General features: G+C 56.5%; 2 protein-coding genes and 2 long non-coding RNA genes across 19 annotated transcripts; 1 reads left to right on the top strand and 3 right to left on the bottom strand.

Moving 5' to 3' along the window:
• Nucleotides 1-1463: 1463 nt before the first annotated feature.
• On the bottom strand, nucleotides 1464-14547 carry LOC132218924 (uncharacterized). Of its 3 annotated transcripts, XR_009449326.1 has the most exons (5): nucleotides 13625-14547; nucleotides 5070-5298; nucleotides 4260-4475; nucleotides 3678-3806; nucleotides 1464-2322 (listed from the first exon to the last, which is right to left on the bottom strand). It is a non-coding gene; the product is annotated as an uncharacterized LOC132218924 (long non-coding RNA). The 3 variants fall into 3 exon arrangements; XR_009449325.1 differs by lacking the exon at nucleotides 5070-5298 and having other exon boundaries at nucleotides 1464-2215; XR_009449324.1 differs by lacking the exon at nucleotides 5070-5298.
• A 1043-nt stretch (nucleotides 14548-15590) lies between these two features.
• LOC132218920 (protein AF-17) lies at nucleotides 15591-42108 on the top strand. Of its 13 annotated transcripts, XM_059670816.1 has the most exons (23): nucleotides 15591-15937; nucleotides 17135-17214; nucleotides 17670-17724; nucleotides 17964-18073; nucleotides 18863-18966; nucleotides 19222-19315; nucleotides 22179-22349; nucleotides 23026-23124; nucleotides 25645-25849; nucleotides 26496-27110; nucleotides 27529-27710; nucleotides 27982-28090; nucleotides 29280-29346; nucleotides 29513-29658; nucleotides 30152-30349; nucleotides 30453-30541; nucleotides 31600-31949; nucleotides 32357-32447; nucleotides 33615-33974; nucleotides 39517-39552; nucleotides 40084-40203; nucleotides 41550-41586; nucleotides 41699-41842. In XM_059670816.1, exons 1-23 carry the CDS (start codon nucleotides 15829-15831, stop codon nucleotides 41707-41709), a joined length of 3438 nt encoding a protein of 1145 aa, XP_059526799.1. In that variant the 5' UTR covers nucleotides 15591-15828; the 3' UTR covers nucleotides 41710-41842. The 13 variants fall into 13 exon arrangements, with proteins under 13 accessions (XP_059526799.1, XP_059526803.1, XP_059526801.1 ...); XM_059670812.1 differs by lacking the exon at nucleotides 41550-41586 and having other exon boundaries at nucleotides 15599-15937; nucleotides 29525-29658; nucleotides 41699-42108; XM_059670813.1 differs by lacking the exon at nucleotides 41550-41586 and having other exon boundaries at nucleotides 15599-15937; nucleotides 29528-29658; nucleotides 41699-42108.
• LOC132218922 (uncharacterized) lies at nucleotides 19260-29933 on the bottom strand. Of its 2 annotated transcripts, none has more exons than XR_009449322.1 (4): nucleotides 29787-29931; nucleotides 21707-21856; nucleotides 20239-20297; nucleotides 19260-19396 (listed from the first exon to the last, which is right to left on the bottom strand). It is a non-coding gene; the product is annotated as an uncharacterized LOC132218922 (long non-coding RNA). The 2 variants fall into 2 exon arrangements; XR_009449323.1 differs by having other exon boundaries at nucleotides 19286-19399; nucleotides 29787-29933.
• Nucleotides 42109-42333: 225 nt separating the features above from the next.
• On the bottom strand, nucleotides 42334-47898 carry PCGF2 (polycomb group ring finger 2). Its single transcript, XM_059670824.1, has 9 exons — nucleotides 47379-47898; nucleotides 46661-46757; nucleotides 46350-46405; nucleotides 46212-46262; nucleotides 45875-45983; nucleotides 45658-45712; nucleotides 45472-45567; nucleotides 44493-44573; nucleotides 42334-44016 (listed from the first exon to the last, which is right to left on the bottom strand). The coding sequence occupies exons 1-9, from the start codon at nucleotides 47569-47571 to the stop codon at nucleotides 43639-43641; spliced, it is 1116 nt and encodes a 371-aa protein (XP_059526807.1). The 5' UTR covers nucleotides 47572-47898; the 3' UTR covers nucleotides 42334-43638.
• Between the last annotated feature and the right edge of the window lie 3085 nt (nucleotides 47899-50983).

Consider the following 50983-nt stretch of genomic DNA (forward strand, 5'->3'; position numbering starts at 1 on the left):
TAGAATTTCCAGGTCACATGGTAAATCCGCGTTTGACTTTTGAAGAAACTGCAGAACTGTGTTCTAAGCTGACCAACCTGTGCCATTTTACATTTCCATTAACGTCCATGTTATACATGAGGAAAGTGAGAGGCAGAGACTTTAAGTGAGATCTGCCCAAGGTCACATTGCTAGCAAGTGTCAGAGCCGGGACTCAACCCAGGTCCCAAGTCCATGCTCATAACCAAGAGTCTGTCTACCCCATGACAATGAATCGCAGAGGGGAGCCATCTCTTGAATAAACATTACTTAATTACAGGACACCCGGGGGATACGATCAGTCAGTTCCAGACTGTGGGAAACCTAGATGATAGTCTGGTACAGGGGTGGGCAAACCTTTTGACTCAAGGGCCACAGTGGGTTCTTAAACTGGACCGGAGGGCCGGAACAAAAGCATGGATGGAGTGTTTGTGTGAACTAATATAAATTCAAAGTAAACATCATTACATAAAAGGGTACGGTCTTTTTTTTTTTTTTTTAGTTTTATTCTTTTCAAACGGGCCGGATCCGGCCCGCGGGCCGTAGTTTGCCCACGGCTGTTCTAGAATCTCCTAAGGCAGGATCTGGGTTCCAAACCAGCAGGGATGCATCACCCCTTACCCATGCCCACACTGTGCTCTACTCCCAGAAATGTGCACCTGGAGTTAATAGCTGAAGTTCTGGACTCAGGTGGGTCTATGCGTATGCCAGCCTCATCATTTTACCAGCTGTGTGATTTGGGCGCCAGTTACCTAACCTCTGCTTTCGTTTCTTCATCTGTAAAACAGAAATAGCATCTTCCTTCATACAATTAAAAATGTTTGATTATGTAGAGTCAATAATATTGCAATGGCTACTCATGGTGCCAGGTGGCTACTGGAAATATCAGGGGAAACACTTTGTGGTTTTGTTTTGTTGGGTTTTTTTTTACATATAGTTTTATTGATTTCAGAGAGGAAGGAAGAGAAAGAAATATCAATGATGAGAGAGAATCATCAATCAGCTGCCCCCTGTACACACCCCACTGGGGATCGAATGGGATCCAGCCCAAAACCTGGGCATGTGCCCTGACCAGGAATCCAATGGTGACCCCTTGGTGCATGGAAGGATGCTCAACCAACTGAGCTGCACCGGCAGGCTTAACTCCCTTTTGATGTGTACATTCCTCCTTTATCTCTTCTTGTTTTCTCCTCGCAACCTATTCGCTGAAGATACCAGACCAGCCGTGGGCAAACGACGGCCCGCGGCCCGATCCGGCCTGTTTGAAATGAATAAAACTAAAAAAAAAAAGAAAAAAGACCGTACCCTTTTATGTAATGATGTTTACTTTGAATTTATATTAGTTCACACGAACACTCCATCCATGCTTTTGTTCCGGCCCTCCGGTCCAGTTTAAGAACCCATTGTGGCCCTCGAGTCAAAAAGTTTGCCCACCCCTGTACCAGACTATCATCTAGGTTTCCCACAGTCTGGAACTGACTGATCGTATCCCCCGGGTGTCCTGTAATTAAGTAATGTTTATTCAATAACATTTATTAAACATCTACTATGCACGGGCTTGCCAAATTTAGCACAAGAAATACAGAACATATTTATGCTAAAAAGGATTTATTGTTTCTCTGTAATTCAAATGTAACTGGGCATCCTGCATGTCACCTGGCAGCCCTATCTACATGCCTAGCTAGTGTTGGAGGCACAGTGGTGAGCAAGACAAACAACCCCCCACCCAGAAGCTTACATTCCGGTAAACTAGGGGGAGCCAGGTTATATTCAAGCAGACAGTGTTCCTCCCGGGGATACAGTGAGGAGTAAATGAGACCCCGTGCTTAGCGCCTGACCCATGACGCCCTTGATAAATGCAAGTGCTCTTGGGAGAGGCTTAGCCTTTTCCCCTTCTCCTGTTTCTTCCCTTTGCCCATCCCTACTCCACATCCCCAGCAATTACTCCAGGCTTGCCCTCCTGTTATACCTTCTTCACATGCTTAGAATGAGCCCATTCATCTATGTATCCACAATCACCGAGCATCCACCTTGTAGCCAGGCCCTGGAGACTCGGAAATGACGGAGACACAGTCTGGTGGGAGAGATGGGTGTTCCGGCTCATTTGAGAAGTAGCAACAGAGGAATGACCATCGTCCAGACAGGGTGACCTTGAGGAGGGAAGTCTTCTCAGAGAAGATAACCTTCCACGTAGGTTCTAAAGATGAGCAGGGCCGCACAAAGGAGGCATGGGAGACGAGTTCCAGAGCCAAGCAAGCGCCTGTCCTGTTGCTGCCACCTGCAGCCATCAGCAGCCACCTACTCCTGTTAAGTGGAGAGGATGCCCTGGCAGCGGTCCTGTCCCTCTGCCCTCTCAGAGTCATCCTGTATCTCTCTTGTATGTCTCTCCCCTTAAAAAGCCAAATCTTCCCTGGACCCTGCAGGCTCTAGCCCCCATCTCTCCTCCCCTTCATAGCCACACTTCCCACAACAGCTGTCTAGACACTGTCTTCCTTTTCTCACTTCCCACTAACTCCTCAACCCACTTCCATCTGCTTCTACCTCCACTGCCACCGAAATAGCTCTTGCTGAGGCCCCAGTGGCCTCCATCTCTTTAAAACTGGCCGGCTCTTGTCAGCCCTTCAGTCCTGACCTCTCAGCAGGGTCCCACGTGATTGGCCACTTCCTCCTTCCAGGAACTTTCTAGTCCCCTGCCTTCCAGGCACCTGGCTCTCCTGGTGTCTCCCTGCCTCGCTCTGCTTCCCCTGGGTCTTCAGCACAGGCTCATTCTCCCTCCCTCAGCCCGAAGGTTCAGTGCAGAGCTTCTCCCTTCTCTCTCTGGACAGTCTCCCGTGCCCACTCCACAATTACCATCCAGCCACCGGGGAGCTCGGCCCTCGCCGCTCCTCTCAGCTCCCACCATGACACCTGGCTGCCCACTCGGCTCCTATCTCGGGCATCTCAAAAGCCCAGCAAGCCATTAGGGAGCCCCTCCCCTGCCACACTGTCCATTTCCAAGGAAAACCTTCCCAGTGTCTGGCTCCTGCATCCACCCACTTCCACAGCCAGGGGTCATCCTGGCACCTCCCAGACAACGCCTCGGCCAGTCCTGTGCTCATGACACCCCACGTCTGTCTCCCCAGCTCCATTCCGGCCCACTCCAGCAGCCCCCCCACATCCTGCCATGCCCTCTGCATAGCCACCTGTTATCTTTCTAAGCCACGAACTGGGTTGGGTTACACCCACCCACCCACCCACTCCCGTTTAAAACTGTTTCATGTCTTCCCCTTGCTTCAGAATGAAGAGTGCAATCACTCACTTGACTCACAGGTGAATCTGGGAACGGGTCCCCTCCCCTCCACCTCCTCTCTCCCTTCAGCCACCCAGACCACCTTGAGTGCCTAAAGCAACAAGATCCCTCCTCGCCTACCTTAGCACATACTGTTCCTTCTGACTGTGCACTTCCGCCCACTGCCCTTCTCCTGTGCCTGGCCCACACCTGCTCCTATTCTGAGCTCCCCTGAATCATTCCTGCCTCAGAGAAAACCTCTCCCACCCCTGCGGGCTGTGACCAGGTCAGCTTCCACCATGATCCCCCCTGGAGACCTGTGTTCCTTCCTTCATGCGATTTCATTCACTTGTCACTGTTCATAGATCAGTGTGATGAATTGATTACTCACCTCTCCCCTGACACACTCCATGTTTCAGGGAGATAAGGACCACATTAGATTTTTGCCTTAGCTTAGTGATGAGTACATAGTTGGCACTCAAATCCATATTTTAAATTTTTTCATTATACACATTTCAAACTGAAGGGGGAAAAAAGTAGAGAATCGTGAAATGAACTCCATATGCCCATTACCTAAATAGGTAGTCATGGTAACCATTATTAACATTTTAGCATATTTATCATTTTTACTGTAATCTTTTCAAGTGATTTAGAGTTTTCACGACTGTTCACTCTTAAATACTTCAGGAAGTTTTCTTACTACAATATTATAACCACACCTTACAAAATTAACAAGAACCCCTTAAAATCATCTAAGAAACAGCCCATATTCAAATTTCCCTAATGGTGCCCCCCAAAATGCTTCTTTCACACTTGGTTTGTTTCCACCAGGATCTAGATAAGACCTGCGTGTTGCATGTGGTTATATCTCTTAAGCCTCATTTAAATCTAGAGTAGCGCTTCTCCCCTATGCACTGAGTTGTTGAATTCCTAAATAAAGTATTTTAAGTAAATTACACACGCCATGTCCCACCTTCTAGATTTGTCTGGTTGCTTTCTGGTTGTGTTGTGTACCCTCTGCTTCCTGTCAACTGGAAATTAGATCTACAGGCTTGATTACATTCAGGCTTCCTCCCGCGCCTGAGCCACTGCCAGCTCCACTCGGAGGCTGACTGGCTGATTGGCGGGCTCCGCTGATGACCGCTGATTCCTTGGCTGAGAAGTTTCTTCTTTAGGATCAGCACGTAATCTGTGAGACAATACTCTGAAATGACTATGTTTTTATTTGTTTTTACTGTTTTGTTAAAGAGTGTTTTGTTGATATGTAGAGAGGATGGGAGAGTAAGAGAGAGAAACATCAATCCGCTGTTCCCCCCACAGCCCCCACTGGGGGATCAGGCCTGCAACCCTGGCATGTGCCCCGACCTGAATCTAACCAGCAACCCTTCCGTGTGCACAGGACAACGCCACACCTGCCAGGGCAAACTATGCTTTTAGTCAGTGAATGGAGGAGGTCAGTGTGGCTGAGCAGTGATGAGGGCAGTGGGTGAGAACCAGAGCGAAAGGGTCATAGGCCTTGATAAGAAATTTGGACTTTATCCTGTAGGACGGGCAATTACAAACCACTCTTAAGCAAAGGAAGTCATGTGATCACACTTGGCCAGGGGAAAGGGTGAGGAAGCATGAAGCGAACAAGGAAGGAGCATTTCCTGAACGCTCAGCCGGAGCCCAGCTCTCTGCGAGGTGTTTGGCACACTTGGTCTCAGTGAAATGTTCACTGTGTTTAAAAGAAAAACCCTATTCTACCGATGAGGAAAATGGAGGCTTAGACTCAGCCACTCACCCAGTGTCGCAGCAAAGGATGGTGACGACCTCAGGAAAGCAGTGACCTCAAGTGTGGACAGGTATTCGAGGCGGAATCAGCAGCATTTGTAAGCAACTGGCCACAGGGAGGCGGGGAACGGAGGCCCAACTGATGCTGACTCACGGGTGGGATGCAGGAAGAGACAAGCAGGTTGGAGGGGAAGATAATGAGCTCAGGCTCCCAGCTGCCCAGATGCCTCCAAGCCGCTCTGCTAAGAAATGATGTTTGTAACATGACAATGTCTATAAATTGGCTTCCGGCATGACTCGATAATTAGCTTAAGTTATCCCTCACTGGCATTTCCTTCAAAGCAAGGACACCCTTCCATTCATCCTGATGAGGCCTGTTTTCTGTGTTTCAGGGTGAGTGTGAACCTGGAGCTGTGTGATCTGTCACTTGGCTCGAGGGGGCCAGAGACTGAAGCCATAGGGTGGGTGGGCTGTCTGTTCTCTCAGCTTAGAGTCTGTCTGTCTCTGGGGTGTGGGCTCCCCTTCAGACAGAGAGCTGCCTGAGGGTGGAGTCCTGGAACCCGCCCAGTCAATGCCCAGCACAGAGTGTGGTCCAGAGATTGGTTCAGGAGCCACACGGAGGATAGAGTGACAAGGAAGATGGTCAGTTGGGTGGCAGCTGTCAAGGTCAGCTGCAAGGATGCTTAGGGCTGAAAGGACTGTGTTTAGAGAAATCAGAGAAACTTAAGAATGTTGACGTGGTAGGTTTTTTTTTTTAAATATGTTTTTATTGATTTCAGAGAGGAAGGGAAAGGGAGAGAGGGAAAAAAAAAACATCAACGATGAGAGAATCATTGATCAGCCACCTCCTGCATGCCTCCTACTGGGGATCGAGCCCACAACCTGGGCATGCGCCCTGACCTGGAATCAAACCATGACCTCCTGGTTCATAGTTTAACGCTCAACCACTGAGCCACACCTGCCAGGCGACAGGTAGATTTTAGAAAACTTGGCAGCTGGTCCAGAAGAATGAGGAGATAAAGAGCTGAGAAGGACCCTCAAGTTTGATCTCAGAAGAGAGTGAAGTGAGATGGGACCTACAAGAGGAAAGTGAGTCCAGGGATAGGGAGATGCTGAGTACAGTGTGGGTCTCCATGACCAAATCTAAGTAGGCGTGGTCTGAGAAGACCTGGGAAAGGAGGTCTAGGACTGGAGAGCAGTCCGGACTAAGTCATGGGCACACAAGTCAAGGTAGAAACTGCAGGTGCACATAAGCTTTTCCTGGGAAAGTCATGTGGGTCCAGGTGGGATGGGCAGGGGAACAGGACCCCAGCAAAGGCAGCTGAGGAATGTGAGGTGAGATGTGCAGGCAGGTCATGGGGATCAAATGCCATGGAGAGATTAAGTAGGACAATGACCAAAAAGCTACTGGCCTTAGTGATTCTGAATGAACCAGTCAGGGGCCTAGGAAACGGGCTCTGACTTATTAGCAAAAGAAAGAAAAGAGAGAGGGAGAGAGAGAAATGGGGTGGGGGGGGGACCACATGGAGGTGGAGCCAAGAAGCAAAAAGCAGGGCTGTCTCTCAGCAGGACGTGGCACAGGGCACCACACCACTGGCACGACTAACAAAGCCAGAGGGATCCCACCTGCCTCTGTTCTGGTTACTTGCCCCGCAGAGCAGAGCATGAAGGCATCAGATTGGCAGGCCTGAGGTCACATGCCCACATCTCCGAGGCTCAGAATTCCTTCTTTCAGTAAATATTGATTGAGCACCTCCTCTGTACCAGGCACAGGTCTAGGCCCTTGAAAACAGCAACAAAACCCACAAAGATCCTTGTCTTCGTGGCCCTGACATTCGAGGGGAGAGACTGACAATAAACAACAGACATAAACCGGTGAGTGCTGTCGAAGGCTAAGAACAAAGAGAAAGCATAAAGAAGGTTGGAAAAGTGCAGGTAAGGAGTGAGCAGGAAGGGCACACGGTGCAGGGCTACATGGCGTGGTCCAGGAGAGCCTGATGGAGCAGGCAGGAGTGTGCCCGGGTGCCCAGGAAACAGCACGGGGGCGAGGGGGAGAGCTAAGGCAGCGGACTGGATTGGACCTCGTAGGCCCCTGTAAGGTCTTGGGCTTCCCACTGAGGACAGTGGGAACTCCGGGAGGACCTGGACGCCAGGGGTGACTGACCGTCCTACAGTTTAATAGGACCCCATGCACACAGAGGTCACTGGTTTGATCCCCTGACTCCATGCCTGGGTTGTGGGCTCCATCCCCAGCAGGGGGCAGCCGATGGATGATTCTCTCTCATCATTGATGTTTCTAGCTCTCTCTCCCTGCCTCTTTGAAATCAATACTTTTTTTATTTTAAATAAATAATACATGCTTTCAAGTAGAGAACGTCTTACACACACATCCATCCGTCCCCATTGTTCCCTTCTTCCATTCTCTCTGGGGGAAGCAAAACGGCCCCCGCTGGTCCACCCAAGCCCTGTGCTGGAGACTGTCCCAAAAAACCGGGGCCAGGCCTCACGGACTCCGTATCCTCCACTGCCGCCCCGTCTCCCTCTAGCTTACAACCCAGCCCCGAGGAAGGCTGTCAAAACCCACATCGTCTTCCTCTCCTCCAGCTGCCATCCACATCACCTCCCTCCACCATGCAGGGCCAGTCACCCCTCTCTGAGACACCTGCCCTGTGGCTGCCTCCTCCCTCCTTCCTCTCTCCTCCCTGGTTTCCATGGCACCACTTTTTCTGGGGCTCCATCTCTGGACACTCCTTCTCATGCCCCTTCCTGGCTTCCCTCCCCTGCCCCCTCATAAATGCAGGTGTTGCCTGGGCCTTGGCCTTCTGCTCTGCGCACCTGCAAGCCGCTCAGCGTGATCTCATTAGTGCCTGGGCTTCGGTTACCACCTATTGCTGACCGTGCTCAAAGATATTTGTCCAGCGCATCAAGAATATGGCAGAAGAGGCAGACAGAATATTACATGTGCTTCGAAAGCATTATCCAGCCCTCATCTGGGACAGTCCACTGCGCCTCAAAGTCAGCAAGCCCTGACCCATCGACTCTCTCCTCCTCCTGCTCCTCCTCCCTTCTCCAGGAGTCAGAAACGTGGGAGTCACCCTCCCACCCCATGACAGCCAACTGCCAATCACCCCTTGTTTAGATTTCAGCCCCTGCACCGCCCCTCTCTCCACCCCCATTGACACTCCAGTCTAGGTCCCCTACCTCACTCCCAGAGACACTCAAACATTCACCCATTCACTTGTTCATTCATTCACTGAGTATTAACTGAGCATCTACTATGTGCCAGAAGCTGATGTGAATGCTTGAGATACATCAGTGAACACAACACATACAAATCCCTGCCCTGTGAAACTTACATTCTGGCACTTGCCATCGTTTCAGAAGTTGTTCCGTATTCCATCTTAACCCCTCTGACTGCCAACTCTACCCACGCCACAGGGAACTTTGCAACATGTGTATCTACTCAGCATCTTCCACAGGAACTCCCGATCCTGGGGTCAAGTCTGGGCCACATGAGAGGTGCCCTGATCCCTTTCCTTCTGTCTGCTCTCATCTTCTCCAGGGCTCCCTCTGTATGTGGTCCATCCTCCATCATAACACATATCACACTAGATGGTGCAGTTTGCCTGCCCACCAGCCAGCCTTTCCTCTCCACCCCGAGTGCCTGCAGGGCTGTAGCCGCTTTGATCCATTCTGCATCACCAGTGTCTGGCCCGTTATCTGGCTCACAGTAGAGGTCAACAAATAGTGGTGGCCTAAATAAGTGACAGTGGATTTGCAGTACTGTCACACAGGGAGAGGACTGGGGAGAAGGAGAGAGTGAGTTCTGAAGTAGCCTCAGACCAGCCCCCTTCATTCAGACTGACCCTGTGGTTAAAGTCAAGGTTTAGATCCCGCTTCTGCACCTACTGGCTGTGTTCTCTGAGCTTGTTTTCTTTCCTGTATAAATGGGAACAAGCCCTCACTGGTTTGGCTCAGTAGATAGAGTGTCGGCCTGTGGACTGAAGGGTCCCAGGTTCAATTCTGGTCAAGGGCACATGCCCGGGGTTGTGAGCTGGATCCCCAGTAGAGGGTGGGCAGGAGGCAGCCAATCCATGATTCTCTCTCCTCATTGATGTTTCTATCTCTCTCTCTCCCTCTCCCTTCCTCTCTATTAAAAATATATATAATGGGAACAAGAACAGAACCCATCTCAGTGCTGCAAGGAGCATGCTGGGTGCGTAGCAGTGCCTGGCATACTGGTTCTCCTAAAAAGCGAGCTGTTGTCATCCCTATTGTCATCATCATCATCATCCCCACCACTGGTGGCCATCCTTGCCTGCTGACCCTCCCACCTCCCTAGCACTGTGCTCTACTGTTTCCTCCCTTCTCGTCGCCTTGTCCCAGTGCAGCCCCCGCCACCCCCACCAGTGCCTGGAACTTTCCAGCTGAGGTCACCAGGGACCTCCTCCTTCCAGAGCCCTTTCCTCCCTCGACCTCTCAATAGCATGTGACTCTGGCATTGCTTCCTCCTCTTTAAAAAGATATGTTTTTATTGACTTCCGAGAGAGGAAGGGAGTGGAAGATGGACACAAACTCCTTGGCAAAATAGCCAAGTTCCCCTTAATCTGGCTCTTGCCTCACAGTCATCCTCTAGCCACCCTCCTCTTGCTCTCCTACCACACATACTTCCACGTCGCTGACACGATGCACAGACCTCTCTGAAGGCTGCTTCTGGTCTCGTTTCCCTTCATCACAGATACAGGTGAAAGGCGCCACAATGTTACAGCAGTAAAAGTCCTAGTGTCCCTGCCGCCGGGTATAAGGAGTTTGACCATATGGCTCACCTATGCACTCATGAAGTGAAGCTTAGGATATGCCTTTCTTCTTATTTAACTTCAATGCACACTGCTGTTTCCTACCTCTGTGCCTATTTATTTTTTAATTGATTGATTTGAGAGGGAGGGAGAGAGAGAAACATCCATTTGTTGTCCCACTCGTTTTTGCATTTATTGGTTGACTCTTGTATGTGCCCTGACTGGGGATCGAACTCGCAACCTTGGCATCCGGGGACGATGCTCTAACCAACTGAGCTACCTGGCCAGAGCCCTACCTCTGTACCTTTGAGCGTGCTGTCTCCTCACCCCCACCCCTCCAGAATGCTCTCCTGCTCCTTATCTGCCTGCAGACCCTCCTCCACCTACTTGGTCCCAGCTCAGGCCTTCCCTGACTCCATAAACAGTTACTTCCTTCTTGCCCATGTCAGCATCGTTCTTAGAACTATCGCCCTGAATTGAAGTTATTTCTCTATACAGCATGTCTATTGCTCCCACCATCCCAGGTGCTTCTATGGAGCTCCTATGGCCCGTTGATGATGACTCAATGAAGTGTTTGCTGAAAGACTAAATAAAACAACTTTTTTTTTTAACAGATGTTTTTATTGATTTTAGAGCGAGGGGAAGGGAGAGGAAGAGAGATAGAAACATCAATGATGACAGAGAATCATTGATCGGCTGCCTCCTGCACGCCCCCTTTTGGGAACTGAGCCTGGAACCCAAGCATGTGCCCTGACCAGGAATTGAATCAGTGACCTCTTGGTTCATGGGTCAACATTCAACCACGGAGCCACACCGGCCAGGCAAATAATACAACTTTTTCCATTTAAAAGATTAGACTTCAAGAGGAACTGGTGGGAAAGAGGAACGCAGCAGGCAAATTTGCTGTTCTTCTGTCATCCACCAGCTGGGAAACTTCCCCACCAGCAGAGTCATCGACCACAGAGTGTGAGCCCCAAGGGAATTTCACGATCCAGTCCCCCGGCCAAATGCCAGAGAGGGCAACTGCTTTGCCTAAGGTCACACGGCTGGCTGGGCGCAGGCCTGGAACCAGATTCCAGATAACTGTGAGAAAAGTTTGGGTAGATGGCTACCTCACACCACGAACCTCTTCCCTTTCTATCCATCTTAACTCCCTACAGGGCTGACTCACCACTCTTAAAGCACGTGCGGGGACCTTGGCTGGCTAGAGCTGCCAACGCCCCGTAGATTGGAGGACGGGATCCAATTATCCCCATTTTACAGATTGACAAACCAAGGCAGCAAAGACTGTGTGTCACACGGCTAGCTAACGGCAGAGGCATTGTACTCTTCTTTTTAAAAATATATATTTTATTGATTTTTTACAGAGAGGAAGGGAGAGGGATAGAGAGCTAGAAACATCGATGAAAGAGAAACACTGATCAGCTGCCTCCTGCACACCCCCCACGGGGGATGTGCCCGCAACCAAGGTACATGCCCTTGACTGGGATCGAACCTAGGACTCCTCAGTCCGCAGGCCGACACTCTATCCACTGAGCCAAACCGGTCAGGGCCCTGTGTTCTTCTTGAGAAAAACACACACACACACACAAAAACCCACCCTGCAGAGTCACTATTTACAATAATCTTGAGGACTGGCCCCCTGTGGCCTGGGGAATCCCCTCACTCCCACCAGTTCCTCTTTGAGTATCCATCCCGCTGGCACAGGAAAGAACCAGTACACCCACCCTCACACCCAACTAGGCCTAGGAGAGACCTCCTCAGAGTCATAACCTTTGACGGGGAAAGCACCCTCACCCTTCCCCTGCCCGGCACTTAACAGTGTCATTGCTCACTTGCTATCACCTCCCGCATTCTGAGATGGGGAAACCGAGGGTCAGAGATGAGACATCAGTGCTCTAGCCCGTTTGGCTCAGTGGATAGAGCGTCTGCCTGCGGACTGAAGGGCACAAGCCCGGGTTGCAGGCTCGATCCCCAGTAGAGGGTGGGCAGGAGGCAGCCAATCAATGATTCTCTCTCATCACTGATGTTTCTCTTTCTCTCCCCCTTCCTTTCTGAAATCAATAAAAAAAAATATTTTTAAAAAGAAGACATGAGTAACCCATGGTCAAAGCCAGTAAGTAGCGAGGATGGGTCTCGAACTCAGGTCTCTGGCTCTAGCGCCACCTCTTTCTTTCTTTCTATTAGGCCACGCCAGGCTCTCCTGCACGGCCAGGTAAACCACCTGGAGCCTCTTCCTGGCTGGGTTACTTCGGGAAAGTAACTTCACCTCTCTGGACACCCCCAAGGTCAGAAGCTGTGCTTTCGGGGAAGAAATCAGTATGCAAAAGAGACGCAAACGAAACGCCAGTCCGCGGGCGCCAGCGCAGCCCTTCCCGGAGCTCGGGGCTTTCTAATGAGAGGGTGTGTCGCCGGCCGCCGGGACCTGCGCAGCAAGCCCCCGGCCGCTAGCAGAAGCGAAACCTCCAACCCTCCAGCCTCCTCCGCTTGCTTCTGGGAACCGGCGGGCCAGGCTTCGTGGAAACGCGCGCCGCGGCAGCCGGCTCGAGTCCAAGGACCTCCCGGACCACAGCCCGCAGTCCCGGGCCGGGGAGCTGCGGGGGCCGGCGCGGTCGGGCCCGAGAAGCAGCGTGACGCGCGCTTCCGCCCCGCTCAGCTCCGGCGGCGGCCGCGGCGGCCCCACAATCCCCTTCTGGCTCCGGGGACGGGCGGGGCGGGGCGGGGCGGGGCGGGCCGAGCGGGCGGAAATAATTTTCTGTTTGGTCCTCTCGACCCTAGTCCCTGGGCCGCGGGTCGGGCGGGGATGCGGGAGGCGGGAAGAGGGAGCGGGAACGCGCTGCCCTGGCAAGCTCAGAGGTGAGGACGGGGGGCGAGCAGGACTGAGCGCCTACTGTGTGCTTTAGCGCTTTACAGAAGGATTTTCGTTCAGTCTCCCCCGCTGCTCTTGCCAGAAGCAGCTAACGCCTGCCTTTAAGAGGGACAAGCTGAGCCTCTGAAAAGTGAAGTCACTCACTGGCCAAAAACTGCACACCCAGGACCAGCGTGACACCTCCCATCAGCGCTCAGTTACACCACAGAGAGCACGAGGAATCTGAACCATTTGTTGGCTGTGTCCTGCTCTTGCTTCTCTAAAATTAATTAATTTTTAAAAATGTGTATAGGCGCATAGCAAGTGCGCAGAAAAATACTGGAAACTGAGGAGTGAGTCTGACAGCTCGGCCTTGGGAGTACTCGCCGCGAATCCAGCTCAGCCCGAGGGCCCCCGGGCCCCCCGGACCTCCGAAGGGAACCTTTGCGATGGACGGGCGGACGTCCGATTTCGACACAGGCTTTTGGCGAACAAGTGGTGGCGGAGCCGCAGCCCTGGCGGAGGACGGGCTGGGTTCAAACCCCCGCACTGCCTCTTTCAGGCTGTGTGACTCCGGGCAGGTCATTTCATCCGCTGGGACCTGTTACTCCACCCATGAAATGGGGGTATTAATTCCCACGCACAAGGGTCGTGGGAAGGAGTAAACGAAACAATGTTCCCAATACACTTACTAAACGCGCAAGTGTTGTCGCGCGTTGATCCCACAAGTTCCCGGCGGCGCCTACGCACCGGGTGCGGACCCGAGACAAAGGCTCGTCGGTCCCCGTCTCCAGGTCGCCCACTCCTGGTCGCAGGGACCGAGGGGCCTTCGAGCGACCCTCATCCCGCGAAACCCCGACGCTGCGGCCACCTCCACCGGCCGCGGTCGGTCCCGAAAGCAAATATTCAAATATTCCGAACCTGGCGAATGGCTAGGGCTGACATGTTTGCGCTTAATGTTCTGACGTTTTGTTCTTGTCGGTAAAGGTAATTTCCTGAGACTTCCCCTCTGGGTCTGGTTTAACTTTTCGTCTGAGCGAAGTGCACAGGGCAGACCAAGATGCCCGCGCGTGGCCGTCCTCGCAGCGACCCCAAACTGCAGACCCCCCTCCCTCCCTCTCGACAGTCCCCGGGCTGGAGGCCCCCTCCCCGGGCTCGGAAGCCGCAGAGCCCGGCCTCCCCCCGCCCCGACCGTCCAGACAGAACCTCTTCTTCCCGGCAGCCCTCCGGAAATCCCGCGTCCCTGCAGGAGAAAGGGAAGGTGGTGGCCGCAGCCCAGAACTCGGCCTCCCCAACCTCCTCAAACTCTAGCTTTGCCGGGATTAAGGGAGTAAATCCCTGACGCCACAGACCAGGTCAAGGACAAGTTCTCCCCCGCCCTCCATCCCCCTCCAGGGCGGGGATTCACCCCCTCCCTTCCCGGATGAAAGGTACTAAATAGACGCGAAGGGAGGGGAGACGGCGGGCCCCGGCCCCTTGATGTTCCGGTTGAACAGGTGCTGGTGAAAAGGAGGCGGTCCCGGCGGAAGAGTCGGCCGGGGGGGGGGGGGCAGTGCGCGGAGGGGGGGGCAGTCTCCTCCAACCTCAATCCCCTGCGGGTCTCCCCTCCACTGCCCGGCCGCCCATCCCCCGCAGGAAGCCTTCCCGGCCGAGAGGTCTTTGAAGTGTCGCTGATGCCCCCCAGAGCTGCCTCCTCTCCACCGCCACCCCACCGCCCAGAGAGGGCGTGTGACCTTTGGTCTCTGCGGGCGTCAACACCCCTTTAGGAAGTTGGGGGGGGGGGGCGGTCAGATTTCGTCCCCTTTGCCCACACGGGTCTTGGGGATGAAGCCTTCAAGCTGACACCCCCTACTTCTTTCCAGATCCAATTTCAGGGGCTTTAATTCCTTGGTCGGGGCGGTGGGGCTGTGTGTGTTTGTGTGCGTGCCTAGAGGTCAAGGGTAGCTGGTCTGTGACCGCTTCCGTAGGCGTGAGTCTCTAACTTGCGTGGGTCTCTAAGCGCTCCTGTGGGACTGGAGCTGGGGTTTGTCTCTCCCTGGGAGGGGCGGGTGGTGTGGCTGGAGGCGGCTGGGAGTGAGGGTGTGTGTCTGGGTGCCTCGGGGTATCTGCAAGGGTGACGAGTCCCGGTGCGTGTGTGTCTGAGCTGGACCGGAAGCTCCCCGAGGGCAGGAATACCTGTTTTATTCGCGGCGCTACCCAGCGGCTGCACATAGTAAGCGCTCAATAAATACTTGTTAAATGAACAAATGTCTGCGTGTTGGAGCGTTTACCCTACAGAATGGCCTCCGAGGAAAGGGCGCACGAGCGGCCATCCGAAGAGCCCCAGACCCGGAGGGGCGAGCGACTCCCGGCGCCCCTGCTCCTCCCAGCGCCCCTTCCCCTGCTCTCCGCCCCAATGTCCTTGGGGTTGAGGAACGGCCGCAGAAACGAAGAGCTGGGCGGGGGAGTCCGGAGACTCGGACCCGGAGCCGAGACCGAAAGACAGGCAGAGGGAGGGCTCGGGAGCGCCAAGTGGGAACTACAGGAAGGAAAAGAAAGAGGGAAGAGGAGCGAGGAGCCAGCGAGCGAAAAGCTCCCTACCAAGCCAGGCTTTGTTCCCTGAACCTAAGACTTTACCCGGCGGCGGGCGGCGGGCGGCGGGCGGGCCGGGAGCGAGCAGGCGGAGGCGCGCGGCCATGGCTGCCGCGGCCGGGCAGGGGGGCCGGGAGGGCGGCGCGTGAGCGGGCGGCGCGGGGCGGGCGCCCGCGATGTGCCACTCGGCGCCTCCCCCGCCGGGCCCGGGCTGCTAGGCGGCTGGGCGGCCCTCGTAGCTGGGCGCGCGGCGCGGAGGGGGCGAACCCGGCGCGCGACTCTCATTGTTGGGGGGCGGGGGGGCCCGTCGGGGCATGAGGGCGAGAGCACGGCGGGGGGGGCGGCCAGACCGAGCGAGCGAGGAGGAGGAGGAGGAGGAGGAGGACGCCGAGGAGGAGGAAGGAGGAGGCAAAGAAAAGGAGCGGCGGCGGCGGCGGCGGAGGAGGAGGAGGGAGCGAGGAGGCGCGCGGCCCCCCGCTCCCTCCCTCCCCCCCTGACCCCCGACCCCCGCCGGCCGGCCCCCCGCCCCAGCCCCGGAGGGAGCTCATGGGAGTATGAAGGAGATGGTAGGAGGCTGCTGCGTATGTTCGGACGAGAGGGGCTGGGCCGAGAACCCGCTGGTCTACTGTGATGGGCACGCGTGCAGCGTGGCTGTCCACCAAGGTACAGGGGTGGCCCGCGGGGGGCGGCGGGACCCCGGGGGCGGCGCGCGCAGGGCGCCCTCGGCCGCGCCCTCCGGAGACCTCCCGGGGCTCGGGCGCCCCTCCCCCACCCCACCTGAAGGGAAGGGAGGCGTCGGGGGGCTCCCCCCGCCCTGTCCTGGAGGACCGGGTCAGGCATTGTTTTCTCGCCTATTGTTCCAGTCCCGCGCCCCCCACCCCAAGTTGAGGGAGTTTGGAGACAGTCGGGGGCAGTGAGCACACTCCCCGCGCCCGGAACCGCCGCTGTCCGGGCTGTTGCGGGAATGTTTACCTACGAGGTGTCCCCTCCTGCCGGGTTATTTTGGTCCCGGCTCCCGGAGGGAGAGGTCAAGGGGGAGTCACCCCCCCTCCCGCTTCCGGATGCTGGGAGGAGCGTATGGGGAAGGGAGGAGAAGGGTCCCAGGGGAGTGGGGACTCCTAAAATCCTCCCGGGAAGCGCTTCGGAAGGGAGAGAGGTTGTGCAAGGGGCCGGGATCGACAGGAGGGAGGTTTGGAGTTTCCCCCGGCAGCACATGGTTCGGGAGTTAACTCCTTGAGGAATCTTGCCGAGGGCGCAGGCTGGCATCTCCCGCCCGCCTGGCACAGCGGCGGCCCCCCTCCTTCCCGGGGCAGCCCTTAAGGCAGGCGCTGTCGGCTCTTGCCGCCGCTCTCCTATAGGTTACCTGTACTGCACCTACCCCCAGCCTTGACTTTTGACCTGCCCTATTATAGTGAGAGGCAGAAGATGAGGTCCTTGGACCCCCAACTTTTCGCCTCTTCTTTTACTGGCCCTTTAAGACACCCCCCCCCCCCTAACAACACAAACGTGTTCGCCTATGGTAATGTTGTCCCTCTAGTTTTCTCTATTCCGGGTGATCTCCAGCAGAAACTGGGAAACAGGTCCAGAAAGGAGGGTCTTCTAGACTAGAGTTTAAGGTCAAGGGCTCAGACTTCCTGCCCCTACTTGGAGTGCTCGGTTCTGTGGCTGAAGGCTGTCCTGTGCGCTGTTGGGCATTCTTTGTGGTCCTGCTGGCCAGTTAGTGACCCCCAGAGAGAGGAGCAGCCCCCCCTACTGGAACTGGCTGTAGTCCTTTAGAGTCACCCCCTCCCCCCGCCCCCTTTCTCTGGTAAAAGCCACTGATGACAAATTTGCTCTGTGACTCTCCTCCCCCACCCCCAGCTTGCTATGGCATCGTCCAGGTGCCCACAGGACCCTGGTTCTGCCGGAAATGCGAATCTCAGGAGCGAGCAGCCAGGGTGGTGAGTTGGAGACTCCCCTCCCCCTCCCACCCATACACCTGAGCATCTCCCCTGATTACGCTGAGACTGGGGTGGGACTGTCACACCGGACTTCCTGTTTCCTGCACACCTATCGCCTACCCCATCTCGCCCTCAGCTCATTACTCACTCTGCCCTGCCTCAGGCAGGGGGCCTTTTATTTTTGTTTGCTTGCTTGTCTGAACTTTTTATTATGGAAAGTTTCCAACCTGTACCAAAGCAGCAGGAATAGTCTAAGGAACCCTATGTTCCCAACACCCACCGTCAACAGCTACCGGCTCATGGCCAATCCTGTTTGCTCTAGACCCCAGCTCATTCCCCCCTAGACAGCTGATCATTTCCTCCCGGGGCCCTCTGCGCTTGGAGGCAGGTCAGCAGGTCCCCACCCCTTTTGAAAAGGCCCTCTCCTCAATCCTTGTGCCTCCTTGCATTGGCAGAGGTGTGAGCTGTGCCCACACAAAGACGGGGCATTGAAGAGGACTGACAATGGAGGTGAGGGGGGGGGGCCTGAGCTCCAGGGCTCATCTGCTGAGGTCAGCAAGGCCCCCTGAGCAGGGTCTGGGAAGGCAGGGGGACAGACATGTGTGTCTGTATGGGGGGTGCTGGATTTCCCTTTCCTGGCTGGCACTGGAATCTGATGGGAAGGCCATGGAGGAGGGGACTGCCTGCAGTGTGGGGCTGTGAGGGGTCCGGTCTCGGGCTTGCCTGAGGCCTGCCCCCCACTGCCCCAGGTTGGGCCCACGTGGTGTGTGCCCTCTACATCCCTGAGGTGCAGTTTGCCAACGTGCTCACCATGGAGCCCATCGTGCTGCAGTATGTGCCTCATGATCGCTTCAACAAGGTCAGCGGCCCCGCCATGCCCTCCTGCTCGTCCCCTCCCTAGCTGGGTCCCTCCACCTCTCCCTTCATCCCCTGTAACTTGATTCTGTCCAACAGACACTTTCAGGGAACTCAGGAAGTGAGTAGGCACCTTTCAGTCATACTCTGGAATTCAAGCCCTGCCAGGGGGTAGACCTTAGCGAGGAGTCACCGAGCGCTGAGTGGGTGTCAGATCCGGGGCAAGGTACCACCAGGCACGCAGTGTTCAGTACCGATCAAAACAGACGCGCTCCCTCCCCCACGAAACCCACACTTATGTGGGAAGACTGTAAACATCAATAAACAGGCAAATAACGTAAATGCCGTTTGTGATAAGTGCTGTGAAGAAAACAAGGTACTGAAATAAAGAATACCTCATCGGGGGCTTTCTTTAATAAAGTGGTAAAGGAAAGAGACAGACATTGAGGCTAAGACCAGGAGGCAGCCTGGGGGAGGGTGGGGGGTATCCCAGGTTCAAGTCAGAGGCGAGAATAAGCTCACCAGTGAGCAAGGCAGACGCAGGCCCCAAGGACTGTGCTCAGCCACATGGCTATGCACATTAAATTAAGTCCTATTTAAAGTTCAGGTCCTCGGCCACTTTTCAAGTGCCCATGTGGTTCATGGCTACTGTATCGGACAGTGCAGCATAGAACATTTCCATCATCACAGAAAGTTCTGCCGGATAGCACTAACCTAGGGTACCGGGGAAAGGATGGAATTGAGGGGTCCCGTAGGTGGGAGGGAGAGGGGACGAGTGAGCTGTGTCCTGCAGACATGTTACATCTGCGAGGAGCAGGGCCGCGAGAGCAAGGCGGCCTCGGGAGCCTGCATGACCTGTAACCGCCATGGATGTCGACAAGCTTTCCATGTCACCTGGTGAGACCCCTCCCTGCCCCTCGCCTCCCACTCGGGGGTTCTCTGGGATCCCCGGCCAGCTGTAGCAACCCCCTCCGAGGTTTGCCGTGACGGCCACCCAGTGGGCTGGTCCTAGCTGCTGTCTCTTTGGTGATCATGGCAGTGCTTCCCTTGGATGGCCTTGGCTTTGCCCCAGTGGGGGTCCAGGAGGGTAGACGGTCAGAGGCTGGCCTGGTTTGTGGCCACACCCTTCTCAGGCTGACCTCTCTCGGTTAGCGCCCAAATGGCAGGCCTGCTGTGTGAGGAAGAGGTGCTGGAGGTTGACAATGTCAAGTACTGCGGCTACTGCAAATACCACTTCAGCAAGATGGTGAGTCTCATCTGCCAGGGCACGAATGGGTCAATCAGCCACGGTTTAGAGGGTGTGGGCTCTGGGCCAAGCTGGTGCCTGCTGCTGAGAAGACAGAGATGGAAGGAACTCATCCCTGCCCTTGAGGAACTCTTCATTGAAGGAAGAGTAAATTAAAGTAGAGCCTGAGGGGTGTGAATCAGAGTTAAAACCTAGCAGTCTGTCCGGAAGACAGAGCTCTCCTGTTAGTCTGGGAGGCTTCAAAGAAGAGGTAGCACAGAAGCTAACGGAGGCGGGAACAATAAGAGCCGACATGTGGGGGTGGGGGCTTACTGCGCCCCGGCCTCTGTACTAAGTTCTTTACATGTATTATTATTATTATTATTTTAAATATATTTTATTGATTTTTTACAGAGAAGAAGGGAGAGAGATAGAGAGTTAGAAACATCGATGAGAGAGAAACATCAATCAGCTGCCTCCTGCATGTCTCCTACTGGGGATGTGCCCGCAACCCAGGTACATGCCCTCGACCGGAATCGAACCTGGGACCTTTCAGTCCGCAGGCCAACGCTCTATCCACTGAGCCAAACCGGTTTCGGCTGTATTATTATTATTATTATTTTAAATATATTTTATTGATATTTATAGAGAGGAAGGGAGAGGGATAGAGAGTTAGAAACATCGATGAGAGAGAAACGTCGATCAGCTGCCTCCTGCACACTCCCCACTGGGGATGTGCCCGAAACCAAGGTACATGCCCTTGACCGGAATTGAACCTAGGACCCTTGAGTCCGCAGGCCGATGCTCTATCCACTGAGCCAAACTGGTTAGGGCTACATGTATTATTTTGTATGATCCTTCCAACGACCCTAAGAACTAGATGTACTATATTTTCCCATTTTACAGATGAGTAAACTAAGGCCCACTGAGGTTATATAACTTACCTTACAGCATGTATGGGGTCAAACAGACAGTCTGATTTGAAACTGGTATGGGCCATGTCCTGAGAGGAGAAAGAACTTTGTGAGCAGCAGAACAGGGAGTTTGGTGGGGACAGAGCAGGCGATGAGGCAAAAAAAAAAAAAAAATCTCAGGCAGGGCCAGAGCTGGGCTTCAGGGAGCCATGGAGAGGCTAGAGAAGGGGTACTATCTCATGTTTGTTGGAAAGACCTGTGTGTTCCAGAAGCTGTGGGTGTCCTGGAGAGGTAGGCTGTGGCCAGACTAGAATTGCAGCTTGGACCTCACCCCCAGGCCACAGGCTTGTAAGGCTGCTTGTAAGCGGGAGGGTAACATGATCAGATTTGTTTGTTAGGGAAGATTACTCTGGCAGGCACCAGGAAGCTGGATCCAAAGGGCTGAGGCTGGCGGCTAGGAGACAGCTGCACAAGGGGGGGATGGAGGGATGAGGCTGGACTCTAGAACATTTCTAGGTAGACTTGCCTCTGTGTGGGGGCAGCTGAGGAGGAGTGGAGGGTGGCAGTTAAGATCCAGGCTCTCAGTGCTGGGTGGATGGGCTTGAGCACCTGGGGATGTTATGAACAGGCTTGTGTAGGGTTAGCATCTGCCCTGGTCTACCCCAGACAGTCCCAGTTTGTGCCTATTGCCCTGGTGTAATCATTAATAGTTCCCACTTTAAATTTCAACCGTGTCCTGATTTGGATCATAAGTTACATGGTCACCTTGGTTTCAGGGTTTGATGATGACTTAGGACAAGGTAGGGAGGTCGGTTTGGTTTATAGGAGGTGCCAAGTGGGAATGTTTAGGTTTGGTGGCTGTCCGACACCCCGGCAGGGTGGTAATGCCAATCCCAGGTGTATAAGGCTGGGGCTGGGATCCCCAGGTGCCTATCAGGGTCGGGAGGGTCAAGGTGTGAAGGGAAGCATGAATGGGAGAGCCTTAAGAGCTGCATGGTAGTAAGATCGGTGCCCGGGGGAGCGACTGGGTCAGACGAGGTCTGAATTAGTCCTTGGGTTTGGCAATTGGGAGGCAGTGGGTGACCTTAGAGGGAGCAGCTGCAAGTCAGGGACAGGCGAAGCCATCACACTGGGCCTGGGGCGTCTGTTAGCAGTGAAGGAAGGAAGGAGCAGGCCCTGGCTGGGGGAGAGGCAGCATGAGGGTTATTTGGGCTTTTGCTGTGGATGCTGACTTCCCCCTTCTTCAGGGTAGCAGTCCTGGGACAGAAGGAACCACTGTGTTTGGTGGAGGGGGAAGGGCTAGGAACAAGGGAGAAGGGAGAAGGCTGATGGCCGGGGTGAAGTGTCTGGAGGGAAGGATGGGGGGTGGAGTGTAGAGGAGCAGGGTTCCCACAAGGGTCCCCCATACATCCTCTACCCCAAGAAAGGAGGCTGAGATGGGCCAAGAGGACACTGGAAAGAGGTGGGTGGAGAGCAAGCACCTGGGCCCCAGTCCTACCTCCAGCATGCCTTGCTGTAGCCTGGCCTCTTCTGGGCCTCCGTTGTTAGATCTGTGCGCTGGACACCCTGGGGAAGCTCTAAGGCAGCGGTTCTCAACCTGTGGGTCGCGACCCCTTTGGGGGTCGAACGGCCCTTTCACAGGGGTCACCTAAGACCATAGGAAAACACATATATAATTACATATTGTTTTTGTGATTAACCACTATGCTTTAATTATGTTCAACTTGTAACAATGAAATTGGGGGTCACCACAACATGAGGAGCTGTATTAAAGGGTCGCGGCATGAGGAAGGTTGAGAACCACTGCTCTAAGGAGTGCCCTTCGTTGAGCAGAGCATCATTGAAAACACAAGGTCCTCTTAGGGACAGGCAGGCCAGGGGAAGGGGCCCCCAGGGTCACTTGACCTTAGGAACCTTTTTCTAAGCTAATGAGAGGAGAGTTCGGCAACTCCTCTCCATTCCCTCCCCAGAAGACTTCCCGGCACACCAGCGGGGGAGGCGGAGGCGCAGCGGCAGCAGGAGGAGGCAGCGGCACAGGGGGCGGTGGCAGTGGCTTCATCGCTGGCCGGAGAAGCCGGTCAGCCTCCCCATCCACCCAGCAGGAGAAGCACCCTTCCCACCACGAAAGGGCACAGAAGAAGGTAAAAGTCTTCTCCCTCTACCTGTCCTGCTACATTCACAAACTCAGACCTCTTTCAAGAAGCCCCCACAAGGTGCCCCACGGCCAAGGAGCCTGCCCCCTTCCCTCCTCTGAGGCCACTGAGGGCAGGGAGGGGGCTGCGGAAGTGACCCGTGTGGATCACAGAGGGCGAGGTGAGGGCCGGCTTCCCTGGGGCCCTCGTGTTTGTGTGGTTCTTCCAGTGGCCTCCCCATGACACGACAGTGTCCTGACAGCCCCCAGTACATGGCCCTGCACACATCTCCACAGTCTAGCCTGGTGTCAGCCCAGTTTGTAAGTGTACATGCCTGCGTCCCCTTGTGCCTCCTGTCACAGTGTGCCTGGCTCCCATCCCTCTGCACAGCTCCGTGTCCCTGGTGGACACCCTTGCAGGTGCGTGCTCACGTGTGTGGTGCTCTGTGTCACGCGTGATCATGGGACAGGCTATTTTTAGCAGGCAGAATGGACGAGGGGCTGTTGGCTCTCAGAGGAACCTGCCTGAGCCACTCCTGTCCAGCCAAAGTCCCCCAGTCCCACCAGAGGGGGAGGTGACACCCACAAAGCCCGTCCCGGGGAGGGGTCCACTGTCCACATGCACATGTCATCTTCACCCCAAATGCCCCCCCAGCACCAATATCTGCTCACCTGTCCTTCCCCAGAGTCGAAAGGACAAGGAACGCCTTAAACAGAAGCACAAGAAGAGGCCTGACTCACCCTCCAGCATCCTCACCCCACCCGTGGTCCCCGCTGCTGACAAGGTACTGCTGCCCACAGCCCAGAGGGATGGCCACAGCAGCGGGAGGCGGGCAGGGTGTGAGGGGTCAGGGTGAGCCAGGGACCTGGGCACCCCCACAGCTTCAGGTTAATGTGCCTCTGCTCCCCACCTCAACCCCCTCTCCCTCTACTCCTCAGCCCCACCAATCATTTACCATCAGGAGGGTAGGGGTGGGTGGGGAGCACCACCCCTACCTGCTGGCTGCCAGATGTTCACATCTGCCTCTGTCCAGACACTGAGCCTCAGCCCTGGGCTCTTGTCTGTGGATACACACTCGGTTTTCCAATTCTCCAAGCTCTGGAGCCTGTTCTCCAGAGATACGTAGAGAGGACCCCATCTCTCTCAGCCCCCTCCCCCTGCACCTCTTCTCCCTGTCAGGAAGAAGGCCACAGCCTGTGACCTGTGCATGCTGGAGGGACTGAAAGTGTAGCCCCTGGCAGGTCCCTGACAACACCCCGAATCCCCACCCCCCTCATCTCACCTTCCAAGGTGGGGCATGGTATGTCAGGCCCACCCCCCTCATCTCACCTTCAAGGCGGGGCATGGTATGTCAGGCCTGTCTCCAGAAATGGGCAACATCAGGATAAGCAAATAGCAGGCCCTTCCCCGAGGCCAGGGCGTCCCTAATCCAAGCCAGAGCAGCCCTCTCTGCCCCTCCTGCCAGCCTGCCCTCCCCAGGGAAGGTGAAAGGGGCCTGGAGAAACTGCTTCCTCCTGTGGCCAGTATTGCTCCATCCACTCCCACTGCCGAGGGAGGTTGGCAGAGCTCTGGGCATCTTATTAGCAGGAGGCTCAGGTATCAGGTTTCTAGGGGGATGTTGCTGTGGCAACTACCCCAGTAACCCTCTCCCTGCCCTGCTTTCCAGGACTCACCTGGAACAGCTTGTCGGTCTCTGCCCTGTGCCCTTTTCCCTGGGGCCTGCAGACAGGTAGAAAGAGAGGGCAGAGATCTGGGAGTAGCCCCCAGTGGCTGGGTAGTCCCTTGGACATGTTGGAGCACTCTGCTCATCCCCTCCACCCGCCCCAGCATTGCCGCTGCCCCTCCCCCACCCCCTCGCCTCCCTTGCTCTCAGAACCACATCTGGCTCCCTTCAGAACTCCAGCTGTTGAAAAGAACAAAGAAGAAGAGACACGGGCTCCCCCCAGGGAGGGCAGCACAGGGTGGCTCTCATTCCCCCATCCATCCTCCCCCTGGCATTTGTGGGTTTAGCAGAGGTTCACGAATATCTGGTCTCCGCCGGGAGGAGAAGCGCCATCCCTGGGGATGGCGGTAACACGACGCTCTAACTCAGCCGCCACATGCCAGCCTCTCTCCTAGAACGGGGATCTGCAGGGTGTACAGGGATTCGCTTGTTTAATCCTCAAAATAGTCCAATTTTATTAACCCCATTTCATAAATGGAGAAACTGAGGTACAGAGAGGTTAAGTAATTTGCCTCAAAGTGCACAGCTAGGTAGTGATGGAGTCGAGATTTGAACGCATGCAGCCTGACTTGAAGGCCTGTACTCTTACCCACCACAGTCAGTCTCTGCAGTATATTCCTAGCAGCCACAGCCATCAGAATCATCATTATTGACCCGCGGTATGTACTAGTATCTGGCATTATGTTCCTCATAACTCTCCAAACAGGCGTAATTAGCCCCGTAAGGACACTGAAGCTCAGAGAGGTGGCGAGACCATGCAACATAAACAGGGCAGTAAATGCAGACAGAGCCCATTCTCCTCCCACCCCTGCCCTGCCACCCTCAGAGAGGTTACGGGGGGGGGGGGGCGGGGGGGACAGAAATGGGGACAGTGTATTTCAGTTATAGGGTGGCAACTGTAGGCGTGGCTGCCGTGGGTACACAGTGTCCTGGAAATAGGAGGACGGCGTGGCTTATTCCACCCCAGGAGTCCAGGGTGGCTTCATGGAAGAGTGGACTTCCAAGCTGGATTTTGAGGGAGGAGAAGTTTTCCAGGAGGAGTAACAGGCTCTCCTGGCAGAGGGCTCCGCACTGCAAGCGCAGGTTGTCTAGGAAAGGCACAGAGTGGCCAGGGAGTAGGGTGTCAGCCAGGTGGCGGCAGCTTGGGGAGACCAAGGAGGGAATGGTGGTGACTGGAGGGCCCACAGATGCGGCCGGGCCCTCACCGCTTCCCAACACAAGTCCAGCAAGTATTTCTTGAATGAATGAGTGAGTGAATGAATGAATGAATGAACGAACAAATGAGTGTATTAGTACAGACTTTGAGACTGTTTTCGTCTCCTACCTGAGGTGAAGGACAGACAGCTTCTTGGGTTCAGAACGCTCAGCTCTCCTCACACCCACAAGTTCCACTGCTGCTTCCCCATCTTCCTGGTCTAGGGACTCCCGGCACCATCTCTCTACCCGGAATCCTTCTTGAAGCTAATTCTGGACTCTCCCAGGAAAGCCCAGGTCCTGCGTGCTCCTGCTCCACTCCCAAGTCAGGGTGAACCCAGGCCCAGGCGGTTGGTCTCAAGCCTTCCTCTCTCCTCCCCTCTTTAGGCCTCCTCCTCCCACCATGAGGCCAGCACTCAGGAGACCTCTGAGAGCAACAGGGACTCAAAGGGGAAAAAGTCTTCCAGCCATAGCCTGAGTCACAAGGGGAAGAAGATGAGCAGTGGGAAAGGTGTGAGCAGTTTCACCTCCGCCTCCTCCTCCTCTTCCTCCTCCTCCTCTTCCTCCTCTGGGGGGCCCTTCCAGCCTGCAGGTGAGTGTGGGCAGGTGAGCCTCCTGGAGGAGGCTGGGAATGGGACAGCCTTTGGCCCTGAGCTTCTGTAGCAAGGGCCTTTGCATATTAGTTTGCATCTCATTTTTTTGTGTGTTTTTTTTAATCCTCACCCGAGGACATTTTTCCCATTGATTTTTAGAGAGAGTGGAAGGGAGGGGGAGAGACAGAGAGAGAGAAACATCAATGTGAGAGAGACACATGGATTGGTTGCCTCCCGCACGGACCCCCCACCACCAGCGCTGGGGATCAAGCCTGCAACTGAGGCACATGCCTGGAATCGAACCCGGACCCTTTAGTCCATACTCCAACACTCTATCCACTGACCCAAACCGGCTAGGGCTCTCTTTTGCTTCTTAAATTGGTTCAGGTTAAAGATGGGGGGATCCCCACCAAATTATACTTCTCCAAACCCTTCCCTTTTGAGCTGGAACTCTCCTCTCCTCCCACTTTATGGTAAGTGGGGGAGGGAGGGCACTCATCCTGGACACAGAGATAGTGGCAGAGCTGGGACAGGACACCAGGCTTCCCCATCCCCTGACCAGAGCTCTCCCACTAGTGCATCTTGGGAGTGGGAGGGAGTGAGGGATCTGGGATGCAGCTGTAATTCTGTTTTCCTTCTGTGCAGTTTCGTCCCTGCAGAGCTCCCCTGACTTCTCCGCCTTCCCCAAGCTGGAGCAGCCAGAGGAGGACAAGTGCTCCAAGCCCGCAGCCCCCACCCCTTCAGCTCCCCCCTCTCCCGCAGCTCCTGAGCCCCCCAAGACTGACCTCTTTGAGCAGAAGGTGGTCTTCTCTAGCTTTGGGCCCATCATGCGCTTCTCCACCACCACCCCCAGCTCAGGCCGGGCCCGGGCCCCGTCCCCTGGAGACTATAAGTCTCCTCACCTCTCAGGGTCTGGGACCTCAGCAGGCACCCACAAGCGGATGCCCACACTGAGTGCTGCCCCTGCGCCCGCTGAAGAGACCCCTGAGACAGGCGTGAAGGAGAAGAAGCACAAAGCCAGCAAGAGGAGCCGACATGGGCCAGGCCGTCCCAAGGGCAGCCGGAATGAGGAGGGTGTCGGGGCCCCAGCTGCTCCCTCCCTGCCTGGTGCCCAACTGGCTGGCTTTACCGCCACTGCTGCCTCACCCTTCTCAGGAGGTTCCCTGGTCAGCTCCGGCCTGGGTGGTCTGGCCTCCCGCACCTTTGGGCCTTCCGGAAGCCTGCCCAGCCTGAGCCTGGAGTCCCCCCTGCTAGGGGCAGGTCAGTGACCCTGTGGGATGGTGGGCATTGAGGGCCCAGCCCGTCTAGCGATGGAACAGGGATAAGCACGTAGTTAGGAGGGAATGTGATTAAACTGCTCCGAAGGACGGAGATACAGGATGGAAGTGATAGTCACCTCTGAGACACTCCTCCATACCCACCTTCTGCATGGTTGTGGCAGGAGAGATTGTGTTGGCTTGTCAGCAGGACATAAAAAGTTTGGTTGGGGTGTTAGAATAGCTGGGAATTCCCCAGGCCCGGGCAGGGCAGTCCAATAAGCAGTCATGTCGAGCAGATACCACCCAGCGACAAGGGACATCTGTGCACGGAGGTTAGACTGGTGCCAGGCCCAGGGACTGTTCTCCTTGGGGAGGGGCTTGGTGACTATCGGCTTCCCGCTGTGTCCTTGTGCCCGCAGGCATCTACACCAGTAATAAGGACCCCATCTCCCACGGTGGTGGAATGCTGCGGGCTGTCTGCAGCACCCCCCTCTCTTCCAGCCTGCTGGGGCCCCCTGGGACCTCTGCCTTGCCCCGCCTCAGCCGCTCCCCATTCACCAGCACCCTCCCTTCCTCTTCTGCTTCTATCTCCACCACTCAGGTGAGGACTTACCCCTGGGCTCCTCCATCCCTGGGCAGGGAAGCGGATGTAGCAGGGGGGTGGGTGCAGGGCGGGGGGGGGGGGGGGACAGGTTGCTAAAGACCCCAGCCCGCCATGGGAACTTAAGATATTGGGCTTGATCCCCAGAACGTCTCCCGGTCTCTGGCCCTCTCTCCTCCCCAGCACACCCCGTCCCCTCCACCCCGTAAGCACAGTCCTGCCCTAGATCTGAGAATAACCACCAGGCTGGACTCTACCTCCTTCCCCTCAGGTGTTTTCTCTGGCTGGCTCTACCTTCAGCCTCCCTTCTACCCACATCTTTGGAACCCCCATGGGTGTCGTTAACCCCCTCCTTACCCAAGCCGAGAGCAGCCACACAGGTATGTGAGCCTCCGACCCCATCCCCCTTCTTCCCAAAGGCCTGAGGGGCACCCATCACCTGCATGTCTCGCCCCCCCCACCCCCCAAAAAAGATGGGAGGGCTTCCTGGCTGCCCCCTCCCTCTGGCCATTGCCCACTTTGCAAAAAATATTTTCACACACAGGGTACACTTTCAGGTTAAAACCTACTGAGGGGTTGGGACAGGACAGGAAAGAATTACTGCTCCATCTCACGGGAGAAGGGCAGAGAGATTAATGCTCAAGGTAGTGGAAGTCAGGAAATTCTGGGCCCCTGACTCTAACCCCAGTTCTCTTAGCGCCGAAGGCGTAGCTCCCAGCTGACCTCATAGGGAGCCTTTGGGTTCAGCTGGCCTCAAAGAGAGTCTTTGGGATCAGCCGTCAGCTGGGCAACCTGCCCTCCGGGTGTGTAGGAGTTAAAGGGGCGGGTCACAGGCGCCCCACCCTCTCCCTTGAGAGTCAACCCAGCCCCGGAGAGCTGATTGGTGCAGACACACCACCTGGCCAGTCAGGGGGCGGGGCCTACCACCCCGCCACCAGTTCAGGTAGGCCTTCTTAAAGAGACCGGACCCAGAATTAAAGACGTGACACGAAAAAAAAAAAAAAAAAAAAGACGTGACACGGTGGGGTGGCACACCCCTCCCCCCCAACCAATAGGAATTCTGTGTCCCAACCAAGGGTTTTGCCACCTAATTTGTGAGTTTATGAATATAAAAAGTCCTACAAAACCTAACAGCTACAGTTACTAAGGGCTTCCTGCATGCAGCTTAACACTTCACATTTATTTGCCTTGTTTGTAAACCTCATGACAATCACTTCGGAGGTTAGTTGCAAGCCCAAGTTCACAGAGCAAATATCAGGTCCAAGTTCGACCCAGGACTTAGACCCAAAATCTCTACAGCGTTAAGCGTCCAGGGAAGAGGTGTGAAAGCAGCCGGGCAGAGGGAGCCTTTCTGCCTGGAGAAGGGAAGAGACAGACCCATGGCTTTACCTCCCACGGGGCCGCTTCCAGGCCAGGGCTCCCAGCGCCTTCGGAGCTGGAACTGGGGTGGGGCGGTCCCGGGGAGGGGTCTGCCGTCAGGTGCCAGATCCCATGCCCCTTCCCCGCGGGGACCGAGCGGCCTGCGGCACCCTTTCCCCCGCTGACCCCCGCCTCCCTCCTCCTTCCCAGAGCCAGACCTGGAGGACTGCAGCTTCCGGTGTCGGGGGACCTCCCCTCAGGAGAGTCTGTCTTCCATGTGAGGGAGGGGGCGGGGCTGGAGGGGCACCCCGGGAGGAGGGGCGGGGGAGCGGGCACCAGAAGAGGGGGGTTCAGACGCGGATGACGGGAACCCCTGGGGAGGGGAGGGAAGGGGAGGCCGGAGCGGGAGGTAAGCCTGAGCCCGGTGTCCCCTTCTGACCCAGGTCCCCCATCAGCAGCCTCCCCGCACTCTTCGACCAGACGGCGTCCGCACCCTGCGGGGGCGGCCAGTTAGACCCAGCGGCCCCCGGGACGACGAACATGGAGCAGCTGCTGGAAAAGCAGGGCGACGGCGAGGCCGGCGTCAACAGTGAGGAGGGGACTCAGGGCTGGGACACCTGCCCCGGGATCCCTAGATCCGGTCGACCCTCTCCCCGAAGTTCCCAAACGCCTTTCAGGTTCTGCCCCAGCCCTAACTCTTGCCAACCTCAGCCTCACCTTCAGCCCCTTCTCGGCCCTGCACCCGGCGCCGCAGCCTCTGCACCCGCCTCCGGCCCTCCCGGGCTCCTGGCCACTCCCTGTGAGCCCCGAGTTCCCGCCCGCCCCTCGCCTCCCAACCACCGGGCCTCGAACCCAGCCTCAGGCCCCGCCTGCGGTCCTCACACCTGCGGTTCCCCAGTCCCGCCTCTCCGAGCTCACCTGAGGCCCTCTCTAGCCCACGCCTTCCTTTCTAGGTCCGGTTCCGAGTCCCTCCGCAGGCCCCGCCCCCGCCCCGTCCCCGTCCCATGGCCACGCCCCCGGCCCTCTGGCCACGCCCCCGGCCCTCGCCCCGCCCCCTCAGGCGCTCGGTCCTCTCTCCGCAGTCGTGGAGATGCTGAAGGCGCTGCACGCGCTGCAGAAGGAGAACCAGCGGCTCCAGGAGCAGATCCTGAGCCTGACGGCCAAGAAGGAGCGGCTGCAGGTTCTCAACGTGCAGCTCTCTGTGCCCTTCCCCGCCCTGCCTGCCGTCCTGCCCGCCGCCAACGGCCCTGTCGCTGGGCCCTATGGCCTGCCTCCCCAAGGTAAGGGGCCAGCCCGCGAGTGGGGGCCTATGCCGGGCGGCGGGCACTAGCTCCGATTTCAGGCCTGACCGCCTTCCCTGATCCCCCCACCCCCACCCCTCAGCCGGCAGCAGCGATTCCTTGAGCACCAGCAAGAGCCCTCCCGGGAAGAACAGTCTGGGCCTGGACAACTCGCTGTCCACGTCTTCGGAGGTGGGCACCGGTGGACACCGGGAAGGGCCTCCTGGTCCCACTTCCACCCTGCAGCCATTGGAGGTTGAACAATGGAGTGATTGGCAGAGCAATGAGTTGATTGATCCTTCATTAGATAAGTCATAATTACGAGCTTTCTACTTAATGCCAGGCACTGGCAAAGCAATTAGTGAGCAAAACGGACGAGGTCCTGCTCCTGAAGATAGGCTAAATCCAAGAAAACAGTCCATAATTACAAGCCGGGGAAAGATGCTAAAATGGAAATGATTTGAGGGCTGTGAGGAAGAATGGGGCTTGGGGTTCTTCTGTAGATCTACGGTGGGCAGGGAGGCCTCTGTGAGAAGGGTTTGTGACGGGTTCGTGACAGTGCCTCCCACAAAGAATTCCTGTGTGATTGGCGGTGGTTGGGGAAGCAGTGACTCGTTATGTTGTGGTGATTATTGCAATCAAGCAAACTAGTTTCTTGTTCTCTCTGCCATTTACTGTGTGACTTGGGCAGTAATAATCACCATAATAACTAACATTAACTGCATATATGCCCTTTGTCATGTCCGGTGCTGAGGTTTTTAAAGCATCGGTTTGTTTCGTCTTCTCTGTGGGATAGGTACTCATGGAATAGGTACTATGTTACCCCCATGTAATGAATGAGCAAACTGAGGCAGAGAAGCCACCTGAGCCATTGAATTGGGGACATAGGGTTTGAACCTGAGCCTGTCACCCTAGCTGTCTACACACTTCCTTAGTCTAAGAGTGTAGAGGGAAGAACGAGATAGTGCAGGTCAAGCACTGAACCCCGAGTCTGGCATACTAGACTCTCACCACCAAGGACGGTGGCTGCTGGAGCCCAGGCAGTGGCCTGTAAACATGATTTGTGAAGACATTTAGGATTCTTACCCTTCAACCCTGGGCCTTGCTTCTTCCTCCTGGGTGGCTCTGCCTGGGGGTGAGGTGGGGGTGGCTGTGCTCTCTCAGAATGTTGGCGGGTGCTGGGCTGGGGGCCAGAAATGTCACGCTGGCCCCCTGCCCCTCTGACCCCTCCCTTCCCCCTCCCTCCCCAGGACCCACACTCAGGCTGCCCCAGCCGCAGCAGCTCGTCGCTGTCCTTCCACAGCACGCCCCCACCGCTGCCCCTGCTCCAGCAGAGCCCTGCTACCCTGCCCCTGGCCCTGCCTGGGGCCCCTGCCCCGCTCCCAGCCCAGCCACAGAATGGGCTGGGCCGAGCACCTGGGGCAGCGGGGCTGGGGGCTATGCCCATGGCTGAGGGGCTGTTGGGGGGGCTGGCGGGCAGCGGGGCCCTGCCCCTCAATGGGCTCCTGGGGGGGTTGAATGGGGCTGCTGCCCCCAACCCTGCAGGCTTGAGCCAGGCTGGTGGGGCCCCCGCGCTGCAGCTGCCAGGTTGTCTCAACAGGTGAGGGAAAGCTTAGCCTGGGGAAGGGAATGGGGAGGCTGGCTATTGGGAGGGACTCCCCCCAAACACCCAAGGTCCCCCAAAGGGGAGAGTGTCCTCCAACCATACAGAATTTAGTCACCTCTTGGCCCCAGGGACTCCCTAGATGTTAGTTGTGAGCGCCCTTTGGATGGCAACTTTCTAGGACAAAGCTGTCTCTTTCTTGTACCCCAGTCTAGGTTTTCCTTCTGGGGAAATTCCATCTAACTCGCCTCCCGCTGCACTCTCTGAGCTCAGTCTCTCTCTCTCTAGTCTAAAGTCGCACATCCCTGCCTCTCTCCACCTGGGTCTGAGGGAGTCTGGGAACTCATGGGAGGGGGTGTTTCCCTGTCCCTCCCCATGGTCTGTATTTTGTCCCCCTGCCTCAGCCTAACGGAGCAGCAGAGACACCTCCTGCAGCAGCAAGAGCAGCAGCTCCAGCAGCTCCAGCAGCTCCTCGCCTCCCCACAGCTGACCCCGGTAAGGCCCTCCTTTCCCAGGCCCTTCCCCCACCCCCCCACCCCAGCTCTGCTAGAGGGGCCCATGGCAGAGGGTCTGGGGAGGGAGAACAGCTCCAGGCTGGGCTGAGAGTGCACCTGTGGGACGGGAGCATCCTCTATGAGAGCAGGTCCTCAGTTATTGAGCATTTCCAATCCCGGCCCCCAGGATCTTCAGGGGGCACCTCAGAGTGCGTGTGGAGAGGTGGCTGAGCAGGTGGCACCCTCAACCAGAGCAGCCCCTTTTGGGTCTGCCTTGTATGTTGGGCTCTGCCACGGTTTCCTTTCAAAAAGGAGGGAGCTGGAACTATATAAACAATAGTCATTTTCACATAAACATTAGAAAGAGACACAAGAAACCAATTCAACTGGTTATAAGGGCCAGATGGGAACGGGTAGGAGCAAGATTTCCTAAGATAAACCATGATATACAGTGGGGCCTTGACTTACGAGTGTCCCGACTAACAAGTTTTTCGAGATACGAACCGTCTCTCGGCCGATTTTTTGCTTTGAGTTGCGAGCTAAAATTCGGGTTACGAGCCAGCTTCAGATACCCCACCGCTAGTTGGCGCAGCGAACGTCACAGTGAACGCCACAATATCAGCCCAGCATCACCTGTCTCACTCGTTCACTTTAAGATTTGACATACGAGTAATTTGAGTTACGAGCTCCGTCACGGAACAAATTAAACTCGTAAGTCAAGGCCCCACTGTATTGTTTTGGTTTTCCGAATACTTGAAAATGCTTTGCATTCTCAAAGCAAAAATAAATGAATCTCACATTTAAAAAAGCAAACAAAAAAGAGGGGGAGTTGAACACTATTGACCTAGTTTAATGTTTCTCAGGTTGGGGTCGTACCACCCCTGGGGCATTTGTTGTTGTCCTGGTGACTGAGGAACTGACTTGAGCGGGGCGGGGCCAGGGATGTTGAACACCCTGTGCTTGGCCAGCAGTGCCCCACTTGACCAACACTGACGGTGTGCAACCACTTTCTTGTCCAGATGGGGAGACTGAGGCCCAGAGTGGGGAGTCAGAGACAAGAGAACCTTGACCATCTCCTGCCTCCACTGTGAGGGGATGGGGCCTGGGCCTAGCAGGGCAAGGTGGCCTCGGGAACCACTGGCCCATGAGCGATCTGGCCTGCTTGCAGGAACACCAGACCGTTGTCTACCAGATGATCCAGCAGATCCAGCAGAAGCGGGAGCTGCAGCGGCTGCAGATGGCCGGGGGCTCTCAGCTGCCCATGGCCAGCCTGCTGGCCGGAAGCTCTGCCCCCCTGCTGTCTGCGGGCACTCCTGGCCTGCTGCCCGCAGCATCTGCCCCACCCCTGCTGCCCGCAGGAGCCCTGGTGGCTCCCTCCCTCGGCAACAACACAAGTCTCATGGCCGCAGCAGCTGCGGCCGCAGCAGCAGTAGCAGCAGCAGGCGGCCCTCCAGTCCTGACGGCTCAGACCAACCCCTTCCTCAGCCTGTCGGGGGCGGACAGCAGCGGCAGTGGCCCCAAAGGAGGGGTGAGTAAGGGCTGTGGGGCTGTCCTGTCTTCCTGCTCTGGGACAGGCAGCATCAGCAGGTCCATCAGGAGGAGGAGGAAGTGACCCCGAGGTCAGCAAAGCACTCTGCTCCAGACCCCAGGGCCTCTGCAGGCACGTGGGCTCCCTCCTGCAGAGCCAAGAAAGATGCGCTCTGAGCATGCGCTAATACTAAAAGGACCAATTAGGAAGCAGCATTCCTCTGGGAAGACCAATTAGAAAAGGCCATTTCCTCTCTCAGTAGAAAGAGAGGATGCTCTGGGTGGACCTTTCTGGAAATGCCCCCTTATGCCACTCTGAGGGCATAAAGACAGCATGGGTGCTGGCTTTGGCTGGAGCATGCCGGCCTAGCCAGGCACCCTTGTGCAGAGCACACTCCCCTTCTCCCTCCCCCCCCCCCCCCCCCCCGCACCCTCCTCCACACACACACACAACACGTTGTTGACTTTGATGTATACCCATCAGAGCCCAGGTCAGGAACTTGAGCTGGGCTCCCTCCCTGCACCTTTCAAAAGCTTTCTTAACCCAAAGAGCTGTTCTCAGCTGGGTGTTAGGACCAGACACCTCCCAAACCCCCAGCCTCCCTTCCTCTCTTTCCAGACCGCTGACAAAGGAGCCTCAGCCAACCAGGAAAAAGGCTAAATCCATCCACACCCCTCCTGACCCCCAAAGTGGAGGGGGCAATCCTGGCTTGAGGGGGTCCTAGCCTGGAGCAGGCGCCTGCGCCCAGATCCTGGAGAGTCCCAGCCCAGAGCACGTGCTGAGACCTGGGGAGTGTGGGGTGCGCCTGGTGCTGAGGACTGAGACGGGAGGGGAGCTCCTTCTCTCTGGCCCCTTTCCCCTCTGCAGAGACCCTTTGTGAGGGGCTCAGAGGGAGGACGGGCTCCAAGCTGACCTAGGAGCCCCTCTCAGCAAACCTGTTGAGGTCCTTCGGGGAGCACAGTGGGCCACGGCATAAGTGGGGGGTTGGTCGGACCCACCACATAAAATGGATCAGCACTTGATGGGACAGGTCCTGGGCCTGCCCCTGCGCAGAAATCTGTTAAGGAAGAAGGGGTGGCCCAACTGTACCTGCAGTTCTTCCCAACTTGGGCAGATGGCAGGAGGGACCCCTTAGACTGTTTTTCACCTGTCTTCTTCCCCTGTCTCCCCCCCTTCCCCCCCCCAACAAGGGTCACAAGCTGAGCTTGTAAAAGCCCACAGACTAGGAGGCTGAGGAAGGGGTAGGGTGGCCTCAAACTCAGCCCAAGCCTCCCCACCTCTGGGGGAGCCCAATGATGGGTTGGGGGGCGGAAACCCAGCCCCCTGGGTGCCCTGCCCCTTTTTGCACTATTGGATATTGGATTTAGGAGTGCCGAGGGTGGGGAGATGGAGTTAGCTGCGTGTGTGTGCGTGTGCGTGTGTGTGTGTGCGTGTGTGTACGTCTGTCTCCCCCGACCTGGGGCAGCTGAGGACAGGGATAGGAGCAGTGCTCAGAAGGGGGGCTCCCAGCTCTTGTTTGCACCCTCGCCAACTTTGGTCCCTTTCTGGGGCATGCGTGGTTAACAAAAATCAGAACAGTACTCCAATATTGGAGAGTAACTGGGGGCTGAGGGCTTTGAATCAGGGTAAATCCTGCCTTCCCTTCCCCAGATCCCTCATGGTCTTAGTGCCCCCTCAGAGCTCCCCTCCCTCCACTAGAGTTGGTCCTGCTTCCCTGGCACAAGGGGAGCCCCAGGGATTGGGGGACAGAGCAAGGGAGGGTCAAGTGCCACTTCCTTTTGTGAAGACCTCCCTCCCAGAACTAGCCAGCCTACTTCCTGCACCAGACCGCCACCTCCACCAACCAGGGGAGACTCACGCTTAAGCTGACCTACAACTGTCCCTTCACCCACCAGCTGTTTTCCCTCGGGGTATAGTGGGCAATGCTTAGATTCTCACCTGACAGAGTCCCCCCTGCCCAGAGCCTTTGGTGGCAAAGGCCTAGGAGCCCGTGGGACAGCCAGGAGAGGGGCAAGGTTGAAGCCTGTGTCTGTTTCAGTTGCACTGGGGTTGGAGCCAGGAGAAGGCATTTCCAGCTTTCCCTGATGCTCATGTCTTGTCAGTCTCTTTGCATGTGTGGATGTGTGTGCGTGCGTGCGTGCGTGTGTGTGTGTGTGTGTGTGTGTATGTTCCTGTTTGGGTTTTTGTTGTTGGTTTTTTTTTTTTAATAAAGAAAAGAAGATGTGTATATTTTTGGCAATGACAGAAACGTAGTGCAGATATATTTTTGCCTGTGCTGCTCAACTGGTTTTTTTCTGATACTGAAAATAATATTAATATTACTGTTGATAAGACTTTGTAATATGTTAGGGAGCTGATAATGGAGGGGGTGGGTGGGAATCCTTCCAAGGCAATTTCTTAGGCCCTTGCAAGGGCTTGGGGGGAGGGGTGGCAGTTGTGATGACCTCAGAAATACTCACTTTTTATTAATGCTAAATATCAGGAAGAAATGATAGAATTCAGCATTGTGTTAATCTTCATCTGTTAAGCTATCTAACTCCCTGCCCCCAAATCACTGAGAAGAAAAACAACTTTTTCAGAGATTCTTAGAAGAGTTGTTCATTCACACCCACGCCCTTGCGGAAGGCCAGCCCACTGAGAGCTGAAGTCCACTTCTGTTCTGGATGGCGAGGGACAAATCCACCCAAGGCTGCTGTGGGGGAGAGGTCCCCATGATTTAGTGCACTGGAACCAAGACCTCCTCCCCCCTCCCGCACCCGGGAGTCTGGGGTTCTCACCTCCGAGAGTCTGTGTTTTCCAGCTTTCCCCAGGCGGGCGCAGCAGTGGGTAGTCAGGTTAGGTTTGAAGATGGGACCTGGGCTGGGTATGGACTGGTGCCGTCCCCCCCCCCCCCCGCCCCCCCCCCTGATTTGGGATGGGAAGGGGCCAGAGAAGAGAGGTGGTACCTTTTCATCCTTTAGGGAGCTTTATCATAAGAAAGGCCTAGATATCTTCAGGAAGGAGCAGGGTCCCAATGTGAGTGTGGTGGGGGGATGGTTATACTGACCTAGCCTCAGTCCTCTTTCCAGGGAATTTGGATGGGGAGTGGGAAGGGGTGCAGGTTTGTAGAGCACTCTGTCTGGGGGGGGCGGGAAGGATGTGGTTTGCAGGGCGGCGGAAGTGGAGTTTGAAAATGCATGCAGGAGCTTGTGTGTCATCACCCTCAGCGTGGAGATGCGAGTGGGGTGTGCATGCAGAGCCGCTGTCTGGCTTTGGGGTCACAGCTGGCGCATGAGTGTCAGGACTGGAAGGGACCTGTCTTTAGGGGTCATTTGAGCCAGATCCTCACTTCAAAGGTGATACCTCCAAGCCCAGGAGGGGCTGGGGCTCTGGCAGAGCCAGGACCAGCCCTCAGGACACTGGCCTCCTGGTCCCCCCATCTCCCCCTCCACTGCACCACCTCCACGAGGCTTCCTGGCCGTCCTTGTATATGTGATGTACGGTGTGAGTGCAGGGCTGTGCCGGGGGTGGGGGCGGTTATCTATGTAGCACTGACTGTCTTAGCTCAGAGCTGATGGATCCTCTCCACGGACAATGACACTTTAAACGTTGCTTTTAAAAAGATTTTCCTGTGTGCGCGTTTTTTCCCTCGGGCTCACGGTCTACTGCTCCCTCCAGGTGGCTTTACCTTGAGGCTGATGAGAGCGCCCCAGCATTCCTGTTCTGAGTTCCTGGGGAGTACTCCTAGGAAGAACCCAGACACGAGGGGCCAGCTCTGAGGAAGGGCGATCTTCTCCACACCTCTCTTTCCCGAGCTAGAAATGCAGACACGTTTTCAAAGGCACAGCCTCTTCCCGCCAGCTTCCAGCATCTTCCTTGGTGTGCGGTAGGCCAGTTAGGGCTAGGCAGCTTTCCCATTCTCCTTTATCCCAGCGTACTTTCCTGGGGAGAGGTGTCCGGTGGGATTTAAGTCACTTCAGTTGGGCAGCTGGGACCCAGCACCCTGACCCCTACAGTCACACCCACCAGACTACACGTGTCTAGCTCTTGACCACTCTGACTGATCTACTGAGAAGTTGGGGACTGAGGGGCGCCTTCATTGCCCTCTGTTTGCTTCCTCCAGCCCAACGTGGGACTTGGGTGGCAGGACCCCAGACGCCAACCTAGACCTCCCCACCCCCATTCCATCCCGGCCTGTCTCCGCGTAGCAGCCCCTTCCTAGGGAGCGGGAAGGGGACGCCATGGTTTGCAAACCCAGGCCTCCTTTTTCATTCTTTCTAAAACCTCCTTTATATTCTCACCCCAAAAGGCAACGCCCCCTCCCCCCAACACCCGCCACCTCCAAGCCTGGAATTGTGCATAACCTGGATCTTGTATCTTTGTATAACGGATGTTATTTGTACGAAGGGCAGTTCGTAAACAGCACTTGTTCTTTTAATAAAAGAATGTTTTACAAAAAAAAAAAAAAATCCCTCCAAAGAGACCCTGCTTTGTCTGGCTTTACTGAAGGGAAAGGGAGGTGCCTGCCAACTGTGGGAGCCTGGGGAGGGGGGGCATGTCTAGTACAGTCTTCAAGCACGAGAATAACAGTTCACCAGACTGCACAACACCAGGACTGCACCGTGAACATTCACATACCTGCGCCCACCCACGAGGATGTGATGCGTAGGCCGGGCTGGTGGAATCTTAAAAACAAGCTCCCTAGGTGTGCCCGCCCCGCGCTCCTAGAAACACTGCCAGACTCTGCAGGAGAAACGGCTCCCGGGAGGGTACGGCCCCCCGCCCGCGGGTGGGGTGGCAGTGGGGGTGGGGGGGTGGGCTGGGAGCGCACGCGGGGAAACGAAAGGCGATGCGCCGCGGGTCACTCCGCAGACCTGCGGGTACCAAAGAGGGCGCGGGGACGGGGCCCGCGGAGGCTGCCGGACGGGCCTCGGCTTGGCCTCCCGCGGTTGGGGCGGCACCGGACCGCGCGGACCTCCGGCCCCCACCCGCGCGGAATCCCGCGGCGTCTTCCGGCCGAGGCGGGGCCGGGCGGGCGGAGGCGGGAGTGAGCGGAAAGGTGACCCGGAGCGGGGCGGAGCCCGAGCGGCGTGGCTGCGAGCCCCAGCATGGGTGGCATGGGCGCGCTCCTGCGACCAGGGGCCTGGGTGAGCATCCCCCGCGCTGCCCGGCGCCGCCCGCCCCTCCTCTCCGCGCCGATGCCCCCCCAGCCCCGCCCGCCCCTCCTCTCCGCGCCGATGCCCCCCCCAGCCCCGCCCGTCCCTCCTCTCCGCGCCGATGCCCCCCCCAATCCCCGCCCGCCTGCCCCACGGCTGCGCGGCCCCGAAGTCCCCGCGTCGCCGCGCCGTGCAGCCCTCCCGAGCGCCTGCCGCGGGCCAGCACCGCCCCAGCGGCTCTCCTTCCTGTCCTGTGATCCCATTCTCTTACCCTCGCGCTTCTCTTCCACCCAGAAGCGGTCATCTCTTCCTTCCCAGATGACTCCTCTCCGGACGCCCTCCGCTTCCCATTGACTTTTTTTTTCTGTTTCCAAATCACGGTATTGTGATGACTGCGCGCCTTGCAGAAGCTGAACCAGAGGCGTGACATCTCCTCCTGGCTGGTAAGTGTCGCCCCCCCCCCCCCCCCCCCGTTTCCCCTTCTCTCTGCCCAAGTTCCCCAGGCCCCCCAGGTAGAGACCAGCGAAGGGAACCTGGAAGGGTCAGCCCTTCTTTCTAGGCTCCAGCCTGCAGTTGCCTTGCCGGTAGCCACCTCCTGATGACTCAGGGGAGGCAGGCTGGACCAGAGGGCACAGGGCAGGGAGCCAGCGATGCCTGATAAACCAAGCCCCAGGTGCCGTTGGCCGGCTTAGGCTGGCAGGATCCCCGCCCTCCCCTCCCTAGCACCAGGTGGAGCCAGGGTTTTGAGAGAAAGCAGCTGGGTCTCCAAACCTGCATGCCTATCTGGAGCTCGGGGTACTTAGTGTGTCTTTGGGAGGGGGGTAGGCGGGGTTGGGGGGGGCAGGAATGTCCTTGCTGGGTGTCATCCCAGAGGAAGCCTGCCACAAGCCAGGCCAGTGGATACCGGCCGCCATAGGACTAAAGTGCTTCCAGGACCTGGGCTGACCCCAAGCCCCTCATCTTCCCTGCCACAGGCCAAATGGTTCCCCAAAGCCCCAGCCAAGCCTGTGGTGGCCCTGAAAACACCCATCAAGGTGGAGCTAGTGGCAGGGAAAACCTACAGGTGGTGTGTGTGTGGCCGCAGCAAGAAGCAGGTGAGAGACCCTACCCCCTCCCATTGGTGAGAGACCGTACCCCCTCCCATTGACATCCGACACCCCTGGCTGGGAAAGCAGGGTGTGTCTGAGAGCTCCCTCTCAAGAAAAAAAATACTCAGGCTGGCGCACCCATAGCCTGAGCTCTGTCTGTATCAACCCTTTGAGATGAGTCCAGAGATACAGAAACTCAGTCACACAGCCAGGCGGGTGGAACCCAGGGTTCTGGTTTCTGTGGTTTTAAATCTCATTTATTTATTTTTATTTTAGATTTTAAAAATCTTTATTGTTGAAAGTATTGCATGTTCCATCCCCCCCACACACACACATTGACCTCTTCTAGCCCCCCCCTCCCTCCCCAGGGTTCTGGACTTTGCTTCTGGTGCTCCCGTCTCAGAGGCTCATGCCAGGCTCTGTTCTGAGCAGAGGGGCTTGCCTGTCTCTCTCTCTCTCTCCTTGCTCCTAAGAAGCATCTGGGCCAAAGGTTCCCAGCCTGGGACCCCATCTTGGGAAGACTGCCCAGTTTCGCTGCCCCCCAGTGCCCCTTCCCAGTCTTCTGAAAACCCTTCCCTTTCTGTTTATCTGACTTTCCTGGTTGCCGGCGGGCTGCAGCCTGGCTGCCTGCTCCCTTCGGCCCGGGAGCCTTTCATCCGGCGGGAACCTGCTCCGTATTCTCAGCCTCCAGGGCCCCTTTCCTCCCGGTGCTGAGCTCTGAGCTGTGTTTCTCCATCAGTGTGGCCTGGTGTCAGCAGCCCTGCTGGGCCACTGATCGATTTGGAGCAGGTCCTCATGAGGGGAGAGCAGGGCTAAGGGAACTTCAGCTGGAGAGTGGCTGGCTTCCTCCGACCCTACCCTGACCCCAAAGTCAAGAGGCCCACGAACAGCAAGTCGCAGCACCTCCACGGGCCTCGGTTTCCGTGACCCGGTTCTGCTCGAGCCCCTGCTGGGATGGACAGGGGCTCGGATGGACGAGGAGTACATGCTGGCACCAGGCAGCCAGTTCACTACAGGACACCCCCTTCCCCCCTGGTACACCCACTCCATGTAATACGCCCAGTTGTTTCCTGGAGCCAAAATACTGATCCCCCAGTCTGCCTTAAAGCCCTGTGATGCATGCAGGCTCTCTCCAACCCCGTTTTTACCAGGATGGGAAAAGACATGAATTTCATGAGGCAGTGGAGACTGGGCCATTAAAAACAAAAAACAAACTATTGGTGTAAAACCTAAGGCCCATTTCACCTTGGAAATTCTGTCCTTGTGCCCTGGAGACGAATGCTGTAATGACTCAAACTTACTGAACACTTACTGTATGCAAAGTGCATAATAAATGATTATGATTTCCTTAGGACAACTCAACTCTTATCCTCACAGTACAAATGAGAGGTAAACTAGTGTCACTCGGGAGCGGGAGCCCTAACCACGGTGCCCTGCTCCTCCCAGACCTGCCCACCCCACAGGTGGGGCCAGCGCTCTTAACTTCTCTTTCCCTCCCCAGCCCTTCTGTGACGGCTCCCACTTCTTCCAACGCACTGGCCTCTCCCCGCTCAAGTTCAAAGCCCAGGAGACCCGAATGGTGGCCCTGTGTACTTGCAAGGCCACTCAGAAGCCCCCGTACTGCGATGGCACCCACAGGAGCGAGAGGGTGCAGAAGGCAGAAGTGGGCTCCCCACTCTGAGGGTGGCTGCTCATCAGCCCCAGGCCTCTCTGACAGGCACCCCCTTTGTGGGGAAGGACAGGGCGTGCCGAGCCAAGAAGTGATCATCCAGGGACCCCAGTACCCAGCTGGTTTATAAAGGACTTACTCCCATAGCCTGAAGTCTCTAACCTGGGGCAGCCAGGAACAGGTCCCTGGATTAGCACCTGCTGGTGGAGAAGGTGGCATTAAACAAGCCTGCCCATCCAGAATGGTATTCTTGTGGTCACTGGGGGGGGCATGGGTCATACCCCCGCTCTGGCTCCTAACCCTGGTCTGGGGGTACCAGATGGGCCACAGGAGAGAGGCCATTCTGGTTTATTCCATATGGTTTATTCCAAGGCATGCTGAGCCTAGAGACGAGAGGTACGAGGAGGCCAGGGGACCCACCCATCCTCTCCCTGTCCCCTCTGCCCCAAAGAACTAGAGGCTCTGGAGAATATGCAGCATTTATTACAAAGCCAGGAGATGAAAATGTCCCAGGGTAGGAGGAGGGTACAGTCATAGCACCTCAGACAACGGACCAGGTGCAAACACAGACAAACCCACTGGGGGGACCCAACCCAGACACCTAGGTTGTGACAGAGTCTTGCCTCCTCCCCGATCTGACCTATGTACATTGGAAGAAAACAGGTAGGCAGGGAGCTCCCGGGGCCTGCCCCTCAGGGGTGGTCCACTGACCTCTCAGGATGGAGCTGAGGACAGAGCTTACACGTGTCTGTCTTGTGCTTTCAGATGCCCCCGAGGCTCTTTCCTGACTGGGCCTCAACTGGGGGTGGGGAGAGGACTGGAGGGCTGTTCGCCTTTAGCGAAATCTGGGGTCTGTGCTTGTCTGAGGTTCACCCCACTCCACCTCTCCACTCCAGGTCCCCAAGTGAGATTCTACCACCAGGCTGGCTGATGTGGGTGCCTGGGTGGGGGTGGGGGACCCGGGGCTGAAGTGGTTCACAATGCTAGAGCCACAGTGGGATTTCAAGGGCGGAGGCCTCCCATGGCCCGAATTTTCTCTTCCACAAGGAAAACGGTGCAAAGGCCACACGCACACACACAGGGAAAAAAACAAAAAAGGGCAGAACTAGCTACGCTTTGCACAAAGTTTCCACCGCATGAGGAGGAGGTAAGGGAGATACCATCTCCACCACCCACTCGTTCCCCAAAACCAGGGGATAAACTGCATTTGTAAAAGGCACTGTCTTAGCAAGTCTCTGGACATTCAACATGAGGGGGTGGGGGGCCGGTTGGGTCGGGGCACGACAGCAGCCAAGATGGAGAGAGAAAGAGAGGGTGGACCCACACACAGCCCGTTAAGAGTTGTGCCTAAAGCTATGGGGGCTGGTGGGCCCTGCAACTCCCCATCTGCCTTGGGAAACAGGAGGATGGGGCAAAGCTTTACTGAGCTTCAAGTGGCCCCTCCAGTCCACTTTCAGGTACCCCCCAAAATAGAGTAGAGCAAATTACACAAGACCCCTTCAAAATGAACACCCATCCCCTACACATACACACACACATAAAGTTTGTTTCCTGTGGCATTTAAATTAATCTGGTTGGTCCATAGAAAATAAGTATGTATATTTGGTTTTTCCTATGTACATATATATATAGAGAGAGATTTATTTATAAAACCCACCCCCCACCCCTAAGGTGGGAGGAGCTGGGGAAAGTAGAAGAGGTGGAAACAGGAGCCCAGAAAAAGTGGAGGGGTGGAGAGGCCTGGCTGGAAAAGGAGGGAAAGGTCCCTTTCCTCAAGTTAAGGGGGGCACAGGAGCTCCATTGACAGTCATCTTGCGCCCCCTGCTGGTGGAGGATGGTGTCTGCAGGCAGTTCGAGGCGCCCCCGTTGGTAGCTGTGCTGACCCCACTGGCTGCTGAAGGGGGAGTGGGGGAGGTAGGATGGGTGGCTGGGGGCCCATGGGAGCTGGGAGAGCCATGGGAGGGGGTGGCTGGGCTAGGCAGGGAGGAGGAGGTGGCCGGCAGGGTGGCAGGGCTGGGAGCCTTGTCGCTGACTGACTCACACTCTGATGCCCCACTGGTGTTGGTGCCCTCGGAGGGGGTGGGAGCTGTAGGCAAGGTGAGCCGCTTGCAGGCTGGCTGGACCCGGTACTTGAGGGGGAGAGGGCCGTTCTGCAGGGAGAGTGGGGGGAGAGAGGCTAACCAGGCAGTCACCCACCTTCACCCCCTCATGCCCAACGAGGAAGAAAGGAAAAGCTCAAGCCCTAGAAAGACCCAGCAGAGTAGGAGGACCGAGGGACAGCGAGACCTCGCGACTGAGAGAGCCGGGCACCAGACCCAGAGAGAACGTGTGAGACCAGAGACTGGAGAGAAGAGAGGAGGCCGAGCAGAAAGCAACGTTTACTCCTCCGCAGCCACCAGACCCTCTTTCCCGACCCCAAATTGGGGCATGTCATCTGCCCAGAGATCTCTTCTCCGGAGTGTGGGAGCTCTGCTGTGAGAGAGAGCCCGAGGCGGGCTACCCCGGGCGTGGCCAGCTCACGGGACGAGAGATGAGCTGTCTGTGGTTACAGCAGGGTGGCTCATGCGGTCCCTGTGGGAACAGACCAATGCCCGGCCTGCAGGGGTCCCCTCCCAGCCCTGCTCACCCGCCGCCAGGGGTAGATGTAGGCGATGTCCATGAGGGTGTAGTATTCCTTCAGAGGCTCGTCCTCGTAAAGAACCTCCACCTGAAGGGCGAACACCACGGGCAGAGAAAAGGCCCAGGTGAGCAGGGTCTGGCGAGCACGGCCCTCACCCAGGGAGCTTTAAAACATGCCAATGCTTCCATCTAGACCAGTGGTTCTCAACCTTGGCTGCACATTGGAATCACCTGGGAATCTTTTTTAACATCCTGATTTCTGGGCCTCATCCTCCGGAAACCCTGTTTCTTTATTACTATTGTTGTGGCCCCACCCCATAACAAAGAAACAGAATTTCCGGAGGACGAGGCCCAGAAATCAGGATTTTAAAAAGATTCCCAGGTGATTCTCATGTGCAGCCAAGGTTGAGAACCACTGACCTAGAGCTTCTGTTTAGCTGTGAAGATAGGAGTTGAGTTTTAAAGCTCCCCACGTGAATCTGACATAAAGTTTGGGATCCACTGTAGACCCTGGAAACTCAACGTGTGCTCTGTAGACCAGTGGCATTGGCAGCACCTGGGAGCTTGCTGGAGATGCAGAATCTACTGAATCAATCTGCATTTTAACAAGACCTCTAGTCTAAGGGCTCACGGGCACATTCAAGTTTAAGAAGCAATGCCCTGGAGTTCTGTTAGAATTTCAGACTGGCCTTCCTTCAGCCAGCTGGCCCCAGATAAGTTAAGTCCCTGTGTTTTTACACACATACACATACACACACACACACACACACCACCTGGTTCCCATGTAGTCTGCACACTGGTTTCAACAGATGCAGACTGCCCCACCCTAATCTTGGTTTCAATTACCTGTCTACTTGGGCTCAATTACACAACCAGGTAGGCCCTTGGTGACACCCAGCCTGCCCTGAACAATGGCTGGGATGCATAGACTGTCAGACACACCCGCCCACAGACACTCACTTTCTTTAAAGGGCCCAGGGACTCACCTTGTACTTGCTGGGCACATCCATCTTGTTGCGGAGAAACTTGGCGAGATGCATGACGGTCATGGCTGCTGGACATCGCAGGAAGCGCACCCCTGTCTGCCAGGGGAGAGGCACCCAAGGGCTATGGGCCACCCAGGCACTCTCTCCCAGCCCACATCCCACTCCTGGGCAGGCCCCAGCACTCACCTTCTCCTTGTCCCCATCTCCATTCTCCAAGGGGCCCTTCTTCTCCTCCCGGTCCCTGGGGGAGGAGATAGAACGAAGCTAGGGAGACCCTGGTTCAGGCAGGATTCCCCAGTACACACATCCAGCAGGCCCTCCCTTCCAGGGGAGTGGGGCTGGGTGGGAGAAGGGGGTGACCCAGCCTAGGACCCCAAAAGGACCAGGCATAGGACAGACTTGCCTGACGGTTTCGTAGAACTCGATAGAGAGGCTGACAATCTCATCATCACTCAGAGCCCCCTTCTCCTGCTCCAGCACCTCACCACGGTCCTCATTGGAGCCGTTGGGGACTGCAAAAGGAGAAAACCGGGGGGCTGCCTAGGGTGGGGGAAAGGAGCCCCACCAAGGGCCCAGAATCTCAGAGACCAGTGGGGTGAGCCCAGCCACCCTCTGAGCCAAGGAGATGGCGTGGTCGTGCATGAAGGATGGACAGCCCAGCGCACCCAGCCCTCAGGCCTGGGCAGAGCCACACTCACACTCACACGGTCCCAGGCCTGGGAGCACACACATGAACTCACCTTCCGTCAGGGGGTACGCTGCATAGAAATCTCGCCGCCGTTTCATCTCATCTGAAGGGGGGAAGGAAACAGGGTGAGGAGGGAGCAACAGGCTGGGAAAGGGGGGGCGGGGCAGGAGGAGGGAGGGTGTGTGGATACCTTTAAAAAGCCCAGGGACCAATTTGTAGACTATGTCTTGGAGGGTCTTGTCAGCTCTGGAAAAAAACATACAGGACCCTGTCAACAACCCTCTTACCCGGATCTCCCCGGCCACTTCGCACCTCCCTTCCTTAGATTCAGAGCCTGGTCGCTACCCTCCACTACTTCCCAGCTGGAGACAACCCAGAGGGAGGGAGCAGGCCCAGGGCTTCCCCCGCACCCGCCACCGGGGCTACAGGAACAAGGAGGGAGGGACAGAGGGGAGCAGACCCGGAGGCTCGCAGGGGCTGGAGGGGCAGCGCCAGGCCCACCTGATGCTCAGCAGAGGCCGGGTTTTATGCACCTGCACGTCACACATGGGGCAGTACTTGTTGGTCTCCAGGTAGCGCACGATGCAGGTTTTGCAGACTTGGGGGATACGGAGAGAGGGAGGAGTCAGAGCCCCCTTGGTAACCAGGCCCAGCCCCCAGCCCCTGCGTTCAGGTTCAGGTCTCCCTTCTCCGCCTTGTCCAGCAGTTCAGGCCCGTTCAGAGGGCCAACGTGGTCGTGCTCTCAGAGAGGGCAGACGCCCCGTACCGTCCTTGGCAGAGGACACCTTATGTGTCTATGTGTGTGGATTAGGCCGGTGTCACGTGTCGTGTATATGGTGAGCCCCAAGTCCCAAGCTCCCCTCATGGAGTACAAAACAACAGCCGGCCGGCTACACATCTCCCGGGGCCCTTGACCTTTACCCCCGAGGCCACAGGGCACACCAGGGAGCACCTGCATCTTCAGGGGGTGACATTTCGGCCACGGAGATTTCAGATGAAGTCCCTGGAAGAACTCTGGGTCGCAACCTCCAGTCTCCCCTCCCAGGCAGCCTCCCTGTGACCTGGGGACCCCCCACCCCACCAGTCAGAGACATGTTCACTTTTAAGGGCAGGGTCTGTGCTCTGCCTTCCCTGGGCAGTGCCCCCTCACCCCCTCACCCCCCCCCCAACCTAGGCAGAAGCTGCCCATCCTGAGAGGCAGCCCCTCCACCCAGCTCACAGGAATGCAAGCACTCCACGATGGTAGTGGCATCGATGAAGTACCCCCCACAGAGGGCGCACATGAGGTGAGGGTTCAGCTCCGTGATTTTGATCCGTGTGGTCCGATGCATGATGCCGGGGAGGGGGCTGGGGGGCTGGGGAGCGTCACCCTGGGAAGTAAAAGTGGAATTAGCAACCCAGAGATCCAACATCCTCTCTGAGGCCAAGGCCCTTCCTCATGGCCTTAACCCTCACGTCAGGGCCTGGTTCATTTAGGCCCCCTCTGGGTGTTTACTGGGTGCCGGCAGCTCTGGAGGGTCACCCCACCTCGAGCAACAAGATCAGCTCCACCTCAGGAGCAGCAGGAAAGACTGAGGTTAGACCACAGGAAGTACTGCCCAACTTTCCAAAGGATGGGGGGCGGGAGGAGGCAGGAAGATGGAAGAGAACAGACTTAAAATATCCCCGTAATCCCAATTCATATTCACTCAAGGGAGTGCTAGGAGCTAGGAGGAAACTCAAATAAGCTAGACCTCCAGAAAATAAAAGAAGAGAAAAAAATAAATTGTCCCTGCCCCTTTCGCCCCCTCCAGAGGCAAGGCCCCTGACTTGGACTTTCTACTCCATCCTACCCTCCTTGTATCCCGTCTGCTCCTCCTCCAGGCAGCTGGAAGTTTGAAGGGCCCCCCATCACTTGCCCTCTGGCTCTGCACCCAGCCCTGGCCCCAGAGCAGCAACCTGGAAGTCTACTGACCACGCAGGTTCCAGGCCTGACGCTCACGCCGGAAACACTGAGGAACACGCAGCTCCACCTGTGCCCACAAGCACACACATCCAGGGCCCCGCCCCATGCACACGCAGCGATGTCCCCACGTGGGCACTGCCACCCACCACCTCCCACCTGGTGACACCTCCTCTGCCACCTGCCACGGGCTCGGAGATGCCCGCCAAGCCTGGGCACAGTTCCCTGTCCCCAGCCCACCTGAGCACCCAGCCAGGCTCTGGCAGGGTCCCGGGAGGTCAGGCAAAGCCCAGCTCTGGCTTGGCTGATGTTCTTCTTGACATAAAAACATCAAAGCTGCACAGAGGAGGGGCGGCCCCTCCCTTCTTCCTCTTTCCCAGAGTGAAAGCCCAAGGGGTGGGGCTTGAGAGGGTGGCCAAGTCCGGACCGCTCCTTTACAGCACACACCCTTCTCTCCTTTCCAGAAGCGTTTCTAAAGACACCGCGTTGGGTTTTCTAGGACCAGAAATTCACAGCCGGGATCAGCAGTTTCTATAGAGACCCCAGGAGGAGTTTGGCCAGGACCCAAACAGCCCACAGAGGCTGGCCAGGCACCGAAAGAGATGGAGAGACACAAAGGCCACACATGGGAGAAACACCAACGAGCAGGGCAGACAGAGCGGAACATGCAAGCGAACCGGCCCAGAGAGCCAGACGGCAGGGAGGCAGCGGCTGATTCCCGCGGGCCCGGCAGCGGAAGGCAGCTCTGGCCACACACAGGGTGGACGCCTTCTGCCTTCCCTGCACGGGTTCCCCCTTCACAATTATGCAGCAGGCTTGCTGGTGACTCCACTGTTTGGTTGTTTCCATGGTAACTGCGTTCCTGGCAAGATGCCCAAATATTATTACAACCATCCAGAGGAAAGAACAAACTCGGAGTGGCCGTCTCACTGGGTGTGTTGTGTGTAAGTTCAGATGCATACGTGCTGTCTGGGCCTCCAAAGGTACTTTGTGTGACTACGTGTCTGTGTCCGTGTCCAAATGCACCCGTGTGCGTGCACAGCCAGGAACAAAGCGTTTGGGGCTCTGATAATGCTGGGGGGTCCAGGTTGCCATCAGTGAATGCCACACCCCCTTCTCCTTCGCTCACATACACACGTACATGCACACAAACACACAAACACGTAGCGCTTCACACTGCCCGGCCGCCTCATTCACACACTTGTGTTTTCAGACACTTACTGTTAAGAATTCCCAGCTAGTTGCTGCCAAGCAGACTATGGGCTCAACACACAGGAAGGAGCTCCTGGGCACATGGCCTTAACCCTCACCCTCTCCCTCCCATGAGCATTTGTGAGCCTTCAGACTGAGTATCCCCCACGGTCCCTTCTAGATGTGCAGGTGAAGGAGAGAGCTGTGGTGTCTATAGAGGAATGAAATGTTCCCGTATCTCCCGTTTAAGAAATGAGCCCCCCTGTGACTCTCCTTGCTCCACCCACCCCATCCCCAGACTCTCAGATTGTTACCTCTGGGGCTGGGGAGAAGCCAGGATTGGTTCCTCACCTGATTGCCATGGTTACCTGTTCCCCCAAGGACCTCCTCCCCATCTCATTCCCCCCACCAGGAAGCCTCAGGACCCCACAACGGACACCCAATTCCTCCCTAGCTGCAACTGGCTGGTGTGCTATGAGAAGCAGAAGGAAGTGGGGTGATAGGTGGCTGGACCGTCAGCATCACCACTTTAAAAAAGAGGCGGGGAGCCCTGGCCGGTTTGGCTCGGTGGATAGAGCATCGGCCTGCAGACTGAAGGGTCCCAGGTTCGATTCCGGTCCAGGTTTCGGGTTGTGGGCTCGATCCCCAGTGCGGGGCTTGCAGGAGGCAGCCGATCAGTGATTCTCTCTCATCACTGATGTTTCTATCTCCCTCTCCCTTCCTCTCTGAAATCAATAAAAATATATATTAAAAAAATAAAAAGGAAAAAAGAGGCTGGGAGATGGGAATAGCCCAAGGGAACAGAGAAGGAGAGACAAATCCAAGAAGCAGAAAAGGGAAACCAAGGGCCACTAGGAAGTGGCCTGTGTGGAGTTCTGGGGGCTCTACCAGGTCAGCCCAACCACATCCCCACAGTGGGCCTGAGTACCCTCACCCACCTCCAATGCCTTCCCCCAACCGGGGCCAAGTCCCTCAGTGTCTCCTGTCCCCAAACCACTGACTTTACAAGGGCACAACCATTGGGCGGCCCATGCTTCTGGCCTGGGAGCCCCTGGAGCCCCTGGTCTCGGCTATAGAGGCAGGAAAGGAGATTGGCCAGCACCCAGTTCCCACTCCTCCTTGCCTCTCAAGCCTGGCATCTGTCTTTCCTCGTCCTCAAAGTCCCCGACGAAGAAAGACCACCCTGCATCTCTTTGTTTTAACCAAGCTCTTTCCGGAAGCTCCCCCAAGATTTAGGCCTCTCTCGCCATCAGTTCCTTTCACGCTCCCCTGCAGAAACAGCCGATCCCTGACAACCCAGAGCCCCTCTGCGCCTTTGGATGCACAGGTGCAGCGTTCTTTGCTCTGCTTTTCCTCCAAATGAAAGTAGCCCGACTCCCTCACGAGAAAACCCCCAGGTCTTGGGAAAAGTCACTCAAGGTCACACATCCAGACGTCTAGAATCGCAGAGGGAGAGGGAGTCTTAGAAAGCATCTTGTCCATCATTTCATTTTACAGATGGAGAAATTCAGAAAGCAGTGGCTTGTCTAACGGTTACACAGCAACACAGTGGCAGTCCTAGGACTAGACTGGCTCCCAGTCCAGTGCTCCTTACACACTGGCACCTCGGCCAATAAGCCTGGCCTTCCTCCACCCAGGAAGGGGGAGGTAGGACACCCCGTTCCCTGGAAGACAGACCACTCGGTGAGCCT

This window comes from Myotis daubentonii, chromosome 16, assembly GCF_963259705.1.
Source record: "Myotis daubentonii chromosome 16, mMyoDau2.1, whole genome shotgun sequence".
NCBI classification, from domain to species: domain Eukaryota; kingdom Metazoa; phylum Chordata; class Mammalia; order Chiroptera; family Vespertilionidae; genus Myotis; species Myotis daubentonii.

Excerpts from the sequence above, each read along its gene's own strand:
- PCGF2 (XM_059670824.1), bottom strand. The coding sequence starts at position 47,571 with ATGTTGGATCTCTGGGTTGCTAATTCCACTTTTACTTCCCAGGGTGAC. Across the intron at positions 45,984-46,211 it reads AGCGTACCCCCTGACGGAAG|TCCCCAACGGCTCCAATGAG; the intron begins GTGAGTTCATGT and ends CTCCTTTTGCAG. Across the intron at positions 44,574-45,471 it reads ATGTGCCCAGCAAGTACAAG|GTGGAGGTTCTTTACGAGGA; the intron begins GTGAGTCCCTGG and ends TTCGCCCTTCAG.
- LOC132218920 (XM_059670809.1), top strand. The coding sequence starts at position 15,829 with ATGAAGGAGATGGTAGGAGGCTGCTGCGTATGTTCGGACGAGAGGGGC. Across the intron at positions 27,111-27,528 it reads GTCCCCCCTGCTAGGGGCAG|GCATCTACACCAGTAATAAG; the intron begins GTCAGTGACCCT and ends TTGTGCCCGCAG. Across the intron at positions 32,448-33,614 it reads CCTCCCCACAGCTGACCCCG|GAACACCAGACCGTTGTCTA; the intron begins GTAAGGCCCTCC and ends GCCTGCTTGCAG.